Source organism: Muntiacus reevesi, chromosome 20 (assembly GCF_963930625.1).
Source record: "Muntiacus reevesi chromosome 20, mMunRee1.1, whole genome shotgun sequence".
NCBI classification, from domain to species: Eukaryota; Metazoa; Chordata; class Mammalia; order Artiodactyla; family Cervidae; genus Muntiacus; species Muntiacus reevesi.
Window position 1 is genome coordinate 26,745,477 of NC_089268.1, and position 55,737 is coordinate 26,801,213.

Sequence of the window (55,737 nt, forward strand, 5' to 3'; positions counted from 1 at the left end):
AAGTCAGGCATCATGTCTCTATCATTCTAAATGCCTATCTCCTCCAGTCTTCACTCCACACTTTGCTTTACTCTGCAAACCCTCTTTCCTTGACAACCACCTAACCATGTCCAGGATATTTTTGGTTTTTATTATCAACATCTAACTTAGTCATCCCATCCTTTCCTAATTTCTACCCAAGACTTTAAATAAGTGGTTGTATGTATCTTAGTATCTGCTGGAGATAAGTGATGCTGCCTCATTCTTCATCTCCATTGGTTATATATATAAAAAGCCAGTTAACTGAGAAAGGATGTGGTTTTTCCAGAAAAATCTTTCTCTTTCTCTTTATATTTCTCCAAAGTGACTTACTCAGAAGGAAAGAACCAACACCCAGACTAATATGAGGAATGATCTTTTGGGTGCTGTCTCCAAAAGCAAATAAGAGACACTTATGAAAGACCTCAGGTTCCTCCCTTTTTTATCAAATATTAGTTGTAATACATGCCTGGAAGTCCAAAAATGCATCATATTCCTACTGTGTATTCCCACTGTCATCACACTAATCTCTTTGCCCAACTCATCATAACTAACCTTGGACTGCTAAATGTTTTCCTAGTTAATATTTTTTCTAATCTCATTCCTTCCTTTCTAAACAATGTAACTTCTTTATATTTTTTCAATGCCTTACCTAGGATAGTTTAAACTTTGCATATCGGCTCTGATCGCCCAATGTTACTAAGGAAGAAATTTTAATTCTGTCAAAAGGACTCCTCACTATTTACCACCTCCTGACCATCCCTCCCCCTACACACATGATTTCACTGTGGTTCCTAATCCCCAGATGTCTCTAGACAACCTGAAACATAACCCCTTCCTCTATGTTCTAAGTCTCACTTCCTCCAGAACTCACATCTCTACAAATACTTCCTTTTTGTTGTAAATTATGTCTTTACTTATTTTTAATTATTTTGTTTTATCTTGAAAATTAACATCACCAAGATGTGTTTTGCTTATTTTTTAACAGATGTGTCTATGGTAGGTTTTGTCACATTAAAAAAAATGTTTTATATATCTATCTTTACTATGGGTTTTAATCTTTTTAAAAGTAGAATCTAAGTCATGTGTACATTTTAAGCCTTAGCATTAGAAGAATTCTATGCATATAGGAAGCACTCAAAAAATATTGTGAATTGAATACCCCCAACAAGGGCTTCCCTGGTGGCTCAGTTAGTGAAGAGCCTGCCTGCAATGCAGGAGACCCGGGTCAGGCAGATCCCCTGGAGAAGGAAATGGCAACCCACTCCAGTATTCTTGCCAGGGAAATCCCGTGGACAGAGGAGCCTGGAGGGCTACACAGTTCATGGGGTTGCAACAGTCGGACATGACTTACTGACTAACCCTACCTACCTAACTAGATTGCATGTATAATGTACTTGTACATGTGGTAGGTTCTCAACTAAAATGTACCAAATGGTGATGAATGATTAACGTCATTGCAGGGAAAAGATATGAGGGATAGGCATCAGAATATTTTTCTGACTGTGAGGATATGACATTTGGAAATAAGTGAAAGAGGGACAATCCCACAAAATTGTCTTTTCACCAAATTACTGCTTATTACTGCCAATCTGTGTGACTCCAACAATTTCTCCTATGTAGAGACAGATATTTCTTCCTAGAAAATGAAAGGATAAACTGACTAGTGACCAAAGGTTAACCAGTCCCAGGATCATCTCCCAGATTATCCCCAGTGCTCCTCATTTCATAATTTCTTATTAATCACAAAACATTTTCTGGATTTAGGGTGTTTGGTTTTTTGGATGTCCTTTATTCTACTTTCCCCGACTCCTCAATGTATCTGAAAAAGTCTCATCAAAACATAATTCTGATATAGAATTATCTGTTTCAGAATGTCTTGAGATTGATCTCTTGTCTCTATTCTCCCATACTAGTGGAGAGGTGAAAAGAGACTCTTAAAGGGCAGATTCATTTGCTCCAGGCACCAACACCTTAGCAGACATTGAAAAGTGCCCCTGTGCAAAAGATATTCAATCTTAGAGTATTGACCTGGGATCCTCTCTAGAGACATAGGCAAGAGCAGGCAACATTTTGACCTCTCCCTCTGCCTTGCTAAAGGTGGCAGGCACTATTTTATTTTATTATAGATTTTACTCCAAATTTTTTCCCCTTGGTGAATGCTACTTCACATTTCAACTGACAAGCATCATCTCTGTGCTCTTGATCTGCCTTGCTAAAGCTGGTGGGCACCATCTTTTTATTTTCCGCTTTGCAGGTGCCAACTTCATGCTCTCCGTCTGTCACACTCCACAGATCCAGCGTCTCCCAGAGTGGGGCTCTTACACATGTCTGGTGCTCCTGCTTGTATGACTGGTGCCCTGGTTTGTGCAACTGTGACCAGGGGACCCCTCCAGATTAACTGGTTCTGGTGGCTGTCAGGGTTTACGCTCACAGGTCCTGCAGGACTATAACCAACAGAGAAAGATTTCTTAAATAGCCCCCACCCTTAGGGCACAAAAAGAGACAACAGACCCAGGAGCTCAGTCTTTCTGTGAAGGAAACTTCTAATTTATTATACTTGCAGCCTGAAGGGCAGGGTTCTGATTAAACACACAGCCAAGGGCTAACTGTAAACTTTTCCAGGGACCCCAGAAGGCAGGGGCTGTCTTTGTGCTCTTCCTGTGCCACCCCAGAGCACCGGTGTCTCTCAGAGGGACACTCTTACAAGTGTCTGGTTTTTCATCTGCTTCTTTATTTATTTTTTGTGGCTGCCATTCAGGGATACCTTTTGATCTCTTAACTCTAGTGGCCAAGGGGGCTTCAATCTCTGTATACATTCCCAAGACATTTTATATTTAGGCTTGACAGGTGATACTATGCCAGTGATTCGCCAGAGGTGTGCTGAAGATTCATACATGCCATGAGTTACTCCCAATATTTCAAGGCCTCCTCAAACATTCTTGAAACTATCTCATTTCAGTTCAGTTTAGTTGCTCAGTCATGTCTGACTCTTTGCGACCCCATGGACTGGGGAAGCACGCCAGGCTTCCCTGACCATCACCAACTCCCGGGGCTTGCTCAAACTCATGTTCACTGAGCTGGTGATGCCATCCAACCATCTTATCCTCTGTCATCCCCTTTTCTTCCTGCCTTCAATCTTTCCCAGCATCAGGGTCTTTCCCAATGAGTCAGTTCTTCGTATCAGGTGGCCAAAGATTGGAGCTTCAGCTTCAGCATTCAATATTCCAAAGAATATTCAGTCCTTCCAAATCAATATTCCAATGTTTTCCTTTAGGATTGACTGGTTTGATCTCCTTACAGTCCAAGGGACTCTCAAGAGTCTTCTCTAAACTATTCAGAATATTACAATTCACTTAACAGTTTGAATCGTTATCATGTGATGACTCTACCTTAACTAATAGAAAGCGGCAACCAGAGACACCCTTAGAAGCCTATCTAGGTAAACATTGCAGTGAATTGTCCATACAGGAACATAACAAGGAATTGTTTTGGATGGTGGGAATTCACATGGCTATAAAATCATATAATAGATGAAAAAAAATACAGTCAAGACTAGAGATATTGTAATTAATAAAAGCAAAAGCATTGAAGGAAATGTAGACAGCTAAAAACTTTTAGTGTTTAATTCCTGTTCTGAAAGGAAAATAAACCAACTGCTATGTATTTTGCTTAGATGGCAGAAACAATCTGGTAGGACTGATTCTTCTCATGTTTTTGCATTTTCCATAGCTTAGAACTTTTATTCAGTAAAAAGCAACAAGTAATTGTCATTCCTGGAGAAGCTTAGTATTTTGAGTAGCCATTATGTTATCTTCTGCTGTGATTATTAAAAAGCATTTTTCTCTTGTTATTAATGTAGGCATGGTTTAGATAATTTTTTTAAAATTAACCAGCCACTTCATTCTTATTTTAATAATTTACTGAACTCCTCTCTCTCCTGAAAGTTTTTTTCAAGATCAGGTTCCAAATTCTGAGCTACAGAGACTGACAAGCATCTTTCGCTCCTGGCTCGCCTTTAGCATCTCTGGATGGCTTTTAAATAGCACCAAGTTTTCTTTCTTTACCTTGGTTGTGTAACACATGAAATGAACATGACTTAAAAATGGATGCTAGCAATAATTATTGAGGATCATTTACTTCAGTGCTCTCAAAATTGCTCTACAGTATTGAAAGATTGATTTTTTTTTGACAGATACACCATGGAGGAAGAGATGTCCTTTCCCATTGAGGGAGAATCATTACTAATAAACTTACCTTTTGAGGGTAGAAACTTGTTTATGAGGATGGACTACAAGTGAAATAACTGCTGAAATATTTTATTGTGTATATTGAATAAAACAGACAACATTCCAGATATACACCTGAAATCACTTGGGCAGTTGCTAGTGGAAAATCTAAGTGGAGTTTTGAAAAACAATTAGACCTGTATTTGTACCTAATAAAGAGGTGGATAGTTTGCCATAGCATAATTAGATGAATATTCTGGCGATGCCACTAAACTCAGTGACAGCATCACTTGAAAGATCTTTTCATTCCAGTTAAGTTATTGACTAACTTTAAAATTTCCTTTTGTGTATCAGAGACACCCCTACTTGTCAGGAGGTACAGACTATATAGTCTCCAATCAACAATTATAATTCTGTAATGTCATCTGTTACCAGGAATACTATTTCTTGAGGTGTTCACAGAATCATAGCACTTTTAAGTATTGAAATTCCTGAAAGACTGAAGTGACTTCTTTCCAATTATGAGAAAGTGAAAAGTGAAAGTGAATGTCTCTCAGTCGTGTTCCAATCTTTGCGACCCCATGGACTGTATAGACGAATTCTCCACGCCAGAATACTGGAGTGGGTAACCTTTTCCTTCTCCAGGGGATCTTCCAAACCCAGGGATCGAACCCAGGTCTCCCACATTGCAGGTGGATTCTTTACCAGCTGAGCCACAAAGGGAGCCCTCATTTATGAAAGTTTAAGTAATTTCCCCAAATTTGCACCACTAAGTTACAGTGCAAGTAGGACCAAATTAAAGATCTTCAATTGCAATCATTTTCTCTCCACCTCCTCATCTCCTAACACACTCACATGCATTTGTCAGAACAGCTGTTTTCAAGTGAGAGGAATGAAGGCTCCTGAAGACACAAATGTGTGACCATCACTGACCAGCACAAAGCTAGATCACAATAGGGGCCCAGTTAAAATATTTCATATGCAACTGGGTCAAACTTTAAAGTACTAAATTAAAACAATCCTTTCAGCGGAGAAAATTCTAAGTTTCAGAAGAGGAGCTTCATATTGAATCTCTGACCAGCAACTGATGATGCTGTTTGCCTCCGATGTTGATTGGTTGCCTAAACTGGGCTCACCCAATCCAGGAGCAAATGAGTCCGTTGGTTGGATGTGGGTGGAGGAGGGTCACAGTACCCATTTGAGAGGGACTTGCCTGCTCCTCTCACTCTCTGTCCTCTGCTGTTCTCCAGCATGGTGTGCCTGTATTTCTCTGGAGCCTCCCGGATGGCAGTTCTGACAGTGATGCTAATGGTGCTGAGCCCTCCCTTGGCCTGGGCCAGGGAGACCCGACGTAAGTATATACCTTGGATGGTGACCTATCGTGGGGTGTGGGTTGAGGAACGTAGTTAGCTTTGTCACTATATCCAGGCCAGGTCCCTTAAAAATTGTGATATATTCTTATTGATCACCTGTCTTTATCATATGGATCCTCAGTTCTTTCCACAGTAAAGGAGCCTGGGTGCTTGCCCACTTAATGAGAGTTGTATAAGTTGCCGCCATATATATGAACCATTTCTTTTCAACTCTCCTCCAATAAAACCTATCCAGCCTTGCATTCAATTCTCTTAGGGTCTTAAGATTTATAAATAAGAATGTCAAAATAATTCCTCATACAGCAGTTTCCTTTATTTATTGTGTGTGTGAGTCACTCAGTCGTGTCTGATTCTTTGTGACCCCATGGACTGTAGCCCACCAGGCTCTTCTGTCCATGGGATTCTTCAGGCAAGAATACTGCAGTGGGTACCCATTTCTGTCTCCAGGGGATCTTTCTGACCCAGGGATCGAACCCGGATCTCCCACATTGCAGGCGAACTCTTTATGGTCTTAGCCACCAGTTGTGCCAAAAAAGGGTTTCCTGGGTGGCGCTAGTGATAGAGAACCTGCCTGTCAATGCAAGAGACATAAGATATGGGGTTTGATTCCTGGGTTGGTAAGATCCCCTGGAGAAGGAAGGGCAACCCATTCCAGTATTCTTGCCTGGAGAATCCCGTGGATGGAAGAGCCTGGTGGGCTACAGTCCATGGGGTTGCAAAGGGACAGACTGAAGCGATTTAGCATGCATGCCAAAAAATTTCACCAAAAATGTTTTGTGGATTCAAAAGGAATTAGAAAGATCTCTCCTAGAAGATCCTGTGTTGTGTCCTCAATAGGACCTATGCTGTCTTTCCTTAATATGTAAGAATATATCAAAAGATCTCTCCCCATTAAGCCATTTCCTTTCTCTGGAGCTCCAGTGTTTATAAGGATTGTGTCCCTGTATGGAAGTCCTCTGACAAAAGTTGGGGTTGGTTTTTCTCTCTATTCTGTGGAAAGCACCCTAAAGCTTAAGCAGAGATTCTTAGTACTTGGAATGACTCTATAGATAAGGAGCACTTTATGGGATGTCCTGTGACACTTAAAGAATTCACATATATTCTGAAAACCTGACACAGGTTAGTATTCACCGTGAATCTATTTTGAATCTTTCTGCACAATCAGTTTCTCCTGCGTCTCCCCATTCTCTGCCCTGAACCCATGAGAAAAGATTTAACTAGTGGAGCATAGATTATATAAAATTCTGTTTTTTTAAGTCAACAGCAATCAAATATCAGCCATATAATATTGTTCAAACTATAAACCCTGAGCAGGGTACAGAGTATGAAGGTTGTTTCTATCCCATAGGGTTGAAAGTCAAAAAGCAAGTCAAGAGGGTTCATTGGCCTATTGAGGTCTTGGCCTCAAATTTCATAGCTTCATTTATCATGTAGTCTCTGTTCCTTGATTATTCATGTTAATAAATCTTTCCAGTTATTCCCTACTCCTTTTCCAGTTATGTCATCACCATTATTGAAAATCCCCAAGTTTACACAGACTATCAACGCTATAACAGTCCATTAGATGAGATGAAATTTAGTGAAAATTTCTTTCTTTCTTAAATATCACCTTTTACTTAACTTTGAATGTTTCTTACAACTAGTGGGAGGAGAAAGAGGAAGTTTGTCTGAATTTGTCATAGAAGGTAGAAGGAATTTAATGTGTCATCAGAATAAAAGTGTTGGAGCTGGAGCCCCTTCTGGATGCTTTCCAGGATCCCCACAAAAATCAACTTCCAAAACTCAGGGTTTTTTGTTTAGACCAAAAATCTGTTTTTTTTTTTTTTTTCCTGAACAGCTATTATATATTGGGCTCTGTTCTAGGCCTAGAAAATTCTATTTGAATAGGGAAGAAAAGACCCCTGCTATCATGGAGACAGGAGAGAAAGAAAACAACCCAATAAACTTTAACAAAGGAAAAACATTTCAGAGACAAATAAATGCTCTGAAAAAAATATGTCAGGGTCATGGAACAATGAGAATTGCATTCACCTGATTTCAGTTCAGGTGGCTAGTGAAAATGACATTTAGTTAAAATATGAATGATGGAAAGCCAGTCCTGTGAAGGATGTAAGGAAACAGGGAAAGAATGAAGTGAGGAAGATAGCTGATTTTCTAAAGGGACAAAAAGAAGGCAAGAAAGTGGCTGAAGCATAGAAAGCAAGTTGGCATGTGGAATAAGATAAGGTGAAGATGAAGTCAGGGGACAAATCATATTAGGTCCTGATGGCTGTGGTAAAACATTTACATTTTCTTTAAAAAGATACGTGAATGCTACTGAGGGATTGCTTCCCAGGTGGCGCTAGTGATAAAGAATCTACCTGCAAATTCAGGAGATGTAAGAGATGTAAGAGACTTGGGTTTGATCCCTAGTCAGGAAGGTCGCCTGGAGGAGGAAATGGTAACCGACTCAGTATTCTTGCCTGGGGAATTCCGTGAACAGAGGAGCCTGGCAGGCTACAGTCCATGGGGTCACAAAGAGTCAGACCCGACTTGAGCACAGCACAGCACTGAGGGATTAGGAGGAAAGTCACGTGGTGGTGCTGTTTATTGAATTAGGAAAAGTTTTGAAAGGAACTAATTTGAAGTGGGTGGATAGAAGCATAAGTTTTGTTTATGTTAAGTTTGAAATAATTTACTAACATGTATGTGGAGCCTTCAAGATGTCAGTCGAAAACATCAAATTGGAATTCAAAGGGGGCCAGAGCCGAAGGTATGCGTGTCAGGGTCATTGACATAGGCACTATGTTAAAATATAAGAAAGTAGGGGAAAGAGAGAGTGTGTGTAGATCAGAAAAAGAGAGCAAGGGCCGTGTCCAGAGGGCCAAGGGCTCATGAGCCTGTAAAAGAGCCTGGGAAGGGGTACTGTTGATGTTGGGGAAAACCAAGGGAATGTGATGCACGCACGTGAAGAAAATAGATTTTTCAGGAAGGGAAGGAGTGGCAGTTGTGGTGAGTTTGACTAAGGAGGGTTAAGTGAGAACAGGACAGAGCAGTCAGCACTGGGTTTGGCGGACTTGATGCTTACAGTCAACAGAACATACAAGACAGGAGCTAGATTGGACACTTTGAAGAAAGAAGGAGAGCTGAAGAGTGAGGGATGGATTACAGATGCCACATTTGAGTAGCTTAAATCAGGGGGAGACTGTGCCCTAGAAACAGAGTAAGCTGGACCTAAAGTATAAGAATAAAAGAACCTGAAGAAATGCTGGGAGGACTTGAGAACCAGAGAGGTTCAGTCACCAGCAAAAAACACTAGCATGCCCTTGTATGTATGCAGGGGTGACTGGTTATGGAAAAAATCATTGATTCATACAACCTTATATTTATTAGTGACCTAGAGTACAACAGTTATTCTCCTAGCTGATGAGGATGGAGTAACAAACGAAACAACCCAATCTCTATCAGCATGGAACATCAAAACACTTCATAGTTGTTACATACCAGGCCCATAAATTTCAGTATATAATTCTTATAACTATCCTATCAAATCTGTAGCAATTAAAATATATCTAGGGTTTCCCTGGTCGCTCAGATGGTAAAGTATCTGCCTGCAATGCAGGAGACCCAGGTTCAATCCCTGGGTCAGGAAGATCCCCTGGAGAAGGAAATGGCAACCCACTCCAGTACTTTTGCCTGGAAAATTCCATGGACGGAAGAGCCTGGTAGACTACAGTCCATGGGGTTGCAAAGAGTTGGTCACGAGTGAGCGACTTCACTTTCACTTTCATGGAATCTAATATTCAGATAGTTTCAATAATGTACCCAGTGTCACATAGCTGCTGCTAGAGCCCAGATTATATTGTGTGAAGCTGAGTTTATGGAAATTCCTTTTCTTTTATGTCTGCATACTCTATTTGTGTTAGATTCATATATATATATATTTATTTTATAGAAAGCAATGTTTCTGCTCTTTTGTGCTAAAAATGGTAATTAGTGATAAAATTAATTGAAGACAATAGCCAAATGATTATGAAGATATCATTTGCTTTAGAAAGTAAACAAATAGATCTTGTGAGCTTACATTCATAGGGTTTATAAAATTAAAATGGCAATGTATTTCTGGATGTAACACAGGGACCATCCAATCCAGCCTCCTCTGAAATGAAGGAATCCTCTTATTAACCATAAAAAAAACCAAAACAAAAACAAAATGGCAATGTATTTATTGAGTACTTATAATAGGAACAGCACTAGAAAGGGTACTAGAAGCAATAAATAGGAGGAATATTCATTAATTTTGCATTTATTTTACAAGTTTCATAGGGGTTTGCACTATGTGCATTCTGTCATGGGCATGTGAAGAAGAAGAAAAAGAAGTATTAAATGTACTCCTTCTGAAAGTTTGTTAGCAAGTTGGGCTAAGGCTGCCAAATATAACATAGGATCCAGTTAAATTTAAATTTCAGCTAAACAACAATAATTTCTGAAATACAAATTTAACTGGGAAACCTATATTTTAATTTACTAAATTGGCAACCTTAAATTGGGCACATGAGTTGCAGTAACAGTGCTAACCATATAAGCTACCATAAAAAAAAAATTGACTTCACATAGTTTTATTTTTTAACTTTGTCATTGACAAGAAGGTATTAGAGAATTTCTGAATATTAAGATAGACTTGATCTGATTTACAGTGCACTTTCCGCCATCATTTATAAGTGAAGGTCTCTTCTCAGAGTCTGAAGAATTGCTCATTTCTTGTTAACTATCTAAATGAGGTCATTTTCTCCCTTACTTTCTTCCTTTCCAAAGGGACTTGACTAAGAAATAAGAATTCTCTGTTTGACCAAGGCTGATAATTTAATGCCTACTGGTATTATTGGGAATAGGAGACAAAGTTAGAAAATGAATTATTTGGGGCTTTGAATGGGAATAAAATGTCTGTGACTGTAGTTTACTCCTATACAATAGACAAGTAGTGGGCCAGTGGCAGAGAAATTAAGAAGAAAGATGATGTGAAGGATAAATTACATGACTTTGTAATTTGTTGGTGAGGGAAACAAATAAGGCTTTGTACTGAATAAATGTGTTTTACTGGAAAAGTAACTCTCCACTGGGACTGGATTCTTAAAAAGTATAGATTTGATGTAGGGCCAAGACAGACTATTGGCAAAACTTTCAATGTAATTCTCAGCTGCTCCAAAATTGCCAGTGGTTTTTGCAGTGTAGATTTTTTCAGATGGTTTATACCGGTGGAGCTTATCTGGTCACAGACCTCCACTCCTTACCCCTACTCCTTGACTCCTAAATGTTTGGAAATATCTGGAGCCATTGTTGGTTGTTACACTGAGGGTTTCTTCTGACATCCACTGTGTAGGGGCCACAGAATGCTGCTAGACAGCCTACCATGTACCGAACAGACCCCACCCCAACCCTCAGAGCCATATTTGACCCCTTAACTCATCAAGTCAGATTTGCCAATTGAGATTTGTCACCAATTTTAAAAAAATCTGCTTTTCTGAGCTTTCTTAATTTGAAAATACAAAAAAGAGATTGTAGCACTGTATTAGGGTTATGGTTTTAATTTCCTTAAAGCTCCTCAGTAGTTCTCCTTACATGTAGTATAAAGTCAAAATCCTAACATCACCTACAGGACTTTTAAGTAACTGGCTCAAGTACTTGATTTCTCCTGTATAGTCTTTTACCTCCTCCCTCTCACTCTCTGCACTTCAATGAAATATTTTTTCCAGTTATTTAAAGAAGTCCATCACTTCTTCCAAGCTTTTGTACATGTACAAAATACAGACATATGAAATGCATCTCCCTTTTACCCTGAACATGTGCACAAACCCCCAGTTTCCTCCCTCAGTGCACGCCAACTTAGCCTTTCATGTTACATTAAATGTCACTCTTAGAGACCACTTTTTGGCACCTAATATAATTTAGGCCATCCTATAATTGTTACAGAACTCTAACACTTCTGATATTTCTCACTCTTGTATAAATTCTTTTATGGTTTAATTTTGCCTGTCATTTTCACTAAAATTTAGGTTCCATGATTGGAGGGGACATGTCTGTTTTTGTTTCTTTGGATTCTCAGAGAGTAGCACAGGCCTGTGGCAAGGTCAGCCCTGGCCAAACATTTGCAAAATGAGGTGAACATGTTTGCTGCTGCTGCTGCTAAGTCGCTTCAGTCATGTCCGACTCTGTGCGACCCCATAGACGGTAGCCCACCAGGCTCCCCCATCCCTGGGATTCTGCAGGCAAGAACACTGGAGTGGGTTGCCATTTCCTTCTCTAATGCAGGAAAGTGAAAAGTGAAAGTGAAGTCGCTCAGTCATGTCTGACTCTTAGCGACCCCATGGACTGCAGCCCACCAGGCCCCTCCGTCCATGGGATTTTCCAGGCAAGAGTACTGAACATGTTTAAGGAACTGTTGAAAGAGCTGTAGGATGACGGGAGAGTGCTGGTTTTCTGGTGGAGGCTTCTAGGAAGAGGTGGTGAAGGGGTAAATCCTTTAAGTCCTCGGGCTTAGAGGACTCAGACATAGAGGGCTCCAGCCAAGCATGGAAGCTGGACTAGGTCGGGAAAGGCTTGGATGAGAGAGATTTCCCCTGGCCTCCCGTAGCCTCCGTCATTAGAGTGAAGATGAAAGAACTCAAGGCGTGCTGGTAGTTGGGGTGCCCGTGGAGCCAGTGAGGGGGTTAGGGCTAGTCCTAGCGGCCCCAGCTGAGCCTGGGCGTCCCGCAATGGTGGGTGTCGCCCCTGCCCCATCTCTCATTAGCCTCTCCCCAGGAGTCCGCTTTTGTGACCAGATCTATCCTGTCTCTGCAGCACATTACCTGCAATATTTCAAGGGCGAGTGTCATTTCTCCAACGGGACGGAGCGGGTGCGGCTCCTGGTCAGAAGCATCTATAACGGAGAAGAGTACGTGCGCTTCGACAGTGACGTGGGCGAGTACCGGGCGGTGACCGAGCTGGGGCGGCCGTCCGCCAAGTACTATAACAGCCAGAAGGACGTCTTGGAGCGGAGGCGGGCCGAGGTGGACACGGTGTGCAGACACAACTACGGGATTCTTGACAGTTTCGCTGTGCAGCGGCGAGGTGAGTGCGGGGGTGGGCAGCCAGGGGGTGGGGGGCAGTGTGTGTGTGTGAGAGAGAGAGAGAGAGTGGGAGAGAGAGATAAAGAGACACAGAGAGAGAGAAACAGACCGACAGCGACAGAGATACTTCACTCAGTCCGGGGCGACTGTGAAGGACTGTGAGCGAGCACAAGTTAGGAGGGTTCCTGTGAGAGCGTGTTGCCAGCAGACGCTGTGATTTTGTCAGTGTGTGCTCGTGAGACGGGAGAGGCAGAGAGAGACAGGGCCAGAGACAGAGGCAGACTGGTCCAGGGTAAGTATTAATATGTAGGATGTGAGCAAGTAGCAGTTGGGGTTCCTGTGACAGTGTGTTGTTGGGGAGACAGTGTGTGAGTTTGTCAGGGACTGTTGAGGGGAGTGTGTGTGTGTGAAGTGGGACGAAGAGAAGAGTGTGTGTGACGGGAACAGTGCTCTGGGGTCTGAGTGGATCTGGAGGGAGGGAAGGTGTTGGGGAGGGGTGCAGGAGGGAGGTTAAGAATTTGCCCATTTTTTCTAGTTTGCTCATTTTATTGGTGAATATTTGCTTGTAGTAGTCTCTTATGATTGATCCTTTGCATTCTGTGGTGTCTGTTGTAACTTCCTTCTTGTTTTCTAATTTTATTGATTTGACTCCTCTCCACCCCTCCCTTTTTTATTAATTTGAGTCTGGCTAAAAGTTTATTAATTTTATTTGTCTTCTCAAGAATCAGTTTTCAGTTTCATTGATCTTTGCTGTGGTTTTCTTCCTCTCTATTTCATCTATTTATGTTTTGGTCTTTATGATTTCTTTCCTTCCACTAACTTTGCATTTTGTTTGTTCTTCTTTCTCTAAAGTTGTAAGGTTAGGTTGTTTATTTGGGATCTCTCTTGTTTCTGAGTTAAGATGGTACTGCTATAAACTTCCCTATTAGAACCGCTCCTGCTGTGTCCCACAGGTTGTGGATTGTTGCATTTGCCTTGTCATTTGTTTCTAGGTATTTTTTTATTTCTTCTTTAATTTCTTCATTAATCCATTGATTATTCAGTAACATACTGTTTAGCCTCCATGTGTTTGTGTTTTTACAGTTTTTTTCCCCCCTGTAATTGATTTCTTATCTCACAGTGTTGTGGTTGGAAAAAATGCTTTAGATTAATCTGAAATCTTTCATCTTATGATATTGTAAAAATGTCTTTTCCTCAGATTTCATTTTATTTTTTCAAGAAAATGTCTTTATTGACCCTGTTAGCGTTAGGGATTGTATCAGGTACTAGGTATACATATTAATGAGTCTCCCATCCTGTTTTGAACTCAAATATGAGCTTAAAAAGAAAGAAAAATGTAAAATAATAATAGTTCCAATAGTAAATATGTTCATTTTGCAAAGGAGATGGGTTGATCAGTGATATGTAAGAATTTATATAAATTAAAAAAAAATTAATGGCTTTCTCTCTCCTTCAGGACTCACCTTTTTCTCGAGATTTAATCACAGAGTACAATCACATTCATCTTTTGTAGGGTAGAACCATTTCTGAGATATTCTAAGATATGAGTGCCTTGAGAGAGCTTTCCCAGGATTTCATCCTTTCTCTCCACACCTGTCCCACTGCTTTTCCCCAATTTATCCACATGGCTTTGAATAAACGAGGATAATAATAGCTAACATATATTGTAGGGTAAATTCCAGTTATTGTGTCACATACTTTAGGTATATTAATCCTCACATAATGAATGCTAAGAGATAAGTTAGTACTATTATCCTCCTTTATAGATGAGAAAGTCAAGGCACAGGGGAATGTAAAAATTCTCCCAGCGACAATTAGTAAGAAGTAGAAACTAGATGTGAACCAAGGCAGTCTGGCTTCACAAATTATGCTTTTAATTAGTATGCTATATGCCTTGCAAAGATGTGTAAACATTTCAACAATGACTAACTATTTCACTGCATGAGAAAACACATATTTTCTCAACATCTTTCAAACTAATGGTCCAGTGTGTAAATGTTAAAGATAAAGCTCATGGCACTAATTCCTCTTGTGCCACTGGGCCTACCCACGGCTGCAGTCTGAACTTGAGAGTGGGGGCTGAAAGGCAGCTAACCAAGGAGACTTACTCTGTTGTCCTCACTAATTCCCTCCACCTTTTCTTTCCCAGTGGAGCCTACAGTGACCGTGTATCCTGCAAAGACGCAGCCCTTGCAGCACCACAACCTCCTGGTCTGCTCCGTGAACGGTTTCTACCCAGGACACATTGAAGTCAAGTGGTTCCGGAATGGCCATGAAGAGGAGGCTGGGGTCATCTCCACAGGCCTTATCCAGAATGGAGACTGGACCTTCCAGACCATGGTGATGCTTGAAACAGTTCCTCAGGGTGGAGAGGTCTACACCTGCCAAGTGGATCACCCCAGCCAGACGAGCCCTATCACAGTAGAATGGAGTGAGCTTTCTGATCTCATAAATTCCTCACCCACCATGGAGGGGGCTTGCTTTCCCATGAGTGTCCCTTGAGTGTCTTCACTACGTGTTCATTTGCTCCTTGTTCTCCTGTCCTTCAGCTGAGGTTATTGGGAGAGCCCTGAGATAGCCTATTATAGAAATCCTCTGATAGTTTACAGATATCCTGGGATAGTTTCTCCAAATACCTACCCCCCCTGAGGAGGCACTTCTGCCTGACAAGGTAAAAGAGGTGTCCCTGTTCTGAGCTTCCTGTGATATCACAAGTCATGGACACTTCATGGCCCTGGGCACCAGTCCCCTGCCTCAGATTGGGCTTCTGACACTGTTGCTCTGAGTTCTTCACTGTGATCTGAAAAGACATGCATCCTCTACAGTGTAAGGATGTGCTTGACATGAGTGGAGTCCAACCTCAGCTATGCCTTTTATTACATCTGTCACCCTAGACAAGCTACTTAACCTCATTGAGTCCTTGGCTCCTCTTCCATTAGATGTTGAAGTCATGTGACCTAATAGCATGCTAATAGCATGACCTAATAGCATGGCTGTGATATTTAAATAAGTTCACTGTCTGAACTTAGTAGCTACTAAATGTGATTTTTAATCTCTTTTCCAGAAATGGCCAATTCTTCTGATTCTTCCAGGGCAGACTTCTTTCCTCATTCTCTTAGTTCACAATTTCAGCGTCACAATTAGAGAAGAGAATTTGGGATAAAAATGACTAAAACTGGCTTCTTTTCTCAGGGGCACGATCTGACTCTGCTCAGAGCAAGATGATGAGTGGAGTTGGGGGCTTTGTTCTGGGTCTGCTCTTCCTTGCAGTGGGGCTCTTCATCTACTTCAGGAATCAGAAAGGTAAGGAGCCTTTAGGCAACTGAGCTTCCTCACTGACTTTTGGAGGAAGACATATGGTTTTGCTCAAGTGAGTTCTCTGTATATCAGTGGCTTCTTCTAAAGGTTATTTCCCCAACTGACCTTGATATCCCAGAGATCCAGAAATCTGTAGTCCATGGTTACTTATGGGTGAAACATAAGAGTTTGTGGCTTGTAGAGATAAGGAAAGGTTAACAGGCATGGGGATTTGGGGTGGAGATCCTAGGACAAATGCAGGAAGAGACAATAAGGCTGACTTAATTGCATTGGATTGGTATGAGAGAAACTTCATGGGTCAGATGCTTGCAGTGTTTGCCCTCATATAAACCCTGGCATCAGCTATTGTGGGTTATGGTGTTGGGAAGATCTCTGGGGGGGGGGGCCCTGGGGCTTGGGACATTGTGTTTTGGGGATGGATCAACCTCTATATCTTTTAAGTATATATCTTCTTTTGTCTCTCCTAGGACGCCCTACACTTCAGCCAACAGGTAATGCTTTTTGTCTTTTAAAATTGTATTAGTCTCCCTAGAACAGATGGTAGAGGTGACAAGACAGAGGAAGAAATAATGAAAGACTTTGGACCTGACTTCTTGTCAGGCAGTTTACATTAAAGCTTCTTCTTTCAACTAAATAAAAGGCTTGTGCTCTAAAGTAGCTTTGGCTCAGGAAACTTAAGAATTTTTTCCCCTTCTAACTTTAACACTTTAATATTAACCTTAACTTTGCCCTGAGAGAGGAGAAAAGGAGCTGCCTGTAGAGTTATGTCTGGAAACAACCCTCTCCTCTGTCTCTTGCAGGGCTCCTGAGCTGAAGTGAAGAGGGTCACACTCAAGGAAGAACCTTCTGTCCCCCCTTCTTCACAGCATGAAAAGGTTTCCTGCTTAGCGCTAACTCTTCCACAATGACGTACTTTCTCAGGATCTCATTTGCTTCTGGCTCAGTGACCCGGTAGAAACTGTCCTCCTTGATGGCTTTCTCAGTCACCCCTGCCCCCCTGCCCTCAGCCTTTGACCTGGGAGTTCTCAATATTGATTCCAGTACCTTATGTTCTTTCTTCCTCGGTCCCTTTGTTTTCAACTTCTGCTATTTCCTGTGCATCTGAGCTCATCTTCTGTTCATTTTACTTTATAATGTGTTCCCTCAAATAAATACGCAGTGAAAATCATCTGCTTCATACATCTTCAAAGAAAGAAGTCAAAGAAAAGATAAAGGGAAGAGTACATCACACCACAATAACGTTTTTATTTATATTCCTGAATTTTGGTCACCTGTGGATCTAGAAAATTTCCTTTCTTCCTTTGTTTTTCTGTTGGATTTTCTGCATTCTGTTATTAGACATGTTTTCCTGAGCTAGCCCTTAATGAACCCATTTTCCTGAGAAAGCCCTTAAAGAACCCATTTCATGATGGTCCCCTACATCTCTGCATTTTCAAAGACAAGTTTCTTTACACTGTTGGATACAGAATTGGGACAACAAATGTAAGAAATGCAGGTAACTTGTACGGATGTGATGCCCTCAATATTTTTGTAATCATGCTCTTTTTGTCTCTTTTTCACTGATTTTTTAAAAGAGTTATATAAACTAGGGTACTTCTTGAACTATTTTTTTGTTAGACTGATAGTGGGCTATAATGCTTCAATCTTTTTCTGTCTCTCCAATAAACATCATTGATGTGCTGATTCTTTGACTGGCATGCATTCTTCCCTGTAAATAGTTCTCAGAAGTCTATCAGGACAAAGCCACAAGTCGATAACATGCATTTCTGAGGCCCTCCAGTTTCTGTTACAAACTTACTGTCTGTCACAGGGAAATCCCATATGGGTCTTCTCATAAATCAGAGGCCATGCTGGGAAGCAAAAGGGATTATATGAATACAGTGATGTACATCCAACAATGGAATACTCTGCATCTTTAGAAAGAAATGAGACTGTCTTTCTATGGAGTAATCTCCAAAATTCACTTTCATATGTACAGAAGTGTGTATACCATACACAGCATTTTGTTTAATAAGGTAGAAGAGGATAATAAGAACATGTAACTAAAGCCATTCATTCAATCTGTCTATATATCATCTACTTACATTCATAAGTAGAGACAAAGGAAGGATTTTTTTTAATGTTGCTTTTACAGCAGAATGAGGGGATATGTTGAAGGGGACAAAGATGAAAGCTGAACTTTTCCAAATAAATCTTATTTAATATTTTAACTTGAGGCAGTTTTGAATATTTTTGTAATAAAATTTAAATAATATGTGAAAGGTGATATTGAAAACTAAACTCAAGCTGTAATGATTGAAACAGACTTGTCAAAAATATATGATGAGAAACAAGCTAGAAAAGTAATTTTTTACTTTTCTTTTTTAGCATTTTTTAACTCTTGCATAGAACATTGGGGAACTCTAATTGTAAGTCAGCATTTATTTATAAATTCCATAGACTTCAGTTGTATAAAGGAGTTGGATAGGTTCTGAGAAAGGTGACTATATTGGATAAGCAGATAGTGGGTTTTGCTTTTATATTCCTTCTGAAGAGTCAGCTTTAAATGTAAGTCAAATCTAAAGAGCGGATAGTAGATTCAGAAGCTCATTTCAGAGTAATGGTAATTTGAACACAATTTCTCCATAGTCAGAAGCAACTATTATTTTGTTTTCAACCATAGTCAAAATTTATATTATACATATGTTGATTATGTGTGAAACAGGTTATTGTCTTATAGAAATCTGATAAGCTGATAGTCATATCTGCATTATGTGTACATTTGTGTAAATTTTGTTTGATGCTAAGGTTGCAGCTTTACTCTCGCTTTGTTCTTTAAGATGAAGAACATCTGTTTGCCATACAGTGATGGGACCAGATGCCATGATCTTAGTTTTTTGAGTGCTGAGTTTTAAGTCAGCTTTTTCCACTTTCTTCTTTCACCCTCATCAGGAGGCTCTTTAGTTCCTCTTTGCCCTCTGCCATTAGGGTGGTATCACCTGTATATCTGAGGTTGCTGATATTTCTACTGGCTACCTTGATTCCAGGTTTTGATTCATTCAGCCTGGCATTTCACTTGATGTACTCTCATGTAAATTAATAAGCAGGGTGAATTGATCCCCTTGATTTGGGGTAGGTTCTGTTGATCATTTTGGAAATAGATTAATCAAGTCAGAATTTCAAAGATAAATGAGAAATAGCTCATTGTGACTCAAGCATTCTTTGCCTCCACTTTAAGCTGCATCTCCCCCATGTTTTACTCAGGTTTTTCACTCAGGAACACATCTTCAAAACAAGATGGCTCCAAGAATAAGGCAGGCTAGTCTCTTGGTAATGAAACAGGTATCCCAGTATATATGAATGAAATGGGTAATGTCAATCCTCAGTGTCCAGTCTCAATCCTCATTAAGTCTGGAGTGGGTGATGTTGATGTATAAATTCTATTGCATGTGAATAGATACTCCTCTATTCTGCTCTCCATCTCATTTCCTCTCCACCATCTGTCTTATCCCTTATCAGAGGCCAAACCCTAGCCTTTCAGATTCATTCTACTGAAGGTGCAAATATTTCACTGACCTGGAGAATCAAGAACCAAAACCAAATTCTGAACCTGGAGCTAAGTAGAGATCTCCCAACAAACACTGCTCAAGGTTTTTCCAAATGAGAACTGGACCACAGCAACTGGATTGCTTGCAGATCCTCTGAATGAGACTGAGCCCTGATAAACTGGGACTTTATTTGGAAAGTTAGCTGACTGAAAAGATGGCAGGCTAATGCCTGAAAATAACTATCTTGTCAGGGATCGAATGTTGGACTCTTTTCAGAGATGGGTGGAGGTGAGGAAACAAAGTAAAAAGACCATTTAATTCTTGCAAATACTCCTAGAATGGCAAGCCTCCAGCAGGAAATATGTTAGCTTCATTTTCTTATAGCCCTTCACAGTGGGCAGGGTCAAGCTATCTCCCTGTTAGCCAAACAAAACACCCTAGGCCAAGGGTCAAGCCGAAGGGGCTGGGCAGGGCTCTTCCCTGAGGCAGGCTGTTATGTATGCCTATAAGAAGAAAAGCAAAATAAGAATTAAAGTCAGAGATGCAGATCCAGTATGGATTCAAAATTAACCCTTACAGTTGCAGAGTTACTATGGAGTTTAAATTGAATATATTGTGCTCTCACCTTTAGATTCCTTCCTCTTCTCCCTTCATCCTTTGATTTTGGAAAAGTCTCTCAATATTTTCACCTATAATAAATACAGTCTTTCCAAATGAACTGCTATGCCCTACAAACTCCCTGATTTCAAATATAATACAAAGCTATATATTGGCAGAGAAATACACACAAATAGCTATGAAAGAGAGGAGAGAACCCAGATATAAACCCATACTTAGATGGACAATTAATTTACAACAAAGGAGCAAAAAATATAAAATGGAGAAAGAATAGTTTCTCCAATAAAAGATGTTGGGAAACAGGACAGCCACATGCAAAATAATGAAACTAAACCACCTTCTCACACCTTACACAAAAACAACTCAAAATCAATTAGAGACTTCTATATTCATAGAAAGTGAACCCATAGAACACCTAGAAGAAAACCTAGAAAGTATGCTCTTTGACATGAATCTTATTAATATCTTTCTATTTTCAAGATTTTTTCTATTTCTATTTCTAAGATATTTCTAAGATAATACATGTCTTCTTGGGAAAGAAAATCAAAAGCAAAAATAAATGAATAGAACTACATCAAATTAAAAAGTTTCTGCACATCAAAAGTCAACATCAGCAAAAAAACACAAATGGAGGGAAATATTTGCAAATCATTTATCTGCATAAAATATCCAAAACAGATAAATAACTCATAGAACTCAACAATAACAAAAACTCAAATTTAAAAAGATACATGCATTCTAATGTTGACACCAGCATTATTTACAGTATTCAAGATAAGAAAGCAACTTAAATGTACAACAAAAGATAAATAAAGATGGTGTTTTACATGTATGTATACATATATACACAGTGGAATATTAAAAAGGAATGAAGTCCTGCCGTTTGCAACAATATGAATGGTCCTAAAGGGTATTATGTTTAGTGAAATAAGCCGGACAGAAGAAGACATATACTGTATACTGTTACTTGCAGAGAATAAAAAAAAACAGAAAATGAATTAATATAACAAAACAGAAACAGATTTTCTGTGTAGAAAAATAACTAGTGGGTATCAATAAGGAGAAAGAAACAGAGAGAGACAAGATAGACTAAGACTAAGGGGTACAATCTACTATGTATAAAATAAATAAGCTAGAAGGATACAATGTAGAGCACAGGGAAATATAGCCATTATTTTATAACTTTGAACAGAGCATAATATATAAAAATGTTAAACAACTATGTACACCTGAAACTAATATAATATTGTAAATCAACTATACTTTAGCTATAAAAATAAAATAAATAACAGAACATTAACTTATTTCATTTTTATAACATATATGGCTAAATTACTTAATCCACTGTAGTTCCTTATCCTTTTAAATTTGTAGTTCTATCATCTGCATTTTTTGTCCTGAACAACACTTCTTATCTTTTTTACTGTGTTAAGTTTTTAGAACTTTCTTTTTCATTGCTGCTGTTGCTGCTAAATCGCTTTAGTCGTGTCCGACTCTGTGCGATCCCATAGATGGCAGCCCACCAGGCTCCCCCATCCCTGGGATTCTCCAGGCAAGAACACTGGAGTGGGGTGCCATTGCCTTCTCCGTATCTAAAATGAGTACATAGAAATTCCCTTTCTTCTCTGTCAGCATACCCTTTTTATGTTATAGTCACACATACTGCATTATGATATATAAAATTTTATATTCTTATTTGCACAAAATGGTAATTAGTGATAAAATTCGCTGAAGACAATTTCCAAATAATGATGAAGATATTTCTTGCTTTAGCAAGGTAAGTGAAAGAAAGGCCTTGTGAGTTTACATTCATAGGGGTTATAAAAGTAAAAAATATGTTGATATATCTACTGAGTACCTATTTTGTGATCAGCACTAGGAAGTGTTGCTCTTTAATCTCACACTTAATAACATTCTGTGAGGAATATACTATCATCAAATCTGTTTTAGAGGTAAAGAATAAAGGCTCATGGATGGTAAAATGGAGCCAAGTAGAAGAGTTCATGTTCAAATTCAGAAACTCTGATTCTACAGCTTGTGGTTCTAACTACCATTAGTGAACAGTGGCTTGATTGTGTCTGAATTATAAATACAATTTCTGATGTTCATACATACAGTGTCTTGATCATGTGTATATTTGTGGGGCAGTGGTGCTATCAGTTCAGTTCAGTCGCTCAGTCATGTCCGACGCTTTGTGACCCCATGAATCGCAGCACGCCAGGCCTCCTGTCCATCACCAGTTCCTGGAGTTTACTCAAACTCATGCCCATCGAGTCGGTGATGCCATCCAGCCATCTCATCCTCTGTCGTCCCCTTCTCCTCCTGACCCCCAATCCCTCCCAGCATCAGAGTCTTTTCCAATGAGTCAACTCTTCGCATGAGGTGGCCAAAGTACTGGAGTTTCAGCTTCAGCATCAGTCCTTCCAATGAACACCCAGGACTGACCTCCTTTAGGATGGACTGGTTGGATCTCCTTGCAGTCCAAGGGACCCTCAAGAGTCTTCTTGAATACCATAGTTCAAAAGCATCAATTTTTCAGTGCTCAGCTTTTTTCACAGTCCAACTCTCACATCCATACATATCCACTGGAAAAACCATAGCCTAGACCAGATGGACCTTTGTTGGCAACGTAATGTCTCTGCTTTTTAATATGCTATCTAGGTTGGTCATATCTTTCCTTCCAAGGAGTAAGCGTCTTAATTTCATGGCTGCAGTCACTATCTGCAGTGATTTTGGAGCCCCAAAAAATAAAGTCTGACACTGTTTCCACTGTCTCCCCATCTATTTCCCATGAAGTGATGGGACCAGATGCCATGATCTTAGTTTTCTGAATGTTAAGCTTAAGCCAACTTTTTCACTCTCCTCTTTCACTTTCATCAAGAGACTTTTTCGTGGTGCTATAAGAGCTGCTAAATCCAATATAAATGAGAAATTTACATTCATTCTGTATTTATTATTTGAAGAGTTCATATAGTAGATTCACATGAGCAGGCGGTCATGGGCAAGGGTTGAAAAATACAAAGAAATATTATTTTCCTTCTTCTGAGATTAACAAATTGGGCTAAGGTTGCCAAATTAAAAACAGAACGCTCAATTAAATCTGAATTTCAAATAAACAACAGCAATTTATCAAAAGTACTGAGAATCCTGTATTTTTTTGCTGAATCTGAAAACCTTAAGTCGGAGACATGAACCGGATAAACAGTGTTAACCATACAAGCTGCAGTGAACAATAACTTCACACAATTTAATTTTGTAAGGTTGTCATGCCTCGGGCAGATATTTAAGAATTTCAGAATAGTAAAGTAGATCTGGTCTACCCTTCTTCTGCCATCATTTCTAGGTGATGGTCTCTACTTAAAGTCTGAGGACCTGCTCATTTTTGGTAAATTATCTATATGAGAATATAATTTTTTTAGTTTCTCCCATTCTGGGAGAAACAGAATTCTGCATCTGACCAATGGTAGTGTTTGATGCCTATTTGTATTGTGGGAACTAGGACAAAGAAAATGAAATCGCGGAAGCATGAATAGGAATAAAATGTCTGTACCTGTAGCTTACTTCTGTAGAGAAGGAGTGGACCACAGACAGAGAAAATAAGAAAGAAGATGTGAAAGATAAATTATGACACTGCAATTGGTTGGCAAGCAAAGAAATGAATAAACCTTGGTCCTGAACAAACTAACTTTGTTAGAAAAACAGCTCTTCACTGGGTCCACATTCTTAAATACATAAGCTTCAGCGGGACCGAAATTTTCAACAAATATGATGTCGTGTGCCGCGTGGGGCTGTGGGGCAGACAACCTGACCGAGAGGCTGTCTCCTCTCAGGGCATTTCGTGCACCAGTTTAAGGGCCTGTGTTAGTTCACCAACTGGACGGAGCTGGTGCGGAGTGTGGTCAGATGTCTCCAACCAGCAGGAGTCCGCGCGCTTCGACAGCGACGCGGGCGAGTGCCCCGCGGTGAGCGAGCTGGGGCGGCCTCAAGCCGAGCGCTGGAACGGCCAGCAGGACGTCCTGCAGCGGCGCGAGCCGAGGTGGACGCGGTGTGCAGACACAGCTACAGGATTGGTGAGAGCTTCACGGTGCAGCGGGGAGGTGAGGGCCAGGTGGGCGGTGTGTGTGTGTGTGCGTGTGTGTGTGTGCGTGTGCGTGTGTGTGTGTGTGTGTGTGTGTGTGTGTGTGAGTGTGTGTGAGACAGAGAGAGAGAGAGAAATGGACAGAGCTTCACGGTGCAGCGGGGAGGTGAGAGCCGGGTGGGCGGGGTGAGAGTGTGTGTGTGTGTGTGTGTCTGTGTCTGTGACAGAGGGAGAGAGTGGGAGAGAGAGAGATAATGGACAGATACAGAGATACTTGACTGAATCCAGGATGAGTGAATACAGTGGGAACCACTAGAAACCAGGAGAGCCTGTTGCAGAGGAGACAGTGTGTGAATCTGTCAGTGAGGGTGAGGGGCGACTGTGTGAGGTGTGCGCTGTGAGGTGAGGTGTGGTAGAGTGTGTGCCTTCCGGGCAGTATCCTGGGCTCCGAGAGGACTGGGAGGGAGGAGAGGTGTGAGGGGAGCCGTGCAGGAGCGAGGCTGCAGGCATCTTGGTGTCTGTGGGAGAGGTGAAGGGAGGAGAGGAAAGGCTGCCCCGGGTGGGTGTTCAGAGGGGCCAACTTCTAGGTGTCTGTGTCGGCGGGAGGGTTTAGGGGAGGAGCGGTGGGGAAAATAAAGGATTGGGACCACGTGAGGAGAAGAGTCACAACCTGCTCTTGGCACCCACCCTCTTAATACTGACAACACAGAAATGAGTGTGCAAGCCTCTGTGTGCAAGAGTGTTTCATTGAGAAAAACATATCAGTCTACTTTCTGAAAGGTGGGGGAAGGGAACCTCTGTAGCTCCTCTGATCTTTCTGAGACTTCTTTTCTGTCTAAATCTTTTCCTTTTTCCCTCTTTAGTCTGTGTAGTTTTACATGGTTGAAATGACTGTGTAATCGACTTTTGAATGATTATTTTTTTAACATACAGACATTACTATTTTTATAATGCTAATACTATTAGGGTAGTTTCATATAATTTGTTTTTAGAATTGTAAGAGTTTACCTCACAATCCCCTTCATCATATACCAGATCCTTTTTCAAAGATATATAGTGCCAAGTACTCAGCTTAAATTTTGCATTTATTAAAACATCTGTATTTCTTTGATTTCTAAGATTCTTGAACAGCTCTCACATATTTATTGGCCTCTTGTTGTTACTGCTCTAGAAGTTATCTATTCTCTATTATTTCTAGCGTCCTGGTGTTTTTCTCAGTGATATGGGTTCTCTATCCAGAAAAATTAACACTATTGATATTTGATTCATCTTTTTCTCAAGTGTGGCTTATATTTCTAACAGTTTATTATTTTCAATGACAGAAATTTAAACATTTTGTTTATTGAAATGTGTTGCAAACTTTTTAGGAATGATTTACCTTCAATTTTAAACTTACCATTGTTGAATATTTAAAATTGTTTTCTTCCAAGTTTCTCCATTATTTTATTTTAATATTGTATTTATTAAGGCTAATATTGTCAGAGATTGTCTCAGATACTAGGCGCACATACAAATGAGGCTCAGACCCTGCCCCTAACTCAAGTGTCAGCTTAAAAAGAAAGTGCACGCTAAGCTGCTTCAGTTATGTCCGACTCTTTGGAGCCCTACGGACAGCAGCCCTCCAGGCTCCTCTGTCCATGGGATTCTCCAGGCAAGAATACTGGAGTGGGTTGCCATGCACTCCTCCAGCGAATCTTCCCAACCCAGGGATGGAACCCTCATCTTTTATGTCTCCTGCATTAGTAGGCAGGTTCTTTACCACCAGCTCCACTTAGGAAGCTCTTGAAAAGAGAGAAAATTATAAAGTGATAATAATTCCAAGAGTAAATTTACTTGTTTTGCAAAGGAGAAAGATTGATCAGCAGAATTTAATTACAAGAATTCTATTTTTTAAATTAATGACTTTTCTTCCTTCCTTCCTTCTCCTTCTGGACTCATGCTTTTTTTGGAATTCAACTCAGAGTTAGAGATTCACCTGTGTCTTTTCATCTTGCCAGGGTAGAACCATATCTCAGCTGTTCTAAGGTATGAGTGCCTGGAGACAGCTTTCCCCCAGGACTTCATCCTCTGTCTCCGTACCTACCCCACTGCTCTTCCCTAATTTAGCCACCCTGCTTTGAATCATAGTTTCTCTCAAATTAAACAAGAATAATAAATAGCTGTGATCCACTGAAGGCTAATTCCAGTTACTGCTCTACATACTCTGGATGCATTAATTCTCACACAATGCAACAGGTCAGTCAATTGAGAGACAATGTGTTAAGAAAAGGAATAGTGAAAGTGAAGTCGCTCAGTCGTGTATGACTCTTTGCCACCCCATGGACTGTAGCCTACCAGGATCCTCAGTCCATGGGATTTTCTAGGTAAGAATACTGGAGTGGGTTGCCATTTCCTTCTCCAGGGGATCTTCCCGACCCAGGGATCGAATCTGGGTCTCCCGCATTGTAGGCAGACGCTTTACCGTCTGAGCTACCAGGGAAGCACCTAGGACAAGGAATAAGGACTTTATTTAGAAAACCAACAACCCAAGAAGGTGGTGGGCTGCCGGCATTCAAAGTATTGGTTAGCTCTGGAGCAGTAAACAGCCAAACCTGAGTTCAATAACATTCATTGTGGTGGTGTGAGAAATTGGAAAGTAGATGAAATGAAGTGTTAGTTGCTCAATTGAGGACGACTCTTTGTGACCCCATGGTCTGTAGCTCACCAGGCTCCTCTGTCCATGGAATTCTCCAGGTAAGAATACTGGAGTGGATTGTCATTCCCTTCTTCAGAAGAAGTAGATAGAAGGCAGAAAAACATCTCTGTAGATTCATGCAAACAAATATAAGTAAAGAAATCAAAGGTGTAAGAAGCTAAAATTTTTTATATATAATTGACATGAATTTGACTACCTCCAATAACTACAGGGTATGTATTTCCTTAATTGTTACAAAGAATATCTACAAAATAAACCGTATGCTATGGCCATAAAACAAGTTGCACAAAGGGTCACAGGAATAAAATCATATAGAATATATTCCCTGACAACAATCTTATTAAATTATAATTAAAAACATTGAGAAAATAGCCAAACCTTTAAGGCAGTGAGGTGATACACTTCTAAATAATATATGGCTTATGAAAGAACAAATCAAATGAGAAATAAGAAAAGATTTTAAAGAAATAGTAAAACAGGTTTTCAAGATTTGTGATGTGAAACCAAAACTGTTCCTAAAGAGAAATTTAGAGGTGTAAATGCTTAAGATATAAAAGGAGAAATATTTAAAAATCAGAGATACAAAAGCTTAAGATAATCAGGAAAAAGTGAATTTAATTTTAAAAGAAAATTAGAAATAATGTAGAAGTAAAAGTAGAAGAAAAAATAATGCGAGAGAAATACAGTTGAAAATTGACATTTATTAAAAAAAAAGAAATAACCAGAGTCAGAAGAATTTTTTTTGTTGTTGTTTTTTTAATAAACCTGAAAGACTGATAAGGAAAAAAAAAGAAAAATCCAAATAATGAACATTTGGAATTTAAAAGATGCCATTCTTACAGATTCTATAGGTATTAAAAAGATACTAAGAGGATATTATAAAGAATTTTGTGCCAGCAGATTTGCTATTTTAGGTGAAATTCATTGAAAGACAGCAAATTTCCCGATCTATTTCTGTATAACAAATCATGCCTTGAGGTCTATTCAATAAAGAGAGGACGATCATATTAATTTGTGCCCCATGACAGCAGTCCCCAGCCTTTCTGGTCCCAGGGACCAGTTTTGTGGAAAACAGTTTTTCCACGCATGAGGGCCGTGGGAGGGGGCTATGGTTAAGGTGGTAAATCGCGTGATGGGGAGTGCCAGACCAAGCAGCTTTGCTCTCTAGCTGGCTGCTCACCTCCTGCTGTGGGGCCCAGTTCCTAACAGGCCAGTGGTCCACAGCCTGGGGGTTGCAGACCCCTGCCCTATGAGAGAAGTCTGAATTATCCAGGTTTCTGGTTTTGTTTCAGGGCAGATTTGCACAGTCACAATTTCCAACACTTCTTGCTTAGGAAAGCTGTGGAGAATTTGATTACATCTCTTCAGTTTCCCAAAATGTTTTATAGTTAGACTTCACCGATGATACCTTAACAGTGATTTACCAGAAATGGGCCACAAGTTTTCCCCAGTATTTCATGGCTTCAGTGTTATCGAGACTATCAAGAATTTCACAACACACTTAGTGTGAATCTTCTTCTTATAGTGACTGTATCTTTAACAAAGAGAGACAATGAGAGGTACTCTTAGATGCCCATCTAGATAAACATTCTAGTGATTTGTCCATATAGGAGCATAACAAGGAGTTTATTTTGCAGAGCCTGAAAAGACATGACTATAGAACTCTAGGGTGGGAAAAGGATCATGGTCAGACTGGAGATATTGCAATTATTGCAGTTAATAACAGCAGTAGCACCGAAGGAGATGATGACAGTTAAAAGCAGCTAGTATTTCACTCCTGTTCCAGAAGGACATAAGTCAATTGCTATGTATTTTGCCCAGATGGCAGAATCAATTCCTATAGGACTGATTCTTTTTATCCTTCTGTGTTTTTCATAGTTCACAATTTTTAGAAGTAGTAAGTTTTCCTCACTTTTGGAGAAGTTTAATGCTTCTAATAGTTATTAGCTTATCTTTTGCTCTAGTTATTAGAAAACATTTTTTCCCCCTCTCTGGTTAACAATATGGCAAGGTCATTTTTTAAATTAACTGAGCCATTGGTTCTTGTTTTAACAATTGACTAGACTCCTCTGAAAGACTTTTCTTTAGGGTCAGGTCCCAAATTCTGAACTATAAATTCTGGCAGGGTATCTTTCTCACACAGTTCATCTTTAGATCTCTAGGTGGATGTTTAATAACATCAATTATTATACACTTATCTTCCTGGTGTAACTTATGGAATAAACAAATGTCCAAATTATGGATGGTAGCAGTTATTAGTGAGGGCTATATACTCCTCCAACATTCTCAAAATTGCTCTACAATATTGAATGTAATATTCTCCTGGTTGCAAAGACACAACTTCCAATAGTACTTAACTCTCACTGTGGTCTGGGGACATAGGTTTTCCTCAAATTCAGGGTCAATAATGACATTCACCTCTTCAAAAAGTTTTGAACTTTCCACATTACTAGAAATATATTTTTCCAAAGTAAGTGAGATACTGTTTCTGTTCTATTCCAAAAATTTATACTCATACTACATTATACTGATAAGTCTTAACTAAGAGTTGAAAACAAAATTCGATATAGGATTTGGAGTGCTCTCTTATCTTCAATTAGAAGGAGATTAGTAGGGAGCTGTGAGTATCATCACATAAGAGAAATGCAACTTTTTGTCATTTCCAGAGGAGACTAGCAATACTGATAATGGGAATATTTTGAACGAACTGTAACTGTACCATATCAGTTCTCTCAATTCGTATAAAATGTTGCCATTTGTTTAAAAACATAGTCTGATGGATACATGTATTCATGAATTAAAGTGAGGAGAATGGTTTTGATCTACAGGCACTATTTTCTTCAGAAATTCAGTGTGAGGTGATATGAGGTAATGGCTGAGCTTACAGGGTTTGGAGTCACCTATCTCTTTGCGACCCCATGGACTATCAGTTCAGTTCAATTCAGTTCAGTCGCTCAGTCGTGTCCGACTCTTTGCGACCCCATGAATCACAGCACGCCAGGCCTCCCTGTCCATCACCAACTCCTGGAGTCTATCCACACCCATGCCCATCGAGTTGGTGATGCCATCCAGCCATCTCATCCTCGGTCATCCCCTTTTCCTCCTGCCCCCAATCCTTCCCAGCATCAGAGTCTTTTCCAATGAGTCAACTCTTCACATGAGGTGGCCAAGTATTGGAGTTTCAGCTTCAGCGTCAGTCCTTCCAATGAACACCCAGGACTGAGCTCCTTCAGGATGGATTGGTTGGATCTCCTTGCAGTCCAAGGGACTCTCAAGAGTCTTCTCCAACACCACAGTTCAAAAGCATCAATTTTTCGGCACTCAGCTTTCTTCACGGTCCAACTCTCACATCCATACATGACCACTGGAAAAACCATAGCCTTGACCAGATGGACCTTTGTTGGCAAAGTAATGTCTCTGCTTTTTAATATGCCATCTAGGTTGGTCATAACTTTCCTTCCAAGGAGTAAGCGTCTTTTAATTTCATGGCTGCAATCACCATCTGCAGTGATTTTGGAGCCCAAAAAATAAAGTCTGACACTGTTTCCACTGTCTCCCCATCTATTTCCCATGAAGTGATAGGCTATAGTCCTAGGAATTCTCCAGGCCAGAATACTGAAGTGGGTAGCCTTTCCCTTCTCCAGGGGATCTTTCCAAATCAGAGATCGAACCCAGGTCTCCTGCATTGCAGGTGGATTCTTTACCTGCTGAGCCACAAGGGAAGCCCACAACTTACTATAACTTGGCTCAATGAGGAGTGTACCATTCATTTAGCTTTGTATCCTTGCAAAGGCTGTTTAACCTCCAACAACCATTTTATTCTTACCTATGTATTTTGAGAAGAGTACTTAAATCACTGAGATGACGTGAGAATTAAATTTTAAAAATGTGTAAAATGCCATTGTGAATTCTGTACACAAAAGTCTCAAATATTGCTCAAAACATTTTAGGAATTTTAATTGTAGCATGGAGGGTACTCTGTCACTAGACATATTAAGGCACATAAAGGAGGCTTTCTTATCAGAACTGGGGTGGAGTGTAAATTAACACAGAACTTTATTTTTATTATTTTTTTTTATTAGTTGGAGGCTAATTACTTTACAATATTGTCTCGGTTTTTGCCATACATTGACATGAATCAGCCATGGATTTACATGTGTTCCCCATCCCGATCCCCCCTCCCGCTTCCCTCTCCATCCCATCCCTCTGGGTCCTCCCAGTGCACCAGCCCTGAGCGCTTGTCTCATGCATCCAACCTGGGCTGCTGATCTGTTTCACCCTTGATAGTATACTTGTTTCAATGCTATTCTCTCAGAACATCCCACCCTCGCCTTCTCCCACAGAGTCCAAAAGTCGGTTCTGTACATCTGTGTCTCCTTTTCTGTTTTGCATATAGGGTTATCGTTACCATCTTTCTAAATTCCATATATATGCGTTAGTATACTGTATTGATCTTTATCTTTTTGGCTTACTTCACTCTGTATAATGGGCTCCAGTTTCATCCATCTCATTAGAACTGATTCAAATGAGTTCCTTTTAATGACTGAGTAATATTCCATGGTGTATATGTGCCATATCTTCCTTATCCATTCATCTGCTGATGGACATCTAGGTTGCTTCCATGTACTGGCAATTATAAACAGTGCTGTGATGAACATTGGGGTGCACGTGTCTCTTTCAGATCTATTTTCCTCAGTGTGTATGCCTAGGAGTGGGATTGCTGTGTTATATGGCAGTTCTATTTCCAGGTTTTTAAGGAATCTCCACACTGTCCTCCATAGTGGCTGTACTAGTTTGCATTCCCACCAACAGTGTAAGAGGGTTCCCTTTTCTCCACACCCTCTCCAGCATTTATTGCTTGCAAACTTTTGGATAGCAGCCATCCTGGCGTGTAATGGTATGTCGTTGTGGTTTTGATTTGCATTTCTCTGGTAATGAGTGATGTTGAGCATCTTTTCATGTGTTTGTTAGCCATCTGTATGTCTTCTTTGGAGAAATGTCTGTTTAGTTCTTTGGCCCATTTTTTAATTGGGTCATTTATTTTTTTGGAATTGAGTTGCAAGAGCTGCTTGTATATTTTTGAGATTAATCCTTTGTCTGTTGCTTCGCTTGCTATTATTTTCTCCCAATCTGAGGGCTGTCTTTTCACCTTGCTTATAGTTTCCTTTGTTGTGCAAAAGCTTTTAAGTTTCATTAGGTCCCATTTGTTTATTTTTGCTTTTATTTCCAGTATTCTGGGAGGTGGGTCATAGAGGATCCTGCTGTGATTTATGTCGGAGAGTAACACAGAACTTTAAACAGGGAGTTGTACTTTAAAGTTCATTCTGCATCTGAGAGATTGCATTTATATTCACATAAAGTGTAATAAACCTAAAAGTAAAATTATAATGTTTAAAATTATATAACTATCATAAAGCCTGTAACATAGTTTTTCAATAGCATTCTGTTTTATTTTAAATTGAAGTATAGTTGATATACAATATTATATGATACAGGTATGTAACATAGTAATTCCCAGTTTTTAAAGGTTATACTCCATTTATAGACATTATAAAATATTAGCTCCATTCCTCTGTTGTACAATATATCCTTGTAGCTCATTTATTCTGTACATAACAGTTTGTACCTCTTAACCCCCTTCCCTTTGTTGCCCCTTCTCATTTCCCTCTTCCCACTGGTAGCCACTAGTTTGTTCTCTGTATCTGCGAGTCTGCTTTTTTGCTGTATTTCCTAGTTTGTTTTGGGCTTCCCAGGTGGCACTAGTGGTAAAGAACCCACCTGCCAATGCAGGTAGACATAAGAGACACAGGTTCGATCCCTGGGTTGGGAAGATTCCATGGAGGAGGGCATGGCAACCCACTCCAGTATTCTTGCCTGGAGAATTCCGGGGATAGAGGAGCCCGGCAGGTTGTAGTCCATAGGATTGCACAGAGTTGGACTCGACTGAAGCGACTTAGCATACAAGCACACACTAGTTTGTTTTAGTTTTTAGATTCCTTATAGAAGAGCTATCACACAATATCTGTCTTTCTCTCCCTGACTTCACTTAGTATAACACCACACCAATTCCATCCATGTTGCTGCAAATGGAAAAATTTCATTATTTCCTTGGCTATATAGATCACATTTTCTTTATCCATTCATCTGTTGATTGACACTAAACTTGCCTCCATACCTTGGCAATTATAGTTAATGCTGTGTGAATCTCTTTGAATTAGTGTTTTCTTTTCTTTTTCTTTTTAGATATATACCCAGGAATGAAATTGCTGGGTTCTATTCTTAGTTTTTTGAAAAACCTCCATGAAATCTTCCACAGTGGCTGTACCAATTCACATTCCCACCAACAGTGTATGAGTGTTCCCTTTTCTTTCCGTCCTCTCCAACACGAGTTCTTTTTGATGATAGCCATTCTTACAGGTGTGAGATTATATTTCATTGTGGTCTTAATTTGCATTTCTTTGATGATCAATGATGTTGAATATTTCATATGCGCCTGCTGGCCATCTGTATGTCTTCTTTAGAAAAATATGTATTCAGGTCTTTTGCTCATTTTCAAATCGGGTTGTTTGGTTTTTTTAATTTAATTTTGAGTTTTTTGAGCTGCTTATATATTTTGGATATTAATTCCTTGTCATTCATGCTATTAGCAAATATTATCTACCATTCAGTCTTTTCATTTTGTGAATTGTTTCCTTTACTATGCAAAAACTTATATGTTTAATTAGGTCCCATTTGTTTATTTTTGCTTTTATTCCCTTTGCTTTAGGAGACAGATCCATAAAGTTCTGCTATGATCTATGTCAAAGAATGTTCTGACTATGTATTCGTCTAGAACTTGTATGGTTTTTGGTCTTACATTTAAGCCTTAATCCATTTTGAGTTTATTTTTGTATATGGTGTTAGAGAATGTTCTGATTTCATTTTTTTACATGTAGCAGCCCAGTTTTCCCAGCACTAATTATTGAAGAGACTGTCTTTTCTTCATTGTATATTTTTGTCTCCTTTCATAGTGTTCTATTTCTTTAACATGCCATGATAAATTTAATAGCAAGGTCTTCTCATATCTTTCCTTAGGATAAAGCACAAGAGGAGACGTATTTAGGGGACCTATTTCCAGTATAATGAGGAAATCATAATGAGCACTGGGAGTATAAGATTGAACACATTTTCATGCAAATAATAATTATGCTAAAACTGAGTTATTGTGCCAAAGATCGAGTTTAAGTCCTTTATCAATTCTTTAGTTCCCTGCATATTTTGATTTGGACAGTTGGCCTTTTCACACTGTTAGATTGTGCACTCTACAAAGGTATGTTTAATACCTTCTAGTCCACAGAGATTGTCTCTTTTAAGCTGCTTTCTCTATGTGTTTTCTGGAGGTGTCACTAATGTCAGTGACAGCATCAAGAGACATATTTGAAAAACATTTTCACTCAGGTTAAATTATTGACTAAACTTTCTTTAGTTTATTGAGACATTTTAAGCTGTTAGGAGGGACAGGTTGCTGTCTAATCAACAGTTATAATTCTGTCGTATCATCAGTTACCAGGAGATGGTGTTCCTTGAGGACTCCACAGAATCACAGCACTTTTCAGTACTGAAGCAACTGAAAGGTCACAGTGCCTTCATTTGAACTGTAGAGGGTAAGTAATTTTCCCAAATCTGTAACACTAAGTTGCAGTGTAACAAAGGACTGATTAAAGGTCTCCTAACTTGCAATCATTTTCTATCCACCACCTCAACTTCTAAACACATCTACACGTAGATGTGTCAAAATAGCTCTTTCTCCAAATGCAGAGGAAAGAAACAATCCTAAAAGTCAAACCTATGTATGTTAATAATTCACTGGTCAGCATACAGATGGCTCACAACAGGGGCCCAATTAAAATGTTTCATATGTGACTGGACAAACCTTTGAAGCAGTAGATGAAAACAATCCTTTTAAGGGAGGAAATTGTAAAGTTTCAGAAGAGGACTCTCAAACTAATTCTCTGATCAGCAACTGATGATGCTTCTCATCTCTGGTGCTGATTGGTTCTCCAGTACGGAGCTCACCCAATCCAGGAACACAGATATGAGCCCTTTGTTGGTATCACTTGGAAAGTGGGTGGAGGAGGGCTCATGTCTTTACTGAGTGAGACTTCCCTGCTCCTCTACACCTTGTCTTTTCCTGTTCTCCAGCATGATGTGACTGTGTTTCCCCAGAGGCTCCTAGATGGCAGCTCTGACAGTGATACTGATGGTGATGAACCCATCAGCAGGTCCAAGCCAGGGACACCCCACATATGTGCCTATCTTGCAGGGGGGTGAGCTATCCTGGGATGGGGGAGGGAATGGAGCTAGCTTTGTCACTGTGTTCAGGCCATATCCCTTAAAATTGTGACATATTCTTCATACATATATATAGTGGTTAAGTTGGATCTGAATAATTCGTAACATCTCTGATGTTCATATGTAACATTAGTGTACCTTATGGTATATTTCAATATATAGGGGAAATTTTAATTCATTTCACCTTTATTGTTTGAAAATTTTCATAAAGATTTATACTATGTACTAGACATGATGGCTATGTGTTGAGGAACATGAATTCTTCTCTGGAGTTTATTATCAAGTTGAGCTTTGGTTGCCAAATAAAATATAGGACCGTCAGTTATATTTAAATTTGAATTTCAAATAAACAACAAATAATTTATCCAGAATCTTTAATTGGGCACACTGTATTTTTATTTGCTAAATGACATATGGCTGAAGGATGATTACTATATAGACAGAACATGACTGTGGACTAACATTGTTGACCACAACCATGTAGGTTAATACATACAAGCTACAGAGAGCAGCAACTTCACACTTTATTTTTTGACTTCTTGTCTGTCAAGTAGGACCTCAGAGGATTTGTGAATAGTAAGACATGGATGGTCTGATACAGGTTCCTTTCCTCCCTACAATCATACCTAAAGGGCCAGAGATTAGGAAGGTCTGTTCAGTTTTGGTAAACTGTCTAATTGAGAATGTCATCTTTTCTTAGTTTCCCCCCTTCTGAGGGAACTTGATTACAGAAGTGAGAGTTCTGTATCTGGCCAAGGCTGTCAATTTGATATCTACAAGTATTATTGAGAGTAGGGAATCAAAAGATAGAAAATGAGTTAGTTTGGGCCATTGTACTGGATGAAATGGCTATGGTTGAAATTTGCTGCTAAATATAAGTAATGGCTCAGTGGAATGAAAATCAAGAAGGATGATGATGTGAGGAATAAATTAACATGGCTTAGTGACTGATTGGGGTTTCCAGGTGGCACTAGTGGTAAGGAGACTTAAGAGGTGTGAGATTGACCCCTGGATGGGGAAGATCCCCTGGAGGAAGGCATGGCAACCCACCTCAGTATTCTTGCCTGGAGAATCCTATGGACAGAGGAACCTGGCAGGCTACAGTCCATGGTGTGGCAAAGAGACGGACACAGCTGAAGCAACTTAGCACACATGCACTGACTTGTTGACAAGGCAAAGAAATCAGTAAACCTTCCTTTCAAACAAATGCAGTAACAAATGTGCTGGAAAAATAGCTTTGCCCTGGGTCCAGATTTTTAAAAAACATATTTCATGTAACATCAATGTTTTTAACAGATATAATATTCCATTTGAAATGCAATTCTCAGCACACCATCATTAACAGTGTTTTTCTTTTTTAATCATTGATTTCTCAGATGGTTTACCTCATGAATCTTATCCAGAGGTAGTACATCCGTTTCATCTCCTTCCTTTGCCAAAGCAAATTTAGGCAATATCTGGAGCTATTTTTTATTGTCACAACTGGGGGATTGTTCTGATATTTAGTGTGTAGAAGCCAGAGATGCAGGAAAACAGACTAAAATGTATAAATAGCACATTCACAACAAAGAATTACCTGATCCAAAAATGTCAACAGTGTTGAAGTTAAAAACATTGGATTACACTGTGTTGTATATAAAAAGTCTGGACCCACACTTTTACTCACTTTTCACTTCAGTTCCTTGTGGTTTACTTTACCATGTTTTTACCAAAAAACCTAGGCAGTTGTATACATTCACCATTTTCTTGAACTTGTTCAATCAATTCAGGTTCAGTTCAGTTCGGTTCAGTCGCTCAGTCATGTCTGACTTTTTGCGACCGCATGGACTGCAACACGCCAGGCTTCCCTGTCCATCACCAACTTCCAGAACTTGCTCAAACTCTTGTCCAAAAGTCGGTGATGCCATCCAACCATCTTATCCTCTGTCATCCCCTTCTCCTCCTGCCTTCAATCTTACCCAGCATCAGGGTCTTTTCCAATGAGTCAGTTCTTTGTATCAGGTGGTCAAAGTATTGGAGCTTCACCTTCAGCATCAGTCCTTCCAATGAATATTCAGGACTGATTTCCTTTAGGATGGGCTGATTGGATCTCCTCACAGTCCGAGGGACTCTCAAGAGTCTTCTCCAGCACCACAGTTCAAAAGCATCAATTCTTCTGTGCTCAACTTTCTTTATGGTCCAACTCTCACATCCATATATGACTACTGGATAAACCATAGCTTTGACTAGACAGACTTTGTTGGCAAAGTAATGCCTCTGCTTTTTAATAAGCTGTCTAGGTTGGTCATGGCTTTCTTCCAAGGAGTGACTTTTAATTTAATGGCTGTATTCACCACCTGCAATGATTTTGGAGCCCAAGAAAATACAGTCTGTCACTGTTTCCCCATCGATTTACCTTGAAGTAATGGGAACAGATGCCATGACCTTAGTTTTTTGAATGTTGAGCTTTAAGCCAGCCTTTTCACTCTCCTCTTTCACTTTCATCAAGAGGCCCTTTAGTTCCTCTTTGCTTTCTGCCATAAGGGTGGTGTCATCTGCATATCTGAGTTTATTGATATTTCTCCTGGAAATCTTGATTCCAGCTTGTGCTTCATCCAGCCCAGTGTTTCTCATGATGTACTCTGCATGTAAATTAATTAAGCAGGGTGATAATATACAGCCTTGACATACTCTTTTCCCTATTTGGAACTAGTCTGTTGTTCCATGTCCATTACTAATTGTCGTTTCTTGACCTGCATACAGATTTCTCAGGAGGCAGGTCAGGTGGTCTGGTATTCCCATCTCTTGAAGAATTTTCCACAGCTTGTTGTGATCCACACAGTCAAAGACTTTGGCATAGTCTATAAAACAGAAGTAGATGTTTTTCTGGAACTCTCTGCATTTTTATTTTTTACTTTATGCAATGTTTTTCAATATTGCAAGAGTTCTTCACAGTCTGTTAACTTTCAACAACTTGCTTTTGTAAGTCATAAGTATTAGTGACTGCACAAATTTTTCAGTAAAATGTTTCAATATTCTGTGGTATTTGCATATTCTGTAATTGAAAGGGCTTCCCAGGTGGCTCAATGGTAAAGAATCTGTCTGCCATGCAGGAGACACAAGTTCGATCCCTGTGTCAGGAAGATCCCCTGGAGAATAAAATAGCAACCCACTCCAGTATTTTCACCTGGGAAATATGGACAGAGGACCGTTTGTGGGCTACAGTCCATGGGGTCACAAAAGACTCAGGCACGACTTAGTGGCTAATCCACATATTGAAATTGCTAAATTTTTTCATTTATTCATCTTAATCACAGGGATATTCTTTAACTCTGTTTTGACATTTTCACAGTTCAATTAAACAGAAAGATAAAACAAAAATATATACATATATATGATATAAAGGTGTATTTATGCATGTGTGTGTTAGTAACTCAGTTGGGTCCAACTCTTTGTGACCCCATGGACTGCAGCCTGCCAGGCTCCTCTGTCTGTCCATGGAATTATCCAGGCAGGAATACTAGAGTATATATATGTACTCTAGTATATAGAGTATATGTATGTACTCTAGTATATAGAGTATATATACTCTACATACTAGAGTATATATATACTAGGTAGCTTTTTGCTTCTCCAGAGGATCTTTGCAACGCAGGGGTTGAACCTATGTCTCCTGTATTGCAGGCAGATTCTTTACCATCTGAGCCATCAGGGAAATCCTGAATATATGCATACATGTATGTATGCTGTTTAAAATATTGAAAATATAGAAGCACATATGATGATAAGAACTGAGACACATCTAACCTTCTCAGGTCAGATCTTCCAAAGAGATTTTTGCACCAATTAAAAAAAAATCTGGTTTTCTGAATTTTTTGGATTTAGAAATGCTGTTGTGGGATTGTGGACCTGTATTGTGATGTTGCTTTTAATATCCTCAAAACTCTTCAGTAGTTTCTCTTTATATTTATTGATTCTGTAAAGCCAAAATGCTAACACACCCAGCTCCCTGTGATTTCTCATCTTTACTCTCCTTCCCCTCATTCTCAGTGCTCCAGTGAACTGTTTTCTTGTCATTTCTTGAACTGATGAAGAAATTCATCAATTATTTCATATTTTGGTTCATTGTATTATTTTATCTAAAATGTGACTCCTTTTCCCCAAAACTGAGATTCATATCCACTTTTCCTCTAGCTCACATCTACTTAACCTTTCATATCACGTCATTGCCATCTTCCTTTAAAGATTACTTCTTTGGCACCCTAATGTAATTTAGATCATCCTGTAATTCTCTGTTATAGATTTTCACGTTTCTCTTTTGACATTTCTCATTCTCACTTAAACCCTTGTATGGTTGAATTTTTTCCATCACTTTTACTAAATATTAAGCTTCTTTGGATTCCTAAGGGGCAGCACAGGCCTGAAGCTCACCAGTAAAGAAGGAAGTACTCTGGAGGAAAAGCTAAAGAACTTGTGGGAGTGAGAGGAAGGAGTCATGAGTGTCTTTCTGGTCGGGGCTTCAGGGAAGAGTGGCGATGGGGAAAATCCTGGTCCAGCTCAGGCTCGAAGGGTTCTAGTCAACCACTGAAGCCACTTGGAGACCTGAGGGGTCTCCTCTGCCCACTTCGCCTCCCTCCACTGTAGGCAGATGAAAGAAGATCCTGTGGTAGTTGAGGGGTGGTAGTTGAGGGGTGCCTGTGGAGCCAATGAGGGAGTCCTAGTGGCCTTCCTGCGCTTGGGCAGCCCTCACTGGTGGCCATCACATCAGTTCCTTCCTGGAAGCCCACCAGGGTGACCAGATCCTTCTGTTCCCACAGTACATTTCATGGTGCAGGGCAAGTCCGAGTGTTGTTTCTCCATCCAGACTGAGCAGGTGTGGTTCTTGGCCAGATACTTCTATAACCAGAAGAAATTGGCACATTTTCACAGCAACAATGTGGGTGAGTTCAGGGCAGTGACCGAGCTGGGCAGGCTCTTCCCTGAGAGTTGGAATCACCAGAAGGACTTCGTGGAGTGGACGTGGGCTGTGGTGGACACGTTCTGCAGACACAACTTCTGGCTTGGTGAGAGCTTCATGGTGCAGTGGCAAGGTGAGTGCTGGGGTGGGCAACCAGGAGACTGGGGACAGTGTGTGTGTGTGTGTGTGTGTGTGTGTGTGTATGTGTGTGTGTGACAGAGAGAGAGAGACAAAGAGACAGAGAGACTGAGTCCCAGTGAATGTGTTGTACTATGAGCAAGTATGCTTAAGGAGGGTTCCTGTGAGAGCATGTTGCCTGGAGAAATGAAACTCGGGCTTGCCCTGCACCATGAAATGCTCTGTGGGAACAGAAGGATCTGGTCACCCTGGTGGGCTCCCAGGAAGGAATTGATGTGATGGCAACCGATGAGGGCTGCCCAAGCGCAGGAGGGCCACTAGGACCCCCTCATTGGCTCCACAGGCACCCCTCAACTCCCACGGGTTCTTCTTTCATCTGCCTGTGCGACTTAGTCAGTTATTGTGAAAGGATAGAGACAGTGTGTGTGGTGGGGGGAGTACCCTGGAATCTGGGAGGATCAAGAGGGTGTGTGTGTGTGGGGGGGGGTGGAGGGATGCAGAAGGGAGACTCCAGGCATCCTTGATGGTCCTTGTGGGAGAAAATAGGTGCGGGAGGGAAGTCAACACTGGAGGGTGGGTGGTTAGAGATGTGGGAGGGGACTTCAAGGTGTCTGTGGTTGGGGAGAGAGTTTGGGGGAGGAGAGGTGAGGAATGTTCAAGGATTGGGAGCATGTGAGGAGAGTCACAACTTGCTCTAGGTACACCCCTTCTTAATACCGACCCCCCAGAAATAAGTGTGCAGGCGTCTGCGTGCAGAAGCATTTCATTGACAAAGAGCTAGCAGACTAATTCTTGAGAGATGGGGAACGTCCGAAGCACTTCTGATTATTCTAAGGCTTTGTTTATGTCTAAGTTTCCTGCTTTTTTTGGTTTTCTTTATATGTACTTCTACATAGTTGAAATGCTTATGAAATCAGCTTTCTGAATTATGTTGATAACTTTGCCACTTAACATACTGTTACTTTTTTCTATAATGAATGCTAGTAGTATTTGTGTGGTTACATATTATTTATTTTTATAGTGGTAAAATATACATTACATTCCCTTTTGTTAGATATTTCTTTCATTATTGCCAAAATACTTAGTTTAAAATTTACTTTTTAAAATTTTTAATTAAAATTTTTTTGTTTCCAAGGTTCTTGAACATTTCTCACATATTTATTGGCTAATTGTTATTACTGCCTTAAGAATTACCTATTGTCTCTTATCTCTATGGTCCTAGTATTTTCCTCTGTGATTTTTTGGGTTCTCTATGTGTTAAGATTAACACATTGATGATTTTATCCAGTTTGTGCTTTATATTTTGATTCAGTTCATTGTTTTCAATTTTAGAACTTTAAATATTTTAATTTAATGTAATAGCCTGAGAAAATGTTAGTAACGGTTTACCATTGATCTTAAATCTACTATTTTGTGAAATTGTAAAAATGTTTTTCCCCAGGTTTCTCCTTCTTCTGTTGTTCTTTTTTTTTGTAAACTGTGTTTATTGTGGCTGGTGGAGTTAAGAATGAGGCATTAAGACCATGTATCAGTGAATTCCAAACCCTGCCGCAAACTGAGGTGTTCTAAAGTGTGAGTGCCTGGACAAGGCTTTCCCAGGATTTCATATTCTGTCTCTACACTTACCCTACTACTCTTTCCTAAGTTATCCACACTACTTTGAACCATATTTTCCCTCTAATGAAACAAAAATAATATATAGCCAATACATAATTGAAGGCTAAATTCCAGTTGTGGCTTAACATACTTTAGGTGCAGTTATCTTCAGATAACCTTCAGAGGTCACTTTGTATTATTAACCTCCTTGGTAGGTCATAAAGCTGAGGCACAGAGAATGTGAATATTACACTAGGATCAATCAGTAAGAGAGAGAGCTTGGAAATGAACCCAGGCAGCATGGCTACAGAAGTTGTGCTATTAATGAATACACAGTTGCTTTGCAAAAAATTGTAAACACTTCGATTGAATAACGAATAAATGGTTCCTTGAATAAAGAAACCCACAAATTTCCTCCGCATCTCTCAAATCTAATGGGTTCATGCTGTAAGGATTAAAGACAAGGCTCATGGCACTAACTGTGGTTTAGTCACATGGCCAGCTCTAGCGAGGCCTGTCCAAGCCTACAGTCTGGATCAGCAGACTAAGTGAAGACAGGAAGCCAGTCAGGGAGACTTACTCTGTCTCCTTCACTTAGTCCCTCTGTTTTTTCTCTCCTAGTGGAGCCTACAGTGACTGTGTATTCTGCAAAGACTCAGCCCCTGCAGCACCACAACCTCCTGTCTGCTCTGTGAATGGTTTCTATCTGGGCCATGTTGACGTCAGGTGGTTCCGGAATGGCCACGGAGGGGAGGCTGAGTGATCTCCACAGGCCTGATCCAGAATGGAGACTGGACCTTCCAGACTGTGGTGATGCTTGAAACAGTTCCTTAGAGTGGAGAGGTCTACACCTGCCTAGTGGAGCACACCAGTCAGACGAGCTCTATCACAGTGGAATGGAGTGATAAGCTTTCTGATCTCATAAATTCCTCACCCACCATGGAGGGGGCTTGCTTACCTCTGAATGTCAGATTCTCCTTGCTCCACACCATATTTTCTACTTGCTTCATGCTCGTCTCTTTCTTGGCACAAATTGTTGGGGAGTAGCTCTGTGGTATCCTGTGATAGAAATTCTCTGATAATTTACAGATATGCTTTGATAGTTTCTATCAATACCTATACCTGCTGGTGAGACAGTTCTTCCTGGCAGGCAGAGAAGAGGTGTCCCTGCCCTGAGTCTCCATGATATCACAGTTCATGGTCACCCCATGGCCCAAGGCATCAGTCCCCTTTGTTGGGCTGGACTTGTACATCTAATGCTGTTGTTCTGGGTTCACTGTTATTTGAGAAGGAGCACATCCTCTACAATGTAGGGACCTTCTTGATATGAGAGGAGTCCAGTCTCAGGCTACCTTTTATTAGCTCTGTCATGCTAGAGAAGCTACTTAACATCTTCTAGTCCTAGGCTCCACATCCATGAAACGTTGAAGTCATGGCTTTATGTCAGGGTTGTGATGTTTAATGAGTTCAGTGCCTTAACCTCATACTACTGTGTGTGATTTTTAATCTCTTTTTCATAATGACCAAGTATTCTAATTCTTCTAGGCAACCTTCTTCTCCCATCCTTAAAGCTTGGGAAGTTGGATTGGATAGATATCACCCAAACTGGCTTCTTTTCTATGGGCATGATCTGACTCTGCTCAGAGCAAGATGTTGAGTGGAGTCAGGGGCTTTGTTCTGGGTCTTCTCTTCCTTGAGATTAGGCTGTTGACATACTTTAGGAATCAGAAAGGTAAGGAACCTGTTGGCAGCAGATACTTTTGAGTGAAGAAATTTGGCTTTGCTCAGTTAGTTCTCTGTATATCAATGGTCTCATCTAAAACCTTTCCTTCCCCTGCGTGCATGCCTGCTAAATCACTTCAGTCATATCTGACCCTGTGATCCCATGGACTGTAGCCTGCCAGTTTCTTCTGTTCATAGGATCCTCCAGGCAGGAATACTGGAGTGGGTTGCCATGCCCTCCTCTAGGGGATTTTCCCCACCCAAGGATCGAACCCACTTCTCTTATTTTGTCTCCTGCATTGGCAGGCAGGTTCTTTACCACTAGATCTACCTGGGAAGCCCCTATTGACCTCAATTTCTTGAAAGTCTAGGATTCAATAGGTCTTGGAAACTTAGAAACTTATGTTTGAAACACAAGAAATTATGGCATTTAAAGATAAGAAAAGGTTAGCATGCATGGTGATTTAGGGTGGAGACCCTGGGACAGAGGGACATTAAGGCTGATGAAATCACATTCCATTTGTGAGAGGAAAGCTTCATGCTCTTGATGTCTGCTCTCCTGTCTGGCCTTCCAGATTGGCCTCATGTGATGTGGGCTGTGGTATTAGAGAAATCTTAGAAGACTGATCTAGGTCTGGGGACATTGTGTTTTGGAGACTGACTTTCCTCCATTTATTATAAATATATCTCTTCTCTTCTCTTCCCCAAAACACTGTGGACTTCAGCCAACAGGTAATGCTCTTTAATTCTCTTTTAAACTAATATTTACTCTCTCCGTAACAGATGGTAGGGGTAACAAGACTGGAAAGAGAAATAATGGAAAAGATTTTGAATCAGACTTCTGATCAGGTAGTTGATACTAAAGCTTCTTCTCTCCACTAAACAGGAAGGACTGTGCTCTAAGGTAGCTTTGGCTCAGGAAGATATAAGAATTAGCTTTCCTTTTTAATATAATGCTTTAACTTGATGTCTTGAAAGAGAATGAGGCCGCGCGCGTGTGCGCGCACATGCGCGCGCACACACACACACACACACACACACACACACACACACACACAAAGCCTGCTTGCAGAGTTAGATCTGAAAACAACCCTCTCCAGTGTCTTTTGCAGGACTGCTAAGCTGAAGTGAAGATGGCAACGCTCAAGCAAAAACCCTCTACCAGCTTCTTTGCAGCATGAAAAGATTTCCTGATTAGATTTTACTCTTCTTCACAGAGTGCTTTCTTAGGATCTGGTTTGCTCCTAGTCCAGTGACTCTGTTGAAAATGTTCTCCTTGATGGCTTCTTCAGTCCCCAGTCTTAACCTGGAAATTCTTAAATTGAAGGCAACACCTTATCTTCATTTTTCCTAGCTCCTTTTTGTTTTCAGTTTTTACTGCTTTCTGTGTATCTGAACTCTTCTTCTGCCAACATTACTTTATAATGTCTTTATCAATAAATATGGAGTGAAAATCTTCTGCTTCACAAAGCATCAGGGAGTAAAATGTAGAAGGAAAAATGTAAAGAAAGAGTTCATTGCAACCTAATGATGTTTTTATTTATCTTTCTGTAGTTTGGTCACATTTGAAAGGTTCTTTGCTTTATATACTGTCCGCCTGCAATGCAGGAGGACCTGGGTTTGATTCCTGGGTTGGGAAGATTCCCTGGAGAAGGGAAAGGCTACCCACTCCAGTATTCTGGCCTGGAGAATTTTGCACAGACTGTACAGTCCGTGGGGTCGCAAAGAGTCGGACATGACTGAGCGACTTTCGTTTCGTTTTCGTTAGTTTTTACTTATGTTTTCTACATTCTGTCATTAGGTATGTTTTTCCTGAACCAAGAGAAAGTCCTTAATGAATCCATTTCATTGTGGTCTCCTGCATCTTTGTGTTCTCAGAGACAAACACAGACATTCCTTTACACCATGGAATACAGAAAGTGAAACTGTTAGTCGCTCAGTCGTGTCCGACTCTGTGCAACTCCATGGACTGTAGCCCGCCAGGCTTCTCTGTCCATGGAATTCTCCAGGCAAGAATATTGGAGTGGGTTGCCATTTCCTTCTCCAGGGGATCTTCCCGACCCAGGGATAGAACCCACACCTTCTGGCTTGCAGGCTAATTCTTTACTGCCTGAACCACCAGGGAACAGAAAGGGAACAACAAATACAAGAAATGCAGATAACTTGTATGGATATGCTACCCTCAGAATTATAAAAATCTTTCTCTTTTGTCTCTTTTTAAAAGAAAGTTTCGAAATCTGAAGACTTTTTGAGCTCCTTTTTTATTAGACTAATCATGGGCTTCAACATATCAATCATTTTCTGTCAAGTATAAATTAGCAACAGGCTGACTCTTTGGCTGGGATTACCTCCTTCCCCATAAAAAGATCTCAAGCTGTAAGGCAAAAGTCACAACTCTAGTGGAAAAGATGAATCTGGAAGCCCTTCAGATTGTGTGATAAGCTTATTGTCTGTCTGGAAGCCCTTCAGATTGTGTGATAAGCTTATTCTCTGTCACAGGAAAATCCTATATGGACCCATCTTTGCAGAAATCGGAGCCAATGCTGGGAAATAAAGAATATATGAATACAGTAGTGTACATTCCAACAATGAAATGCTGGGTAGCCTAATGAGAATACCTTACTGCAGAGTAGTTTCCCAAATTCGTTTGTAGTCGGATTGAAGAGAATTATGGAATATACATCTTCCTGTTTAATAATAAAGAGGGGGAGAATAGAAATATATAGCTATATGCATTCATTTTCTTTCTTTCTCTCGTTCATCTATCCTTCCATCCACCCATCTACTGTCTACTTACATTGGTACATAAAAACAATGGAATTTTTTAAAAAATTTATACCTACAGGGATAAATGAGGGAATAGCAGGAAGGTGACAGAGAAGAAAACTGGACTTTTCTGTACGTATCTTATTTCATATTTTAAGTTGAACTGCCTTTGTCTTGCAAATCTCTACAAATCAGAAATGTAAATATAGCTCACAATAACTTGAGACTGAGCCAATCAGGGAGAACCTGAAATCAAAGGAAAAAAAAGGGAGAGGAAGTCTTTTTAAACTGAAACCCTGGGAAGGCTCCCTCACCTAAAGTCTAATTCATAGTCTCCTTAAAGATTTATCCAGGAGAAACACAAATCTTAAGTCTTTTCCGCAAATAATAAAGCTTTAGTCATCTGAGCCAATAAATAAATAAATAAAATTTTACAAGTATATGATTAGAAACATCTTAGAAAAGTAAATCAATATTTTTTTGACCCTTGAATAAATCATTGTGAAACTATAATTGTAAGTCAGTATATATTTCTAAATTCCATATATTTGAATAATATTAAGGAGTTGGATAGCTTTCAGAGAAAGGTAACTCAATTGGTTAAAGTGAAAGTGTTAGTCACTCAGTTGTGTCCAACTCTTTGTGACCCCATGGTCTGTCCCTGGAAATCTTTAGGCAAGAATACTGAAGTGGGTTGCCTTTCCCTTATTCAGGGGATCTTCCTGACCCAGGGATCACACCCAGGTCTCCTGCATTGTAGGCAGATTCTTTCTTGTTTGAGCTACCAGGTATTGTTTGAGAAGATGGTTAAGTCCTGCTATTGTATTCTATCTAAGGAGTCATTTCCAAATGTAAATTGAATCTATATACTAGATAATAGATTGAGCAGTTCATTTCAAAGTAATAGTCATTAGAAGAAATTTCTCCACAGTCAGGAACATCTATTATTTTATTTTCAAGAAAAGGTTATTTTATGCATATATTAATTATACAGTTTTTATGTGAAATAGGATATTGTTCTGCAGGAGTTTGATAAGCTGATAATAATATCTCCAATATACATTCAGTTAGGATAAATTCTATTTAATCTCAAGGTTGCAACTTTATTCTCACATTGTTCTCTGAGAAGAAGTGAGTAATTATTTTATTTAATACCTTTGCTATGAAATTATAATGTAGAATTAAAGTGTATGGCATGAACATTTCACTGAAGATGATTTTTGCTACTAGTAAAAGAAAATCCAATTAACTTTATTTTTCTTTATTATCTCACATAACATATTTGAGGTAAGGAATCTCCAGAGGTGGTTAATTTATCCCCAATAATCTAAAATAAAGTGGGAAAAGAGAATTGCTTCTTCTCCTGCGGTTTTATAAGGAGCAACTGAGTTTTTCCTAGAGTGTTTCCAGTAGACCCACTTCCCCATGTACTGGGAGGACCCTGGATCACAATGGCAGCTCAGACAAAACTGTGATTTACTATTTATCATGTGACCCTGTCTCCCCTGATACATATGGAAGAGCAGGAGCAAAGCCATTTTAATTAGAAAGAAAAGAATGGTAAATGGGGTAGGGGAGAATGATTTTAGGGTAAGAAAACGATAATATCTGGCTGTATTAGAGTACATTTTTAAATTATTTCCTCATGAAAGATAATAGATTCTTTTTTCTCATTTTTAGTTTCTTTAAGATGATAAATTCTTGAGAGACAACATCAATTCAAAGATTTTTTTTTAATACTGAATATTAAATTCCAGCCATATTCAAACCCCCAACTCCAAAAGCAAAAGGGTTATTATTTTTTTGTTTTAGAACTTAATATACTGATTCTTATCTTTATGAGGAAAGATATATTTCCCAGAGAAATTTTTGAAAAAAGACATAATGAGAAGTGACTAGCTTTGTTGTTGTTGTTTGCTTGCTTAAGTTGTGTCTGACTCTTTAGCGACCTCATGGACAGTAGGTAGCCTGCCAGCCTCCTCTGTCCATGAGATCTCCAAGGCAAGAATACTGGAGTGGGTTGCTATTTCCTCCTCCAGGATTCTTCTCTACCCAGGGATCAAGTCCATGTCTCCTGCATTGGCAGGTAGATTATTTACTGCAGAGCCACCTGGGAAACATGATTAGCTTTATGAGATGCTAAAACCTACTATATATCTATAGTAAGATGTACTTTCTTTTGCATTGTTTCATTATTCATTATAAGCACCAGTAATAGAGTCCAGATGATACCACTGACCAACTGAGGTTTAGTTTAGTACAGAGAGTTTCAAGTTGTTGGTAATATGTATCCTGAGCTCATTCCTTTCAACAAAATGGTTCCCTGATAAATAAAAATTGAGAAAGCAAAAAAAAAAAAAAAAAAAAAAAAAAAAAAAAAAGAGAGAGAGAAAGTAAAAATTAATAAAATAATGGTTATTATTATTTCCTTAAGGAGTACGTCAAGGCTGTATATTGTCACCCTGCTTCTTAACTTATATGCAGAGTTCATCATGAGAAATGCTGGGCTGGATGAAGCACAAGCTGGAATCAAGGTTGCCGGGGGAAATATCAATAACCTCAGATATGCAGATGACACCACCCTTATGGCAGAAAGTGAAGAAGAACTAAAAGCCTCTTGATGAAAGTGAAAGAGGAGAGTGAAAAAGTTGGCTTAAAGCTCAACATTCAAAAAACTAAGATCATGGCATCTGGTCCCATCACTTCATGGCAAATAGATAGGGAAACAGTGAAAACAGTGGCAGACTTTATTTTCTTGGGCTCCAAAATCACTGCAGATGGTGACTGCAGCCATGAAATTAGAAGATGCTTCCTCCCTGGAAGGAAAGTTATGACCAACGCAAACAGCATATTAAAAAATCAGAGACATTACTTTGCCAACAAAGGTCCATCTAGTCAAGGCTATGGTTTTTCCAGTAGTCATGTATGGATGTGACAGTTGGACTATAAAGCAAGCTGAGCACTGAAGAATTGATGCTTTTGAACTGTGGTGTTGGGGAGACTTTTGAGAGTCCCTTGGACAGCAAGGAGATCCAACCAGTCCATCTCAAAGGAAATCAGTCCTGAATATTCTTTGGAAGGACTGATGTTGAAGCTGAAACTCCAATACTTTGGCCACGTGATATGAAGAGCTGACTTATTTGAAAAGACCCTGATGCTGGGAAAGATTGACAGCAGGAGGAAAAGGGGATGACAGAGGATGAGATGGTTGGATGGCATCACTGACTCAATGGACATGGGTTTGGGTGGACTCCGGGAGTTAGTGATGGACAGGGAGGCCTGGCGTGCTGCAGTCCATGGGGTCGCAAAGACTGAGTGACTGAACTGAACTGAACTTAATCTCATTGTCATAATTCTATTTGAAGATGCAAAATCTTTATAGTTCCTGATGGGTAGCTGCTGCGAATGTATAATATTACAACTACTTTGAAAGACACTTGGGCAGCTTCTTAAAAAGTTAAAAGCTATATTTGCCATATGATTGAGCAGTTTTCCTTGGAATATCCTCAAGAGATATGAAAATATATGTCCTCACAGATAAATGTGTGCAAAAATTCATAGCCATATTACTCATAATCATCAAAACTGGAAACAATCCAAATATCCATCAGCTAGTGAGTGGATAAACAAAATGTGCCACATGCATTCAATGGAATAATTCAGCCATGAAAGAGACTAAATTATGTGAAATGGCAGTATTTAGAAGAAATGATGATACATATTACAAAACAGATGAGCTTAAAGAATACTGTACTAAATGAAATAAGCCAGACACAAAAATCTATATGTCACATAATTCCATTTATGTGAAGCATCTAGAAAAAGATAAATTTATAGACACAGAAGTCTGATGAGGGAGGTATAGGGCTTTAAATATTTACTCTTACAATCTCCAACTGTATATATTCATCATTTATATAAGTCCCTTGATTTTTCCCAATAGTGTGTTCCAGTTTTCAGTATAGAGGCCTTATTTATCTTTTTGATATATTTATTACTAGATACCTGCTACCCTTGGTTATTATTGTGAATGGTATCATCATCTTGACTTTGATTTTGATTTATTTCTGGTAAAGCAGAATATAATTGGTTTAATGTATCCAGATATATTGTTAGTAATTAATTTATAAAATTGTCTATTATTTTTATGATCAAGATAATGGTAATTTTAATTCCTTTGCCACATCTTTGTATCTTTTATTTTTATTTTTTGGCATTTTTTATTGTCTAACAACTCTAGTACTCTAGATATCATGGGGAAATTTAAAAATATTTCACCATTGAGTCTGATATGTGCAGTGGGGTAGCTATCCTTTCTTAGACTGAAAAAAATCACTCTTTAGTTCTAGTTTTTCATACTAGAGTAAAAATTAAATGCAAGTGTTGAATTCTCTCAATTGATATTTTGCAATTTAATCAAGATGATCATACCTTTTCTCCTTCTTTCAGTTAATATAGTGATTTACATTAATTTTCAATTGTTAAAGCAACCTTCATTCCTGGAATAGGCTCCATATGACATTGATGCATTTTGCTTTTAATATAGCACCTGATTTAATTTGTTAATATTTTCTTAAAGTTTGACATCTATGTTTGTAAGAATGATGAGTCTGTAAATTTTTTTTTGTTTAGGGTCCTTGCCAGTTTTTGTTATAAAGGCTATTCAGGTTTCATAAAAGTGTTTGAAGTGTCTTTTCTTTGGAAGTTTTCATTAAATTAGCATGGTTTCTTTCTTAAATATTTCAAAAAATTTACTGAAGAGCAGGCCATTTAAAAAATTATACAAAGAGAGATGCTCAAGAGCATTATAAATAAATCAATATATTCTAAAAAACATTCTAGTAACTCATAGGAGGCAGATAAAAGAAAAAATACATATTAAATATAGAAGAACAGATAGAAAACAATGATAAAATGGCAGATTTAAACCTCAGCTAACAACTACAATAAATGTAAATGTTTACAACAGTGGAGATAGTCCCCAACCACTTAATGATGGTTCAACTTATGATTTTTTTGACTTTTACAATGGTGCAAAAGTGATATACATTCATAAAAATTGTGCATTGAATTTTGATCTTTTTCTGGGTTATTAATATGCAGTATGATACCCTCTCAAAATGCTCGGCAGTGTCAATGACCTCCAGCTACCAGTCAGCCACACTTTCTTGAGGGTAAACAATCAGTACATTTACAACCATTCTGTACCCTACCCATAAAACCATTCTGTTTCCACATTCAGTACAGTGCTTAATATATTACAAGAGATATTAAATAATTGTTATAAAACAGGTTGTATGTTAGATGATTTTACACAACTGTGGGCTAATATAGGTGTCACATTTAAGTTCATTTAAGTTGCTCAGTTGTGTCCGACTGTTTGCAACCCCATGAACTGCACATGCCAGGCCTCCCTGTCCATCACCAACTCCCAGAGCTTGCTCAAACTTATGTCCATCGAGCTGGTGATGCCATCCAACCATCTCATCCTCTGTCATCCCCTTCTCCTGCCTTCAATCTTTCCCAGCATAAGGGGCTTTTCTAATGAGTCAATTCTTTGCTTCAGGTGGCCAAAGTATTGGAGTTTCAGCTTCAGCTTAATATTTAACATTTAAGTTAGTTTAGAGTAAGCTATGATGTTCAGTAGGTTAGATGTATTAAATGTGATTTTGACATTTTCAACTTTTTTTTCTTGTTTTTGATGCTTTGATATTTTTTGTTGTTTTTGTTGTTTTGATATTTTCAACTAATCAGTACATATCCCCAGCATAAGTAGAGGAAGATCTGTAATCAAACTGCTAGATGGATAAGATAATGACCCACTAATTAATGTCTATGAAAAAATTCACTTCAATTACAGCCATATAGTTATGTTGAATGCAAAAAAAAAAAAAAAAAAAATGAAAAGGGTACAGTGTGCAAATATTATCAAAACAGAGCAAAAGAGTCTGTATTAACATAAGACAAAGTAGATTTCAGAACAAATAAAATTATCAGGAGCAGAGGAGGAGCATTGCATAATGATAAAAATATTCTCCACCAAGAAAACAGTGCAATCCTAAATGTCAACAGTAACATATTATTAACATTAATATCTCTTGTAATATATTGGCTCCAAAAATGGAGCCAAAAAATAGGTGAAGAAAAAACTGGTTGAACTAAAATGAGAAAAAGACATATTCACAATTATAGATGTAGATTTCACTATTCCTCTCAAAACAACTGAACAGAAACTCAAGAAGGATGGAAAAGAACTCACCAACACTATAAACAATAGGATCTAATTAGTATGTAGAGAACAATATTTACAGATCAATGTTTATAAATAATCCATAGATCTAAGTGGAGGTTTTATACTCTCAATAAAAATGTAAAAACAACATATCAAAATTTGTGAGATACAGCTAAAACAGTGCTTAGAAAGAAATTTGCAGCACTAAATGATGACTGTAGAGAAGTTGACAAATCTCAATAAACTAAGTTCCCACCTAAAGGAACTAAAAAAGGAAAAGCAAAAAATTCAAGGCAGGTGGAAGGAAGGAGTTAATTCAGATATGAGCAGATATTAATGACATGAAAATACAACAATATAAAATATCAATAAAATGAAAACTGACTTTTTGAAAAGATCAATTACAATGACAAGCTTTTAGCAAGACTGATAAAGAAAATAGTATTTACAAGCATCAGGAATAAAACAAGAGATACCCACAGATACAGACACCAAAAAGTAATGAAATGTTACTACAGACAGCTTTATACACAGAAATTTGATAACTTCTGTAAAATGGGCCAACTTCTTAAGAAGTATAAATATAAAAATTCTCACAAGCTGAACTGGATAATCTGAACACCTCTACAACTATTTAAAAATTTAGTTCCTTATATTTAAACTCAAGAAAAAGAAATCTCCAGAGCCAGGTGGTTTCATGTGATAGATCTATAAAATGTTTAAAGACTTAAAAATATTTCTAAAATAACAACTGAGTTTAGCAGGGTCACAGGATGCAAGATAAACCTACACACATCAATTCTATTTCTATATACTTGCAGTGAATACATGGAGTCAACAGTAACATATTATTAACAGTAAAATATTATGGCCAATTATTATAAAATGAGATAAATACATACAAACCTAACAAATACATATAGAACTTGTATGCTGAAAATGTTTTAAATGCTTGCTTAAATAATCAAAATTTGTAAATATTTGGAGAGACATACTATGCTCTTGTATTGGCAGATTCAACACAGTAAACACACTAATTCTTCCCCTTCCCCAGTGATCTTTAGGTTTAATGCAACTCCTATAGGTTTGTTGGACAACATTAGAAAGAGATGCCAAGACAAGGGGAGTAGCTCGTTTTCCTACCTGGTGAGAATGACCAGTAAATTTATGTTTGAAGGTAGAAACTTGTTTATCTATGATGATGAACTAATGGCAAAAGAACTGCTAAAATAATTCATTATTTATTTTGAAATAGACAACGTTTCAGATGCATACCTAGCATCTGGACAGTGGCTAGTGGAAAAGCAAGGTGGAGTTTTAAAAATAATGTGGCCAGTACTTGTAATGGATAAAGAGGTGGATATTTTGCTAAAGCACAACGAACCCAAGATCTAAATCAAAGAGAAAAAAATAAAACTCTTTCTACATATGATATTAACGGATAAGTCTATGAGAATTCTAGTTGATCTCTCTGTGACTACTGAACAGAAAACGTTCTAGTTCTGGGGCTTCCCTGGTGGCTCAGACAGTAAAGAATCCACCTGCAATGTGGGAGACCTGGGTTTGATTCCTGGGTTGGGAAGATCCCCTGAAAAAGGGAACAGCTACCCACTCCAACATTCTGACCTCGAGAATTCTGTGGACAGAGGAGCTTAGCAGGTTATAGTCCATGGGGTCACAAAGAAGCAGACACAACTGAGCGACTTTCACGTCACTTCACTCATGATCCAATATTTGAGCTTGTGTTATTTGGAGTCACATATATCTTGGTTCAGTCTGAAATGTACCATTTTCTACCCCCTGTATCCTTGCAAAGGTTATTTAACTTCCAACCATAATTTTACTCTTTTGTAGGATTAGAAAGAGTGCTAAAATCACTGAAATGATGTGGGAATTATATTTCAAAAAGGTGTATAAAAAGGTCCTTGTATAATTCTGGGTACAAGGTAAAGAGTGCAAAAATTGCTCAATTAGTTATAGTCATTTTTATTGCCAAATGGTGAGTACTATCACTAGAACTATTAATGCATCTAAAGGATAAATGCTTATCAGAACTGGGGTGGAGTGTAAATTAATGCTGAACTTTAGACAGATAGTTGGCCTCTAAAGTCCATTCTAAATCTGAGATATTACATTTATTCTAAAATAATGTGCAATAATTATCTAATATAGATTTATATGTTTAAAATTATGTGATTATGTCAGAAGGTATAATTCACAGTTTTCCCACAGTGTTCTCTTTTCTGAACACTCTGTAATGTATTCATTAGCAAAGTCTTCTTTTCTTAGGATAAAGCAAGAGAAGTTGATTAATAAGGGATGTATCATCAGTAAAATGAGGAAATCCTAATGGGAAACAGGAATAAGGAATTCAACACTTTTTTTAGGTAAGATATTACATTTTAAAGCTGAGTTATCATGCCAATGGCTGATTTAAAGTCCTTTATCCTTCTGTCAGTCTCCTGCATACTGTGATGTGGGCAGCTGGTTTTATTACCTTGTTAGATAACATGCTACAAAAAATACCTTTAAGACCCTCCATTCCACATAGGTCACATTATATATAAGTCCCTGTTTATCTCTGTGTTTTTTGGAAGTGCCACTAAAGTCAATCATAATATCAGGGATAAACCTGAAGATATTTTCATTTGCATTAAATTATTGACAAATATTTAATTTCCTGTAGTTTATTGGAGACAGTTTTATCTGTAAGAAGGTATAGTCTATACTCTCCATACAACAGTTATAATTCTGATACCAGGGACACTGTTGTTTCAGTTGTCCACAGAATCGCAGCATTTTTCAGAATTGAAATACTTGAAAAATTCAAGTGCTTTGTTTTCAACAAGTTCAGTAATTTTCCCAAATCTCCAACACTAAATTATGATGCAAAAAGGATGAGATCATAGGACTCTTAAAATGCAACAATTTTCTCTCCACTTCCTCAATTCCTCACACACTCACACCTACATTTGTCAAAGTATCTCAAGTAAGAGGAAAGATTTCCTAAAAGGCTCAAAGGAGTGACGCATCAGTGACCAGCACAGAACTGGAGCACAAGAGGGACCCAATTAA

General features: G+C 39.1%; 1 protein-coding gene and 1 pseudogene across 1 annotated transcript; both read left to right on the forward strand.

Moving 5' to 3' along the window:
* Positions 1 to 5,422: 5,422 nt before the first annotated feature.
* Positions 5,423 to 18,008, forward strand: LOC136151796 (DLA class II histocompatibility antigen, DR-1 beta chain-like). The gene is made up of 6 exons (XM_065913218.1): positions 5,423 to 5,598; positions 12,437 to 12,706; positions 14,855 to 15,136; positions 15,898 to 16,008; positions 16,491 to 16,514; positions 16,824 to 18,008. Exons 1-6 carry the CDS (start codon positions 5,499 to 5,501, stop codon positions 16,835 to 16,837), a joined length of 801 nt encoding a protein of 266 aa, XP_065769290.1. The 5' UTR covers positions 5,423 to 5,498; the 3' UTR covers positions 16,838 to 18,008.
* A 1,820-nt stretch (positions 18,009 to 19,828) lies between these two features.
* LOC136151182 (DLA class II histocompatibility antigen, DR-1 beta chain-like) lies at positions 19,829 to 44,283 on the forward strand (annotated as a pseudogene).
* Positions 44,284 to 55,737: the final 11,454 nt, after the last annotated feature.

Excerpts from the sequence above, each read along its gene's own strand:
- LOC136151796 (XM_065913218.1), top strand. The coding sequence starts at position 5,499 with ATGGTGTGCCTGTATTTCTCTGGAGCCTCCCGGATGGCAGTTCTGACA. Across the intron at positions 5,599-12,436 it reads CTGGGCCAGGGAGACCCGAC|CACATTACCTGCAATATTTC; the intron begins GTAAGTATATAC and ends CTGTCTCTGCAG. Across the intron at positions 12,707-14,854 it reads TTTCGCTGTGCAGCGGCGAG|TGGAGCCTACAGTGACCGTG; the intron begins GTGAGTGCGGGG and ends TTTCTTTCCCAG.